Source organism: Callithrix jacchus, chromosome 6 (genome assembly GCF_049354715.1).
Source record: "Callithrix jacchus isolate 240 chromosome 6, calJac240_pri, whole genome shotgun sequence".
Taxonomy (NCBI): domain Eukaryota; kingdom Metazoa; phylum Chordata; class Mammalia; order Primates; family Cebidae; genus Callithrix; species Callithrix jacchus.
This window is the reverse complement of record NC_133507.1, coordinates 161,528,735-161,599,997: the sequence shown is the minus strand read 5'-3', so window position 1 is coordinate 161,599,997 and position 71,263 is coordinate 161,528,735. Positions and strand designations below refer to the sequence as shown.

General features: G+C 52.3%; 1 long non-coding RNA gene and 1 other non-coding gene across 2 annotated transcripts; one reads left to right on the top strand and one right to left on the bottom strand.

Annotated features, from left to right (window-relative positions):
- The first annotated feature begins 29,204 nt into the window (after positions 1-29,204).
- Positions 29,205-42,159, top strand: LOC128932517 (uncharacterized). The gene is made up of 3 exons (XR_008482423.2): positions 29,205-29,675; positions 34,378-34,509; positions 41,371-42,159. It is a non-coding gene; the product is annotated as an uncharacterized LOC128932517 (long non-coding RNA).
- LOC118154825 (small nucleolar RNA U3) lies at positions 29,805-30,013 on the bottom strand. The gene has a single exon (XR_004745086.2). It is a non-coding gene; the product is annotated as a small nucleolar RNA U3 (small nucleolar RNA).
- Positions 42,160-71,263: the final 29,104 nt, after the last annotated feature.

The following is a 71,263-nucleotide window of genomic DNA, read 5'->3' as shown; positions in this document are numbered from 1 at the left end:
TTTGCAGAGCTGAGGCTGAGCAGCCTGGCTGGCTGCCAGGGGCTGCAGCCCCACTGGAGGCTGGGCTGCTGGCTCAGATGGGGCACCTGACTATGTGACAGCAGTGAGGGACGGAGGGGGTGTGTATGTCCTCAGGAGTCCAGACAGTCCAGAGACAATGAAAACTCTTTGCAAGTCAGCAGGGGCTTTGTTGAGCTAGAGAAAGGGCCCACTAATGCCCTCACTGTGAGTCAGAAAGGCTTCCCAGAAGGTGGGTTCAGCTCTAGGATGACCCAGCAGAACCCTGTGGCCACCACTGTTTTCCCGCTTTGTCTCAATTCCTGCTGCTCCCACCCACGTCCTCCCCAGCACACTCCAGCTTAATTGCCCCATGGAGAACTTTCCCACAGCTCCCACCCATGAGAACGTTTCCTGCCCCCCCCCCACACACACTGGGGCCCTGGGATGCTGTCTCAGCTAGATGATGACAAGGGCAGCCTGGGTGGCACATACACACCCATGTCCCAGGTCTGTCTCTTCAGCCCACAGACCCCTGCTGCAGTGGAGCCACCAAGCCAGTCCTGGCCTTCCCCTCCCCACGGCTGAGAGGCCAGGTGCTGTGGACGCTGGGAGGAGGCAGAGGCAAGGCTCTCCCAGGACCGAGTCTGGGCCCGGCTCAGGCCTGTAGGGAGACAGGCTTCAGGCCACATTAGAGAGTTCTCTGAGCTGGTGCAGGAGTTCTGTAGTGAGGAGTGAGAGGGTGGCCAGACACGCGTGCCGGGGCGGCCTGAAGCAAGCAGATCTACCAGCATCCTGCAATTTGTTCCAGGCCCCTCTGAGCCAGCTGAATGTTCCAGAAACCTAGTGCACAGCTTCTGGCTGCCCCTCCCTGGGCCACCACTCACTCCTCAACTCATTGTTAAAACATCAGCACAAACCCACGGACAGCTGGGCTGCCATTAACCAGGAGGACACAGTCCAGGGTTGGGCCACGCTGCTGGAAATGTTGTAAGGAGATTCAGATGAGGTGAGCGGCCAGGAAAGGCATCCAGAACAGAGCTCCTGGTTTCCAGATGACCTCAGGGGACAGGATCCACGTCAACTCCTTTGAGGCAGCCCTCGGACACTAACTGTGCAGGGATCTGGGATGACGGACGTTGGCTTGCTTGATTCAGCAGATGTCCGTTGAGTGCCTGTGATGTCTGTGGCTCTGTGCTGGGGACATGGAGATGACCCAGATCTAGCCCTTGCTCTCGAGCTCATGATCTGGTTGGGGAGAATCAGGGCAGGTGTGAGGTGGCGTCTCAGTGGGGTTTGCCTGATGACTAATGACGTTGAGTTTCTTTTCATATGTGCTTGTTGGCCATGTGTGGGTCTTCTTTAGATTGACATCTATTCAAATTATTTACTCATGTTTTTAATTCGATATTTTGTCTTTGAATTGTTTAATCGTAAGAGTTCTTTATATATTCTGGATACAAGTCCTTCATCAGATATATATTTTTTCATCATATATATATATGTATATATATACACTCACACATTTGTATCCAGAGTATGTATATATATATATATAAAATTTGCAAGTATTTTCTCCGACTCTGGGTCTCTTCAGTTTTTTGATGATATCCTGTGTCTCACACAGAGTTTCTGTTTTGATGAAGATCCAATGTACCTATTTTTACCTTTGTGGTCTATAATTTTCAGGTTATATCTGAGAATCCATTTCCTAATCTAATGTCATGAAAATGTACCCCTATGCCTTCGTTTAGGGTTTTTATAGTTTTGGCTCTTACATTCAGGTCTGTGTTCCATTTTGACTTAACTTTTGTATATAGTGTGAGGTAGGGGTCCAACTTTATTCCTTTGCATGCAGATGTCCAGTTGTCCTACACCAATTTGTTGAGAAGACAGTTATTTCCCAATTAAATTGTCTTGGTATCCTTGTCAAAGATCAACTGACCATACATTTAAGGGTTTATTTCTGAACTTCCAGTTACATCTCATTGATCTATACATCTATCATTATGCTGCCACTAGTATAGCTTTGAAATACTGTAGCTATATAACTAACTACAGCTATATATTGAAATTGAGAAGGGTGAGTCGTCTAACTTCGTTCTTTTTCAAAATAGTTTTAGCTATTATTGGTTCCTTGCATGTCTATATAAATTGTAGGATTGGCTTGTTAATTTTTGCAAGAAAATCTAGCTAGGATTTTTATAGGGATTGAGTGGAATCCATACATCAATTTGAGGAGTATCGCCATTTTAACCACAAATGTTCCAATCCATGAACATGGGAAGCCTTTCCATTTTTTATTTAGATATTCTTTAATTTCTTACAATAATGTTTTGTAGTTTTCAGTGTATACATGTTGTATTTCCTTGGTTAATTTTATTCCAAAATATTTTATTATTTTTGATACTATTACAAGTGACACTGTTTCTTAATTCATTCTGGATTTTTCATTAGTTGTGTCCAAATGAGTTTTTATGTGAATGGTATATTCTGCAACCTTGATAAATTTATTTATTTTCATTTCTATACTGCTGAAATGGATAGATACTGAATTTTGACAAATGCTTGTTTTTCATTTATTAAGATAATCACATGATTTTTCTTTTATTTTGTTAATTTGTAAATAAACACACAAATGTATGTATAATGTGTTAATGCAATATGCAGTATGTATATATACATATATGTACACATATGTATGCATATTTATTTTTAGATATGTATGCATCTATGAACATGTGTATAAATGTATATAGACATATAAGTATGTATTTAAGACAATTTCATTAGAGGTATACAAATTTCAATTCCTTTTTCTTTCTTGTTGTCTCTGGATTAACTACTTATCCTTATTTTTCCCCTTTTAATTCATTAGTTATATTTCTTCCTTTTACCATTTCTCCCCAACGGTTACCTTTCAAATGAAAAAGTTAAATCTTGATGTAAAAATATGATACAAGTTAGTGCTTTTCCTTCTTTGCCTTTAAAGTTTGACTCAATTTACTCACACCTTAGCTTATTTGCTATTGTTTTGATGTCCACCTTCTTCACACACCTTCATACACATCACGTGACGTGATTTTTGTTTCTACAGGTGACTTTCATTTAAACTGACTGGCTATTTTCCCTTGCATTGCCTTATTCCTTTGTGCATCCTCAGCCTTCTCTGTGATCATTTCCTTTCTGCCTGAAAAGTAATCTTTTTTTTTTTTTTTTTGAGATGGAGTTTCGCTCTTGTTACCCAGGCTGGAGGGCAATGGCGCGATCTCGGCTCACCGCAACCTCCGCCTCCTGGGTTCAGGCAATTCTCCTGCCTCAGCCTCCCGAGTAGCTGGGATTACAGGCACACACCACCATGCCTGGCTAATTTTTTGTAGTAGAGACGGGGTTTCACCATGTTGACCAGGATGGTCTCGATCTGTTGACCTCGTGATCCACCCGCCTTGGCCTCCCAAAGTGCTGGGATTACAAGCGTGAGACACTGCACCCAACCTGAAAAGTACTCTTTAGAAATTCCTTTGATTTGTCTCTAAGTGTTGAAATCCATCAGTTGTTGTTTGTGCGAAATGTCTTTTTTCAATTTCATTTCTGAAGCGTGTTTCTGCTCTGGATTCTGGGTGAGCCATTCTTGTTTGGTCTCCGATGCACTGGGGAAAGCGTGTCATTGCCTTCCGGCTTCCACTGGTTACCCTGAGGAGCCGCCCATTGGCCCTGTTGTTCCCTTGTGAGTACGCTGTTTATTTTCTGGCAGATGTTAGGACTTCATCTTCGCGCTTTCTTCACAGCATTTTGCTGTGGTGTGTGCCTAGTTGTGATTTCCTTTGTCTTGTTCATGCCCTGGCTTTGGAGGGCATCATGTTTGTGTCATTGAAATTGTTTCCTCATTTTGGAAAATTCTCGGCCATTCCTCTCAAACACCAGGCTCCCTGCTCTCCCTCCACGCCTGCAGGTGTTACCCATTCACACAGATGAGACCCTTCCCTTGTGTCCATGCCTGATATTTCTCTCATACTTTTAAAATGTACTTTTCACCTTTAAAAAATTTTCTCACTTGAAACAGATTTTTTAAATTTTGCCCTGTCTTCCAGTTCAGGAATCTTCTCTTCCGCTACGTCTAATCTGCTGTTAAATACAGCCATTGATTTCTTAATTTTAGTCACTGAGTATCTCAGTTCTAGAATTCCTGTTTGACTTAAAAACATATTCCAGTTTTCTGATGAAGTTCTCCATCTTCTTATTTCTGTTCTTGATTATATTAATCATAGTTATTTTACATTTGTGTTTGATAAATCTCATATCTAGACTGTCTTTGTTCTGTGGGAATGTTTATATTTTCCCATTGTTTACTGTCTAGTGATCTTACCTTCTGATATGACCGGTAATTTTTAATTGTCCATTCCTATGTTTTAAAAATTACTGGGTTAAGTTCAAATTAGCAAGTAAAAAGCAATCCCATCAAAAAGTAGACTGAAGACATAGACAATTCTCTAAAGAAGATGTACAAATGGCCACCAGACATATGAAAAAATGCTCAGCATCACTAATGACCAGGAAAATGCAGATCGAAACCACAATGTGATACCATCTGACTCCTGCAAGAATCATCACACTGGAAAAATCAGAAAACAGTAGACATTGGTGTGGATGCGGTGCAAAGGGAACACTTCCACACGGCTGGTGGGAATGTAAGTCAGGGTAACCACTATGGAAAACAGTGCAGAGAGTCCTCAGAGGACTGAAAGCAGAGCTATAACGGTCTCTCTGCTGGGCATCTACCCAGAGGACAGAAGTCATCATATGAAAGATACCTGCACACACATGCTTATAGCAGCGCCATTCACAACTGCAGAAGATGGAGCCAGCCCAAATGCCCATCAGTCAACGAGTGGAGAAGGAAACTGTGCCACGCGTATGTGATGGAATACTACTCAGCGGGAAAAAGGAACAAATTAATGGCATTTGCAGCAACACGGATGGAGCTGGAGACTATTGTTCTACGTGAAGTGACTCAGGAATGAAGAACCAAGCACTGGATGCTCTCGCTCATATGTGGGAGCTGAGCTGTGAGGATATAAAGGCATGAGCGTGACACAATGGGCCAGGTGAGGTGGCTCACGCATGTAAGCCCAGCACTTTGGGAGGTCGAGGTGGGCGGATCACCTGAGGTCAGGAGTTTGCAATCAGCTTGGTCAATGTGGCAAAACCCTATCTCTACAAAAAAGACAAAAATGAGCAGGGCATGGTGCTGGGGGCCTGTGATCCCAGCTACTGGGGAGGCTGAGGCAGAAGAATCACTTGAACGCTGGAGGCAGAGGTTGCAGTGAGCCGAGATTGTGCCACTGCACCCCAGCCTGGGTGACAGAGCGAGACTCCATTTCAAAAGTAAATAAACAAATAAGAATGATACAATGGACTTTGGGGACTCAGGGGAGAGGGTGGGAGGGGGTGAGGGATAAAAGACTGCAGACTGCGGTCAGCGTGTGCTTCTCGGGTGGTGGGTGCACCAAAGCCTCAGCAATTACCACGGAAGAACAAACACACCACTGGTTCCCCAAACCCTATGGAGACAGAAAGTTTAAAAAATAAAAGTAAAGGTAAAAACTACTGGGTGGTTCTAATGTCTGATGGCTAGGGTTGACTTTTGCTTAGATAGGCATGAGGGTTTGCTTCCGAAAGATCATGTTAATCCAGTGTGGGATTGTGCTGATTGAAGGTGAGCTGCAGCCTCTGAACGGGCTGATCCAGTGCTCTCTGGGGAATCCACACTTCCAGAGGCCCCACCTGAACTGCTTCATTGCCCACAGAATCCGCTGCCCCAGTCCTCCTGATGCACGTGAACAGCTATTTCTGTCCCGTGAGTCCCGTAAGACAGCTGGAAACTGCTTGGACTCTCAGACTCGGTCTCCGTGTCTTGAGGAGAACGCAGAACCCCCTTTCCAATGTCCTTGTCTCTGGGGTCTCAGTCTGGTGAGCCCTCATTGTCTGACAGTTCTCCCGAGAACCTTCACGCAATTCATTTTCTGTGTAGGGTCCAGATTTCCAGAATCGTTAGTCTACTAAAAAAAGAAGAAAAGAAGAAAGAAAGATGATCATTGCTGGAAATGGAGAATCGGTCTTTATTTATATTTGTTTATTTATTTTTGAGATGGAGTCTCGCTCTGTTGCCCAGGCTGGAGTGCAGTGGTGTGATCTCGGCTCTCTGCAACCTTTGCCTCCCAGGTTCAAGCGATTCTCCTGCCTCAGTCTCCTGAGTAGCTGGGACTACAGGTGTGCGCCACCATGCCTGGGTAACTGTTTATATTTTTAGTAGAGACGGGGTTTCACCATGTTGGCCAGGATGGTATCAATCTCCTGACCTCGTGATCTGCCCGCCTCGGCCTCCCAGAGTGCGGGGATTACAGGCGTGAGCCATCACGCCCAGCCCTTACTTTTAATCGCACGGGTCCATCTTTTTCCTCTAAGGTTTGTGCTTTGCTGTTCTCTTGGTCGCTTCTCAGGAAAGCCTTCATTGTTTCTAAGGTGTGACAGTATCCCCTGTATTGCTTTCTAAGATATGTACAGCCTTTCCTTCCATATTTGCCTTTAATTCGTCTAAAGTGGATTTCTCGTAGGTGTTGGGGAGGGGCCTGCAGTGGCCCCAGCGTGTGAGGAGCTGAGGGGAGATGGGGCTCGCTCCCCCTTGACTGCCACTCCTGTCAGCTTCTGTGAATTTCTTTTGTTTTGAAAATGTTGATTCCCATACACATTCCTCTCTGGATTAAAGGGTTTTTTTCTCTTTTGTGAAAAGAGAATTTATAGACTCCTTGTCACTCCTGCCAGTCACGTGTCTCCTCAGAAGGTGCCACTCAGCACTGCACCCACTTAAAAATCTGAGATGGGACAAGCCGCCCCTGAAAGAGAGCCGAGGGAAGGAGCAGTGTCCCTGTGGGGGTATCCGGGGGCAGCTTTGACAAGCCAGGGGCAGACGTCAGGATAAAGAAGAAAACATGACTTTGTCCCAACCATAATGCTCTGAATTAGAAAGACATTTGCAAGTGGCTTTGGGAATCACATAGACCCCATGGCCCGAGCAGGTGTCGGGGACCCTTGAAGTCCGGGGTCCCCACCACATTGAGAAGGAGTCTTGGGAAGGGCCTTTCTGCTGTCCATGGCCATGTGGACCCCAAAACTGGGCATGCAGCCTGAGCAGGGCAGAGGAGAGAGCTTCCGTGTGGGCCGGGCGAGAAGCCAGCAGATAATTCCGGTTCCCAGGAGAGCGTCAGATGGGCCACCCCAGGTGTATTTAAGGGCCTCAGGCTGCCCGACAGTGCTGAGTTCTCCACTTTCAGGCAAAGAGTAACGTCAAACCTAGAACTATCCCATCGTCTAAGGGAGGTGGATGAGATCTCAGCAGCTGGGGCTTCCAAAGCACAGATCTCACCCTCTCTGCAGGGGTGGCGGCCAAGGGAGAAATGGGCATCCCAAGTCAACAGAGACCACAGTACCCAACCTCTGACTGCCCACTGGGGGAATGTGGCACAGGCAGGCCGCAGTTCCTTTCCCTCCCCTCCCACCTCTACTGGCAAAATGGAAGCCAACTTGTGGGCATGAGTGGGTCTGGAGGGCTGACCTTCATCCACTGAGAGATTCAGAGGATCCAGGCCTGCTTCCTGGCCACCCACAGAGAGGTCTGAGACCTGGAACCCAGAGTCCTGACCCCAGACACCCTTCCTGAGGCCCGAGGCTCTGGGCCCTGACCCTGGAGAGCAAGTACAATGAGAAGTCCCCCATGCCAGCCTGGGCTCCAGGGCCACCCAGCAGGGAAGTCCCCGCTCTGCACCTGGGGACAGAAGGTACCTTGTGGGGAGGGAAAGTGGGGAGACAGAGGCTCACTCCTGATGCTGCCAGCAAATCTGAGGCTTGGAAACAAAGCAGGCAGCTTGGGAGGACAAGAAAACATTCTTGTAGTAGGTGGAATACGTTTCCCCCCCAAATTTGTGGCTACTCAGAACCTCAGAATGGGACTTGATTTGGAAACAGCCTCTTGGCAGATGTGATTAGTTAAGATGAGGTCATATTGGACTTGGAGGGCCTGAATCCAGTGAGTGTGTCCTTATAAGAAAGAAAAGAGACACAGACACACACAGACACACATCATACACACACACAGAGACACACAGACACATCACACACACACACAGAGACACATACACACATACAGAGACACAGACACACACACAGAGACACAGACACAGATTATAGATACACAGAGATACAAACAGACACAGACATACACAAAGACACACACAGACACACACAGACACACATCATACACACACGCAGAGACACACAGACACATCACACACACACAGAGACACACATACACACATACAGAGACACAGACACACACACAGAGACACACAGACACAGATTATAGATACACAGAGATACAAACAGACACAGACATACACAAAGACACACACAGACACACACAGAGATGCAGAGACACAGACACATAGAGACACACAAAGACACACACGGAGATGCAGAGACACATACAGACACACACACAGACACAGAGACACACAGACACACATTATAGACACACAGAGATACAAACAGACACAGACATACACAAAGACACACACAGACACACACAGAGATGCAGAGACACAGACACATAGAGACACACAAAGACACACACGGAGATGCAGAGACACATACAGACACACACACAGAGACACAGAGACACACAGAGACACACAGACACACAGAGATGCAGAGACACACAGACATACAGAGACACACACAGACACAGACATACACAGAGACACATAGACACACACAGAGATGCAGAGACACACAGACACACAGAGACACACAGAGAGACACACAGACACAGACATACACAGAGACACACAGACACACACAGAGATGCAGACACATCCAGACACACACACACATACAGACACACACAGACACACATGCAGAGACACATACACATAGCCACACCCACAGAGACACACACAGACACACACAGAGATGCAGACACATCCAGACACACACACACATACAGACACACACAGACACACATGCAGAGACACATACACACAGCCACACCCACAGAGACACACACAGACACACACAGAGATGCAGAGACACACAGACACCCAGAGACACACAAAGACACACACACACAGAGATACAGAGACACATACAGACACACAGACACGCATGCAGGGTCACCCACAGTGACATACACAGACACACTTGGAGACATGCGGAGGAGAAGGCCCTGTGTGGGGAAGGCTGAGAGTGGAGTGACGTGTACCAGCCACGGATTGCCACAGGCTGCCACAGCCGCCGGAAATGGGAGGGAGGCACGGAGCAGGCTCCCCTCAGAGTCCCAGGAGGACCCGGGCCTGGCAACACCTGATCTCAGACTCTGAGACTGTGCAGGAATAAATCTCTGCTCCTGTTCGCCTCCGGGATGGTGGCAGGCTGGCAGAGCAGCCCTCAGCAACAGCCGCACCCTGTGCCGTCCCTCACACCCTGTGTGCCCCCGGAGGTCACTGAGAGCCCCTGAGGTGAGCATGGGGAGGGTGGGCTCCAGCTCCCAGGGTTTGGCGTGGCCGGGAGGCCGTGGCTCCTCCCGTGGAGCAAGGGAGAGGCGGAGAGGATGCGAGGCCTTGGCGGTGCGGGCCGGGCAGATCCGGGAGCACCTCCGCCACGCTCTCCGGAGACCTTCTGCAGGTTAGCTCAGCTCCGGAACCTCCAGAGAGAAAGGTAAACGGTGGAAGAGGAGACAGCATGGGGCGTGGGCCGTGCCGTCCTGAGTCACCAGGCGCCCCAAGCTAGGCCTTGAGTTCACCCCCCAGGGGCTTGCATCAGGTAGAACGGCCCAGCCGCAAACTGGAACCACCTGAATGCAAGGTGGAAGGGAGACGTGGAAATGGATGTCTCTGGGTGGTAGAATTTTCTAAATTTCCTGTAGTGATGATGTGTTTCTTTGCAAATGAAAAAGATACCCTTTTGCTTCTGAAGGGTCTAGATGCAGAACGGGAGGAACCCTGAAACGTCCGAGCCGCAGGCTCCGCAGTCACGCGCTGAGAGCGGTCTGGTGCGCTCTGGTGTGGGGTGTCTGATCGCCCGGCGGCCAGCAAGCCGGCATGTTCGACGCAGCCCTGCCCGCCAGCCTGGAAGCAGGGACTCATGTTCTAGATCAGCAGCTCTCCAAAACTTCAGCTGATCTCCAGATGAGCGTAGGACCGTGTAGCTACCAAATTCACACTAGAAAGTAGAGAACGGTTCTAAATATTCATTTGTTAACTCGCCAGAAATTAACCGTGATAAACCCACTCCATGTCAGCCCATCTTAACTTTCCGTAAAAAACATAATTCTATTTTCTGAACCCCCTGGAAATGGAGAAAGTGCCCTTTCTTTTTCCCGACATTTTGCTCAATCGCCTCAGTGTTCGCCTTGATAGAGGATGTTTCTGCATTCAGTCTGCTCCTATATCCTGTCTCCGTTGACGTTATGAAGAAAATGTGGCCTCATCCAGACAGACTGCTGGAAAAGAGAGGGGTCCTGAAATCACATTTTTAGACAGCCGGGGGTCTGCTTCCTTGACACCAACACTTGACAAACGGTAGTTTCTTGAAGGTGGATCTGAAACCGTATCAGAGGAAGAGCTTTGCTTTGTTCCGTTATGTCACACATGGGGTTTGTGCTCACCCAGGAGCAGTTTCGTAAAGAGCACTCTGGTCATTTAGAAAATCCTGGTTCACTGATGTCCGTGGCTCTCCTGGATGACTGACACATCTCATTATATCAAAAGCCACATTCACTGGAAGCACCGTCAGTCTCACCAGAAAAGTCTTTAAAGTGTGGGGATTTTATCAAGCTCATGATGCAGATTTTCCAGGATTCTAGTTTTTGCTTGCAAGCTTGAATTTTATCATTGGCAACAGATATTATCAGTTGCTTGTTTTGAAGCGAAAGTTTCATTTCATTCATTCTTGAGAAAAAATGTCTGTGAAATACCCAAGCCCAATTAGCCGTAGTTTGTCTATTAGTCATTTTTTTTTTTTCCAAATTAAAATGGTGTTCCATGAGAAAGGCAGGCAGCGCAGCTGGGAACGGAAATGATGCCACGAGCTTTTCCTCAGCGGGCGTCGGTGGACGGGAAGAGGGCTTTACCTGCATTCCCATTTTGCCATGCAGAATGTTAATGGGATGTCTATTTAGGAATTTGGACTTTTGGGCCAGGTACAGTGGTTCACACCTGTAATCCCTGTACTTTGGGAGGCCCAGGCGGGTGGATCAAAGGTCACATTCGAGAGCAGCCTGACCAACATGGTGAAACCCCCAAATGTGGCACATATACACCATGGAATACTATGCAGCCATCAAAAACGATGACTTCGTGTCCTTTGTAAGGACATGTATGAAACTGGAGAACATCATTCTCAGCAAACTGACACAAGAACAGAAAATGAAAAACCACATATTCTCACTCATAGGCGGGTGAGGAAAAATGAGAACACATGGACACAGGGAAGGAAGTACTACACATCGGGGTCTATTGGGGGGAATGGGGAGGGACGGTGGGGGGAGCTGGGGAGGGATAGCCTGGGGAGAAATGCCAAATGTGGGTGAAGGGGAGGAAGGCAGCAAAACACACTGCCACGTGTGTACCTATGCAACTATTTTGCACGTTCTGCACATGTACCCCAAAACCTAAAATGCAATAAAAAAGAAAAAAAAGTTCACATTTATACCTAAAGTAATGAAAAAAAAAAATACAAACGCCAGGTGCGACGGTGGGCACCTCTAATCCCAGCTACCGGGGAGACCAAAGCAGGAGAGTTGCTTGAACCCAGAGGCGGAGGTTGCAGTGAGCTGAGATCACACCACTGCACTCCAGCCTGGGTGACAGACAAAAGAAACAGACAAAAAAAATTGTGATTTTCAAAAAGTTGATAATTTGGATGGTTTTGTCAAGGACACTTTAGGTAAAATTTACATTCTTTTTCCTGCAAATACGTGGCGGTGAGCACCACCATGGCGAAAGTGCCTCTGGGTGCTGCTACCTCGATTCGTGCTGAGACACCAGCGGACCGAGTGATGGGTGCTTTTGTATCACCGGGGCCGAGGAGGCGACATTTGCCTTCGTATTATCCCGAAAACAGTTCTGACCTTGAGAAGCCCCTGATAGAGTCTCAGGAAGCCACAGGGCTCTGTGGCCCACACCTGGAGAACCACCGTTGTAGAGGACTTGTGGAGTCATGCGTGCAATGTGTGCAGAGCCGTGTGGAGCCATGTGTGTAAGTGTGTATGCGTGTATTTATGGTTTTTCTTTACCTCGTGGGGGCTTTGCTGGTTTGAGAGTCATCAGAGCTGTTCCTTCTGTACGACTCTAACAGAGCAGGTGATGGGGATGTGGACCACCTGGGACTCTTGTGAATCCGGGGTGGCCTGCAGCGGGGTGTGGCTCTGCCCCTTCCCCACAGCCCCTCTCCTCCCTCTCCAGCTCTGGATGGGGTGTCCGTAAAGTCCCACACCTCCGTCCGCAGTCCTTATCGGGCAGAGGAGTGGTTTCTTTCCATGTTTAAAGTAGCCCCCAGGGGCACATCATGAAGCCCCAGTCACCTCCCACATACTCTCCTCCCCAGCAAGGGGTTGGCCCAGGCTGGGAGCTGGCAGGAGAGCACTCCAGGGGGCGGGGCAGGCCCACTGGCTGGAGGAGGAGAGGTGGTGGAGTGTCTGCTGGGACACGGCCATGGCCTTGGGGCTCCCCCTTCACTTTGGATCTCCCAGTTGAAACCCCACTGACTTATTTCTCTTGCAACTGGCTGTGCCGACCTCTCCTCTGGCCCCTGGATCTTGGAGGTCCAGGCCTTCCCCTGCCCAGGTCACTCGATTAACTCAGGTGTTTCTCTCACTGTTTTGGATTGGCCCCTGTCCTACACCTTGAACCAGGGCTAGTGACTCCCAGCATGGCTCTGGGCAGCATCGAAGCCGCTCCGGCAGCTACGGTCTCTCTGTGAGACCTCCTCACTCAGCTTGTGGAGACAGAACACCCCCTCTCAGCCCATGATGGCTTTGAGGGCTGGCTGGGGTGGACTCTGATGCCCTCAGCCTCTAGAGCGCACCAGGCCTTCTTCACATGGCCTGGAGGACTGTGGCCATTGCTGGCCGACTGGGTCACAGCCTCTGAACACACCCGGATGGCAGCTTCTGTGGAGGCTGTGACAAGGGTAAGGGGCCTGGTCTACATTCCGTCCCCCCAGGGACCTTTCATGACAAATGTGTTTGGCAGATGACAGAAGAAACAAGTGACCACTTAAAGACCTTGATGGCCTCACAGAACCTCATAAAGCAGTCTCTAGACAAGAACTTGTGGTGGCTCTGGGCTGGGGAAGATCCAGGAATGGCATCCACAGCGGCCTGGGCTGCTAGCAGGGTGTGCTCTGCCCGTGCCCCACCACGTGGGCCCTGTGAACTCTTAGCTTTCATCAGGCATTTAATGGAAAGTGGAGGAGAAAGGACTCTTTCATTTTGAAACTCCTCAAGGGCCTGGCCGGAGGATGGCACCAGGTGGGAGCTGAGCTGAGGCCTCACAGAGAAGATAGCAAGTGGCAGGGTCTGTAGTGGGCACTGGGGTTGAAGGGGGCTGAAGGCAGCTGGAGGGGGCTGGAGGGGGCTGGTGAGGGCTGCAGGGGGCTGGTGGGGGCTGGAGGGGGCTGGTGGGGGCTGGTGGGGGCTGGAGGGGGCTGGTGGGGTCTGGAGGGGGCTGGAGGGAGCTGGAGGGGGCTGGTGGGAGCTGGAGGGAGCTGGTGGGGGCTGGAGGGGGCTGGTGGGAGCTGGAGGGAGCTGGAGGGAGCTGGAGGGGGCTGGTGGGGGCTGGAGGGGGCTGGTGGGGGCTGGAGGGAGCTGGAGGGGGCTGGAGGGGGCTGGTGGAGGCTGGTGGGGGCTGGAGGGGTCTGGAGGGGGCTGGTGGGGGCTGGAGGGAGCTGGAGGGGGCTGGAGGGGGCTGGTGGAGGCTGGTGGGGGCTGGAGGGGTCTGGAGGGGGCTGGTGGGTGCTGGAGGGAGCTGGAGGGGGCTGGGTGGGGGCTGGAGAAAGCTAGAGGCAGAAACTTAAGGGTCTGGGCCCAGGTTGTAGGGGACACACCTTGGGTCAGGCCTCCAGGATATCTGATAGGAAGGTCACAGGGCAAGATGAGGTCACGTTGAAGAGTTTCAGACACAACACCCCAGTGCCATTTCATTCCTGAGCAATTCAGGGGTCCGTCAGGAACTCATCATCTCCTTGGGTTTCAGCCCCAGGAAGAGCTGACCTTAGTGCCGTGTACTTCGCAATATGGATTCTGACTCCTTTCCAAAAATCACTGACGAGCACGGCCTCAGCAGTGCTGGAGACTAACTGCCTCCCCACCACGAGGTGGGCAGGAGCCGGTGTTTGTTCCCACACTCCTGGAGCTGCAGGCTGACCAGGATTCCAGTGATCGGCTGCACTGGAGGCTCTGACCATCTGCAAGTTGGGTGCATGTGGCTTTTCACAAAGGCTAGGGATGAAATCTGGTCCAGGTGTGTTTGTTCTGGGGATCAGCCTGAAGAGCTAACAACTCAACGAGGGATGCTTTCCTCATAACATCACGGCTGGACAGGAGTCCTGGGAAAATGTAGAAGTGCACTGAGGTCCTTGGCTCAGGTGCAGTCTGAGAATGTCCCATTGCCCAAAATGTGTCACATGACCCATGGGAAGGGAAAAAGTGCATCCCACTCACAGCAGGAGAGGGAAGGGACTGAATATCAGCTGAGTCAATCCAAACTCACACACTTAAGCCCTATCCACCACTTTTGAAGGAGGGTTGGGGTGACTAGGGGCTAAGGTCTGGGCTGGTCACTTCTGCATCTTCAGCTGGACTGTGGCTCAGTCTTGTTGCTTCGGAGTAGAGAGGGCGAATGGAAGACCCTACAGTCAGACCTGGGCTAGAGAAGGCGTTAAAGGGATACCGCTGAGCCTTAGGCAAGTGGGCCAGCACCTCTTATAGGATGAGAAAGGCTGGCCTCATCTGGACCCGGCCCATGGGATGCTGCCCTCTTCTGCAGCAAGGACAGTGAGCCTGGTCCATAGGATGCTGTGCTTTCTTGGGACAAGAGCAGTGGACCTGGTCAGGGGATGTTGCTCCAGTGTGTCTCCCACTTTTGGGGGTCAATATCTCCCCTACACCCTCAAACCAGGGAGAGTGACTCCCAGCATGGTGCTGGGTAGCATCCAACTCTCCTGCAACAAGCACAGTGGACCTGGTCCATGGGACATTGCTGTCTTTTGGAACAAGGGTGGTGGGCCTGGTCCATGGGATGCTGCAGTCTCCTGAAACTAGGACCGTGGACCTGGTCCACGTATGCTGCAGTGTCCTGGAACTAGGACGGTGGACCTGGTCCACGTAAGCTGCAGGGTCCTGGAACTAGGACGGTGGACCTGGTCCACGTATGCTGCAGTGTCCTGGAACTAGGACGGTGGACCTGGTCCACGTAAGCTGCAGCGTCCTGGAACTAGGACGGTGGACCTGGTCCACGTATGCTGTACTGTCCTGGAACTAGGACAGTGGACCTGGTCCACGTATGCTGCAGCGTCCTGAAACTAGGACGGTGGACCTGGTCCACGAATGCTGTACTGTCCTGGAACTAGGACGGTGGACCTGGTCCACGTAAGCTGCAGTGTCCTGGAACTAGGACGGTGGACCTGGTCCATGAATGCTGTACTGTCCTGGAACTAGGACGGTGGACCTGGTCCACGTAAGCTGCAGTGTCCTGGAACTAGGACAGTGGACCTGGTCCACGTATGCTGTACTGTCCTGGAACTAGGACAGTGGACCTGGTCCACGTAAGCTGCAGTGTCCTGGAACTAGGACAGTGGACCTGGTCCACGTATGCTGTACTGTCCTGGAACTAGGACGGTGGACCTGGTCCACGTATGCTGTACTGTCCTGGAACTAGGACGGTGGACCTGGTCCACGTATGCTGCCGTCTCCTGGAACTAGGACAGTGGACCTGGTCCACGTAAGCTGCAGGGTCCTGGAACTAGGACGGTGGACCTGGTCCACGTATGCTGTACTGTCCTGGAACTAGGACGGTGGACCTGGTCCACGTAAGCTGCAGTGTCCTGGAACTAGGACGGTGGACCTGGTCCACGTAAGCTGCAGGGTCCTGGAACTAGGACGGTGGACCTGGTCCACGTATGCTGCAGGGTCCTGGAACTAGGATGGTGGACCTGGTCCACGTATGCTGTACTGTCCTGGAACTAGGACGGTGGAACTAGGACGGTGGACCTGGTCCACGTATGCTGCAGTGTCCTGGAACTAGGATGGTGCACCTGGTCCACGTATGCTGCAGCGTCCTGGAACTAGGACAGTGGACCTGGTCCACGTAAGCTGCAGGGTCCTGGAACTAGGACAGTGGTCCTGGCCCATGCGATGCTCCCGTCTCCTGGAAGAAGGGTAGTGGAAGCAAGTGGTCACTGCCAAGAGCATCAGGCTGTGCACCTGAACACCTAACGTGATGGCAGGTCAGCCTACAAAATCAAGGGCAGCAAAACCCTGGCCTGAGGATTCTCAGCCACAGATGGACAAGGCGGCCCGTGAGCGTCCTGCTCCCTGCTTATTGTGCTCACTCGATGCTGGCCTTGGAGCGTGGAGGAGAGGCACCCTTGGGTTGGCAGGTGTCTTCTGCAGGTTTAGGGCTCAGGTGGCCCTTCCCACACTCCGCTGCGCACCATCTCACCTACCGAGGGTCTCCGTCTCTTTGTCACACTCTCTGACTCTGACAACCTTTGAACACGCTGGGCAGCGCTCCGCAGAGGGACCACAGTGTCTCGGTGTTTTTCTAAACCTGCATTCAGAAATCACTGCTTTCCTTCTTGATTTTAGAGGTATGTGCATCCTCATGCTGGTCCAGATGAGTGGCCCAGAGCTGAGCCCGTCCAACAGGAGGCCTGGGTAGGCCTGACCACTGTGACACGGGTTTGGCGGTGACAGTGATGGCCTCATTCAGGAGGCCGCAGAGTCAGCAGCACCCCTTGGAGGGAGAGGGTGGGTTTTCCACTGGCCCCCTGGAGAGAGGGTCAGGGGAGGACACAGGCTCATGGTGCTCTTGGAGGGCACTGCCCGGGGTGTTTGCAGGTGTGCTGGAGTGGAAGGCAGTGGCGACAGGAAGGGCCTGAGGAGGAGGCTGCCTAAAAGGGGTCTGGGCCCCCAGGTGATGAGGTCAAGGGAGCTCCATGCTGCACTCCACACTGAGACAGGGCCCTAATCAGCGTCCAGGCGGGCTGAGGGGCCAGAGGAGGCCAAGTGCAGAGGTGTGGCCAGGAGGTCACAGCCGCTGAGACAGGTGGCCAAGGAAGGGACAAGGAATCTGGGCACAGCCGCTGCAGGGAACGCCCACCAGGTCTGGACGGGGCTGCTCTGGGGACCGTTTCTGGACCTCAGACCAGCAGGGCCGCTCCACAGGATTCCAGAGCAAACAGGAAGCGTGTGTGACCTGGCTCTGGGCGACGGCCGGCAAGCTGAGGACATTGAAGAGCAGGACGGGCTGCACTCCCAGGGACGCTGGCGTATGCACCTCTTGCTCCTTAAACCAACACCGACAAAGCCTGCGGAGAGGATCGTGCAGAATCACGCAGAGGCCACGCGCACACGTGATTGTGTGTTCACAAACGATCCCGCCTGGGGGCCTTCGAGGCCCAGTCTGCCCCCCAGACAATGCCAGTGCCTGGAACTTATATTTGTATTTCTATCTTTATCATTTATGTTCCTGCGCTCCCCCAGGAGAGCTAAGCCAGGAACCAGACTTTTGAATCACATGGGCACCATCCTGACTGGACTTGGAATGTTCTAGAACAGGCCTGCCAACGCGGATTCCGAGTATCGGCGCGGCCGCTGCAGTCAGCGCTGAGGAGCACCTGTTTTTCTTCCAGGTCTCTGGGGCGAGCCAGGCTCCTGTCCCACATTCATTCACGGTGGGCATTGTGAGCAGATACGCAACGCCCGCCTTGAAAAGGTTTCTCTTTCAGAAAAAGAAAGACTTTATTCCACTGAGCAGTTTGCAAACCAGGGAGACGCAGCCTCTGGGATGAAACAAAAGTGTCTCCTGAGAGAACGGAGAGAGGGGTCGTCATTTACAAAGTCCCCACCCCGGTTCCCACTCTGGTCCGCTGTGAAAATGAGGGATGCAAAGTTGCTGAGCTCTGGTTGGTTGGCACAACCCACAGCCCAGGGTTGGGTCCAGGACGTGAGATGGGATTTCCCAGGAGCAGTGGCTTCAGGCGGTGTGGGCAGGACCAGGCAGCTTTGACAGACCCAGAGTGCTGTGAGCGCAGGGGCCTCTGGGAGCACGGGGCACACGTGTGGCCTCTCGCCTCTGTTTTCAACTGAGGCCCAGTTAGCCACGTGGGTTCTGTCTTCGAGGACTGGCTCCTTCAGGGTTTCCTGTTTAAGAAGCTCCACCTTTCTTCCTTCGTTCCCATCCCGCTGCAGGGTTTCCTCCAGGAAGAGAAGTGTGGCCTCGCCCCCTTGACGGCTCCTCCGCGGGCATCACCCCGCAGACCCCCTGGCCTGAGCCCTGGCCTGGCAGCACTCCTGCTCTCCCTGGACAGCCGTTGGTGTCTTCTGCCCTGAAAGCCCTTGGTCCATCTACTCAGGTCTGGCTCTGGCTCAGAACCACCCCGGAGAGACCCTTCCTGGAAGCTGGGCTAGGACCCCAGCCAGGAGCAGCCCTTCCTGAGAGGCCCGAGGCCCGGTCCGTACCTGCCGGCTGAGCATAGAGAAGGGTGAGCCTGCCAGGACCCCATGTGGAGCCCTGAGAGAGAAGGTCCTGCAGGAGTGGGAGGGTGGGTAACTCCCAAGGGGCGACTGTGGGGGCTGGGGACGAATGAGCCTCTGGCCTCATGCCTTTGTGCCCAAGGACAGATATGCTTTCCTAGAGACGGGGGAGCTCTGGGGAGCTCAAAGGAGCCTGTGTGGCAGGTAGGCTTCCACCCAGGCCTCCCTCCTGGTTTCCTGAGGACAGAGAGAACCCTGGGGTCCCATCTGCCACCCCTGCCCAGTCTCACTGTCAGTCTGTTGAAAGGAGACTGAGTGCCTGACTCTGAGTGGGTGGTGAGTGCATGAGCAGCAAGGCTGGAAGGCGTGGCCCGAGGGGCAATGCCAAGCTCGTGCCCTCACTTGCTGTGTCCTGGGAGCCACTCACCACCTCCTCGCTGGCTTAGCCTACGCTCCTATGCAATTCAGATAATACGCGTGTACTGCAAAAAGGTGCAAAGGAAGGAAGGAGAGAAGGAAGACAGAAGGGAAGTAGGGAAGGAGAGAGACGCAGATGGTGCCTACAGCCCTTCCCTCCCACGCCTCTTCTGCCACCAGCCCGTCCTCAGAGGCCATTGCTGTGGACAGCTCCCTGCATGTCCTTCATAATAGCATCCGCTTCTGGTTCCTCACTCAGCACATGCTGCTCTGAAGATCTGCATGGGCATTTATTTATATTTTATTTTATTTTTTGAGTTGGAGTCTCCCTGTCACCCAGGCTGGAGTGCAATGGTGCAATCTGGGCTCACTGCAGCCTCTGCTTCCTGGGTTCAAGTGATTCTCCTGCCTCAGCCTCCCAAGTAGCTGGGATTACAGGAATGTGCCATCACACCTGGCTAATTTTTGTATTTTTAATAGAGATGGGATTTCACCATATTGGACAGGCTGGTCTCGAACTCCTGACTCCCAGTGATCCAGCTGCCTCAGCCTCCCAGCAAAGTACTGGGGTTACAGGCGTGAGCCACTGGACCCGGCCCTGCTTAGTCATTTATTAAACCAAACCCATTGGAGAACCTCCAGGCCGTTTTCAGGGCAGTGTTTGCACGTCAAAAGCATGCTACAAAGACAAGCAAGGCTACCTTGGTCTGGGTTTTCTTCTGCAGAAAAGGTTTGGTGGCGGAATTTCGGAGTTTCGGGGGCTAGGGCAGCGCCTGCAACTCGGGTTGCAGTGGGATTGCTGGAGCGGTTCTCCTGAGGCTGCTCACAGGGCCTCCAGGGTGTGAGCAGAGGTGCAGGGCTGCTCCTGGGCTTGCTGCCCCTCGGGCATCATCACCTGTTCCACCCAGGCCTGAGGACTAGTGGTACAAGGTCGCACTGCAGACTCGGGTTTCTCTAATTCTGCAGAAAGCTGAGTATCTCATATGTACCGTCCTGGGCGAGAGAGCTTCCTCCGAAGCAGGACAATGTAATTAAGTTAACTAAAGTGTCCCAAAGACAGGGCTCTGCGAGATAAAGGGCTGAGGGTGTGCGCATGCAGGAGGCTGGCCCCGGGCTCGGTGGTCAGGTTGGTTTACCAGGAACGAAGGCCGTTGGGTCAGGGCTTGGGCCTCAGGGTCCCCTGCCTTGCAGTGCCCTCCTGCCTGCTCTCTGCCTGTGTGGAACACCTGCCCCCGAGGGCACATCACCGGCCACTCCTGGGTCACGCCTCAGGCTCTCTGCTCCCTGCTGAGTTCCCCACAGGTGCTCTGGACTCTGCATGGCGTCCACTTGGACCTCATGGGCAGCCGAGAGCCACCCCCGACCAGCTGGACTGCGCCCTGGTGACACCCGCGCCTCCACCTGACAGGAAGGACTCAGCAGGGCAGAGTCTGGGACCCCCTGGGATCTCTCTGTGCCGTTGTCCACCTGAAGCCCAAGCCCTTCCCAGAAGCTGCAGAAAGGATAGAGCTGCTGGGGTTCCCAGGACTCGGGTTCGGGTGCTCAGGGCTGGCCTGTCATGCTCCCATTCTCCCTCTCTCTCCCATCTCTTCTCAGCCCCCGAGGGGCCCCTTGGTGTGGGGACTCTGCTGATAGCCGGGGGCTACTCAGAACCCAGGAGCCCACGTCACGCAGCTCAGTGCACCGAGCTAGAGATGGATGAGATGGCGGCCCTGCCTCCCTCTGCCTGCTCCCGGCACCTGCCTGTGGAGCTGGCCCAGCCACCCTCCTCTACTCTGTCCCCCACCTCGCCAGGTCCTACTCTCTCCTCGGGGCGGACCCCAGACCCGTGCATGTCTCATCTCCTTCCTGAGCAGATGGCCGCCCCGACGTCACCCTGGCCTGCTCTCTTCTGCGTGTAGCTCTCTCCCCTGAGAGCACATCACCGACCAGTCCCTTGCTCACTGCTGTCCCCACAGAATGGGCCCTGAATGCCAGGAGGGGCTGCATCTCATTCTCTGTGTGGTCCCTGGGCAGAGAGGAGCTGCTGGCACCTCGGAGGGCTCCAGGGTGGATGGTGTTTGTGGAATGGCTGAAGCTGTGGGAACAGGCTGCGGAGCCGGGCATCCCTGCAACAGCCACGGCCTGAGATGAAAGCCCCGGAGGAGATCGCAGGCGCTGGGTTGCAAGTGTGAGCAACGCTGCAGGGACACGCAGACTCGCCTCATCCCACAGAGTGGGAGACGGGCAGCTCCGCGGCGGGGGTCGCGTCCTGCTTGAAGCCCCCACCTTGGCTGACATGCTCTGCAGAGACACTGCTGGCACTGCCAGGCACAGAGTAAGTGGGCTCCATGTGGGAGGGGTCGTGGCCCCCATCCTCATCCCCCAGAGTGTCCCCAACAGTGCATGCGTGAGACCCTGCAGGATAGGGAGCTTTCCGTTTGGGACAAGGCCCCACGTTTGGGAAGGGGGGTCACCCACAAGTGGCTCTTTTGGGCTGGCCTGTGGCATGGGAGAGAAGTGGGTGGGAGGCAGGCGGCCCCTCCTCAGTCCAGAGCCCTTGCTGGGTCCTCTGCACACACAGGGATGGTGCTGAAGGCAGGGGCTGGGCGGAGAGGGGTGGCCTCTGAGAGACCCTCCCACTCTTCAGGGCAGCCCACCCAGCCCTCCTGGCTCTCCCTGCCACGGCAGTGGGAACAGGCACAGCGAGCTGGCAGTCACTTCTCATGAATATGCATCGGTGAGGCCTGCTCCGCTGCGGCCCCTGTGTGCGCCCCCACCCCCCAGGCACTTATCTCTGGCGGTGAATAGGGTGCTATTGCGGGCAGGGCTGCAGAATTTTAATGACTTGCAAAATATAGTTAATTATGTAAAAAGACATCTTCTGCACTTTTTCATGTAAATGAGACAAATTAATTGATGTTCAGTAGTTTTGAGAGCACCCGGTCCCAGGAGGGGAGGAGGGGAGTCCTCGACGGTTCTGAAGTAGGGGCTTGCCAGAAAGGAAGGTGAGAAACAAGAAACAGAGAGGGGCAACTTCTCATCCATTTAGTTAATCCCATCGCCAACCCCGCCCGGGTCTGTAACTCAAACCGTGAGAAACCGCAGTCCTTGAGCTCTCCAGGCTGCTGGGAGTCACCGAGAAGCTTGGGACCTCGGGTTGGGGGGCTGCCGAAAGAGGTGCTGGGGGTGGGTCAGAGCAGCGGGGGCGTGCCCTCCCTTGACCCCGCTAGACCTTAGCCACGTCCCCAGCAGTGGCCCTGAGGGCTGGCAACACTGCTGTCCACTGTGGGGCTGGGGTGGGCGTGTCTACAGTGGTTCCAGGTGAGTCCGAACGTCGGAGTCAAATAACCCGCCACTTCAAAGGACTTGAGTAGACAATCTCCAAAGAAGACCGTCGCACGGCCCGGTGCGCAGGGAAAGCGCTCAGCATCATCAGTCGTCAGGGAGATGGAGAGCAAGAGCCTAACGAGATCCCGCTTCATCCACTGGGGTGGCTGGAGTCAAAACTGCAGAATACAAGGGCCTGAGGGGCCGGGGGAAGCTGGAGCCCTGGGGCACCGCCGGTCCGGTGGCAGTGCCAGATGGTTAGACACAATGATCAGAACAATACAACAGCATGTCCCTGGGCCTCCTGGGGTCAGATTCCTCAAGTCTGATCAACCCTTGGGGGTCAGATTCAAGCTTCCGATTTTTTAGAAGCTTTTCGTTTCATCTCCCAGGGGGATCAACATTTATGTCAAGATGGCCTGCAGCCTGGGACTGTCAGCGCCTCAGATCCCCAGTGCTGACTTCTGTCTCAGAGCACTGTGCCCGGCTGCCTGTGGCTCCTGGATGCTCCTCACGTCACCGGCCCCTACGGCTGATGGTTCAACGCCCACGCAGACACGGCCATTCCAGGAAGCGTGTCCGCTGCGGGAGCCAGTCATCACGGATCTCGCTTGAAAAGGAGTCTCTTTTGGAAGAATCTGCCGTTTCATGGTGCCTCTCGGTGTGCACCCTCAAAACGTCCAGCGCATTGGAGCAGACGCAAAACGAACTCAAGGCTTGCGAGGAGCTCACTCTGAAGTTACCTGGTGTGATCGCTTTGGAAAGAATGCTTTCTATCTCCAGTCCTGCATATGTCCCTGCAGTTTTCTGTTGACTAATAGGATGTTTTGGCTTTTGGTTTTGGTATAAACATCCAGGAACAAATTCTTCAATGGAACACGCCTGAGAGACACATTGTTCGATTGGTCAGAATTATCACATGAGCCGGGAATTATTCTTTAGGGTGTAGACCTCAGAGGACTGAAGACAGCGTCTCCAAGAGACATTTGCACCCCCTTTTCATTGCGCTGTTTGAAATCAGCCAAAGGCAGGAACAAGCCACATGTCGGTGAGAGAAACATGTTAGCCACAAAGGGAGGAAATCCAGACACAGGCCTCACCGTGCGTGAACCCGGAAGCCATTCCGCCAAGTGAAATGAGCCAGCCGTAAAAGGACAAACCCTGTAAGATTCCACCCACGTGAACGCCTGGCCATGTCAGATTCAGAGAGAAGGAAAGTAGAAGGGGCTGGGGGAGGCGACCGGGAGTTCCTGTTTAACAGGGACGGAGCGTTTGTTAGGACAGGTGGAAAGGGTTTTAGGCGCCGACAGTGGTGACGGCCACAGACACCGTGAGTGCATTTAATGCGAATGCCACTCAACCATCCACTTGCAAATGGGATCACTATTTTTGAAAGATCTGCCCCTTATCCAGCATTTGCTGAGACCCTTGTCCAGGCCTGTGCCTGGCTGTGCAGTTGTGGAGGCGGGAGGAGGGAATGGGGACCCCTTTGGCCTCCTCATGTGACTTCCCTGTGCACAGCCCTGACTGGTCTCTGGCCTCAGGAGCCGCTTCGGCGCACAGCAGCACCCTCTATCTCAGCACGGCCTCCTGGCTCTGTTTCTAGAAGCCATCAAAGGTTACTGTACCACTGAGCCCCCACTCCCAGCCCTGAATCCCACCCAGCTGCCTCGCGTGGCTCGTCTTTCTGAAGCCCCCTAGCTCAGCAGGCCTGGGATTGGGTGTTGCTTCCCCCGAGGCCTCTGCTCTCCCTGGGAAACGCTGTGGGAGAGCAGTGAACAATGGGAGTCTATCTCCGGGTGAGAAACCAGATCCGGCTCAGCTCAGCATCCACCAGCACCTCATGCTTATCGCACCAGCTAGTTCCACTTAGGATGAAACCCGAGCTGCCGTGGCTGTCGGAGCCTTGCTGGCTCTGAAAATGAGAACCAGCAAATGGCACCGACTCCTTCACAGCCCTGACAGGCAGCTTAGCGCCCTGGATCTTTCCCAGAAGCTTTCAGGGACCCTGGGGGCAGGTGGTGGGGCCCTGGAGACCTGCACATGGGTATGTGGGGCGTCTGCTTCCCCTTCCTGGCCAGCTGCACCTGTAGCAATCTCAAGTTTGCAGCCAGAGCCTCAGAGAGAGTGTGTCCCAGGGCAGCCGGCCCCGCCGCCACCCAGAAAGGCTAGTGGAGCCCTGGACCAGAGCCACAGCCGGCTCCGTGGCACCCAGCATGAAGGACTGTGGAGCACAGACCAGGCCCCTAGCCCCTGCTGGCAGTCCAGGGAGGAGTATTCCCAGGAGGGCAGCCTGAAACAGCCCTGGAGGCGGCGCCCTCCCAGCAGGATTGGGGCCTGCTTCCCCCGAACTCCCCACTCTGCTTAGATCTTAGGATGGACCCCAGGTACCAAAGCCAGCCCTGCTCAGGACAGTCTGGCTCCAGGTCATTAGGTCCAAAGCTCAGGCCACTGGAGGACAGAGCTGACTGAACCTCCCTGGACACGGCCCCACAGCTCAGGGCGGCCCATGACTCAGCCCGGCCCGCATCAGACCCTCAGGCCGGGGAGTGGCCCTTGTCACGCTGGGCAGTGGGGATGCTGAGATGCTGCTGGGACAGTTCCTCCTCCTGACCACAACTGGCCCTGGACACTGCAGGCCTCCAGCTCAGTCTGCCTGGAGGGCAGGACAGGCTTCCGGAGCGGGGCTCCTACTGCCACACACCACTGTCCTGTGGAGCTGGCCAGCCTGAACTCTGCAGGACAAAGGACCAGCTGGGCAGGAGCTGCCCACTCAGCCCAAGTGACCAGTCATCCCAGCCACAGAGCTGCGTAGCTCACACCGAGGCTCCGCAGGGCCGGGCTTTAGCTGGAGTTCCACTAACCTCCTTCTGCGACTGCTCCCTGCCGTGAAATCATCTGATCCAGGAGTCACAGTGGGCCCCGATATGGGGCTTTCACAGATACGGAAAATGCTGGAACAAAGTGTGGTTTCCAAAGCCTGTGGCGTCTTGGAGACTCCACGAAACACTGGTGAGCTTAGCTCGAATATGCTGAGGCCGCAGCCACCTGCTCACACTCCCCGATTCCCCCGAGGGTTCACCCTGCCTCTCCCCTCTTCCATTAACCACAGCAGCAGTCTAAGGGGCTTGCGTTCTGACCAACGTGAGAAAGCACTCTCTGCTCAAAGTGAGACGATCGGGCTAAACGCGATTCCCACGGTAACCAATTACCTTCTGATAATTAAATGACAACTCAAGACAGTCAAGTTAAAAGGCCAGGAGACTGGAAGTGCTGGAGAGCAGCTCCCAGGCCCGCAGCCCGGCGCCTGCCACTCCCAGCCCTCAGCGGCGAGGTCAGGAGGAGCGTCGGGGCCTCGACACCCTGCCTGACTAAGGCCCCGTTTTGTCCCCCTTGAAGTGCCTTGTTCTAGAGGCTGAGGCAAAGGCCACCCCTTCCCCAGGCAGACCCCATTGCCAGCGGTGAGGTCCCTGCCTATCTCCTGTCCTGGTCTGGGTCTGTTCGTCTCAGGGTTCCACCATTGAGACATGTGGCCTGGCCCTGGGCGGCATCCAGAAAATGAGACAGGGAGGATGGGGCACAGTGGGAGAGAGAAGAGGGGAAGAGGGAGAGGGATGAGGAATTGGGAGAAAGAGAAGGAGGGGGAAAGGAGAGGCCTGGGGCTCAGCACTGGCACCCACAGCAGAGCTGAGACCCTCTGTTCATATTGGGAGCCAGTGCTCAGCTGCTGGGGCAAAGGCTGAGGGCTGGGGCTGGGGCTGAGGTGTAGGGCAGAGCTCACAGGGCTGGGGCTGAGGTGCAGGGCAGGGCTCGCAGGGCTGGGGCTGAGGTGCAGGGCAGGGCTCGCAGGGCTGGGGCTGAGGTGCAGGGCAGGGCTCACAGGGCTGGGGCTGAGGTGCAGGGCAGGGCTCACAGGGCCTCCCTCTTCTGCTCTTCTCAGAGTCATCACCCTTAACCATAAGATGGTTTTTTTCCTGACATGTTTGCATATGTTGAATTTCGTGTGCATATAAACATAACCTTAGTGTAACACTCAGGTGTCTTGGCTTTTTAAGGTAATATGTGTTGTAGAGACGTATGTCAGAATAGAAGTAGCTCGTTCACTTCAGCCCCCACGCAGGGATGGTGATGTATTTTCACATGCAGGTGCATAGCAGTGCCGCTGCGCCACACAGAAGACCTCCCAGACACCCTCTGACGCAAGCTCTGCCCGTGGTCAGCCCACCAGGTTGAAGATTTTGTCTGTTTTGCTCACAGCTGTGTCCCGAAGGCAATGTCCGACCTCTCACAGCCACAGCAACTACGGAATGTGTGTGTCCACAGGTATTCCTAAAATGCAATGCCGGGGTCCACAGCCGTGTCAGCAGGACACAGATCATTTGGACAGAAACTGTGCAGTTGCCTCTGTGGGCTGTGCACCCTTGTGCTTCTGATAGGAGCAGGCGTCCCACCCCGACACCTCCAGCCTCCACTCTCCTGCCCCTGCTTCCCCCCGGCCTCCACTCTACTGCCCCTGCCTCCCTCTGGCCTCCACACTCCTGCCCCTGCCTCCCCCAGCCTCCACTCTACTGCCCCTGCCTCCCTCCAGCCTCCACTCTCCTGCCCCTGCTTCCCCCCGGCCTCCACTCTCCTGCCCCTGCCTCCCCCAGCCTCCACTCTACTGCCCCTGCCTCCCTCCAGCCTCCACTCTCCTGCCCCTGCCTCCCCCATCCTCCACTCTACTGTCCCTGCCTCTCCCTGGCCTCCACACTCCTGCCCCTGCCTCCCCCGGCCTCCACTCTCCTGCCCCTGCCTCCCCCGGCCTCCACTCTCCTGCCCCTGCCTCCCCCGGACTCCATTCTCCTGCCCCTACTGCCCACTGTCACCTCCCCGCCTCCCCGGCCTCCTGGCCATGCCGGCATCTCTGGATGACTGCTGGCCGCCTGCCTCATTTCCTTCAAGCCATTGGTCTTTGCTTAGAGACATTGGGGGCTTGTGCATTGCAGATTCGAGTCTTTTGTGTTTAATGTCACAAATAGTTCCTTGCCCAGTGCCTCCCTTGTCTTTGTACCTGAAAAATTCACTTGAAGCGATCCTTTGGCCTCTGAACACTATTAATATTCAAGACCTGTGGAAGTCTGTCGATATTTCCCTCAGCCTGTCTGGGTTCAGGGCTGGCGGCGGCGGACGTCTCCCCTCAAGGACACAGGGTGCTTTCTGGGCAGACGTGGCCTGTGTTCCCTGGGCTTTGTGCCTGTGGAAGGTTCTGGGCTTCACAGCAGTGTGGTGACCCTCTGAAGCTCCCTTCATTCATTCCCTCCTCCTGCCTTCACTCCCAGAGCTACCACAGAGGTCCAAGTTCCCCGTGCTCTGTCACACCCTCACCTGCGGTCTTTGGGTCAGGAAACAAGGTCAGCTCAGCCGCTCCCACTGCTGTCATGGGGAGTCCAAGTCCCACCCCCAGGGCCAGGCTCTGAGCAGCTGACGGTGGGAAGCCCAGCGAGGAATTATGCTGGAGCCCTCCCGTCTGTGGGGGAAGGCCCGAATGTGGCCGTGGAGGGGCCAGTGATGGCTCCTTGTCACCTCCAGGGTGTGGTGGCCATAAGGGGCTTGTGCTGGAAGCAAAGCCTTAGGTGGAGGGCACGCCTGGGACAGCCAGGGATCCTGCTCACGTGCCCTGTGGTTAAACTTGAGTCATTTCGCTCACTTGGTTTGTGCTAGAGAATAGCAGTTTCTTGATGAAGAGATGAAACCCTCACGGAAGAGAGGACTGGGAGCCCTTCCTTCCTGCCGGTGCCCACAGTGGGGGAGGCAGGCAGGCCACTGGCCCTCCGCCCAGCTCACTCCTGCTGCACACGGCTCCGGCGGGAGGGCGGCGGGACTGGGAGCTGTGGGCAGCTGCTCCACAGGGCTCGCTGGACCCGGGACTCAGGGCTGGAGAAGAGTCACTGGGTCCCCCTGAGACATCAGCCTGGGCTGAGGTGGCAGAGGCAGGATCTGGGCTAGGCCTTCCGCCCGTGGGCTCCAGCTGGCCAGAGCCAGGCAGGGTGTGTGAGGCCCATGGAGAGCAGGGGGCCGGCTCTCCACACCCTCAGATCCCTGGCGTGAGGCACAGCTACTCCAGCTACTCCAGCTGCTCCACACTTCACCGAATCTGAGAGCCTGTGGACACAGCGGACCATGTCCAAATGCCAGAGCCATGGCAGCTGAGACTCCAGCTGTGATAGACGATGGGAGTGGGGTAGGGGTGTGAGGGTGGAGGGTGAGGGGGGTGTGGGGGGTGGGGGGGTGTAGAGGGTGTGGGGGGTGGGGTGGGGGGTAGGGGTGTAGGGGGTGTGGGGGGTGGGGGTGTAGGGGTGTGGGGTGTGGGGGGTGGGGATGTAGGGGTGTGGGGTGTGGAGGTAGGGGGTGGGGGTGGGGGTGTCGGGGTGTGGAGGGTGTGGGGGTGGGGGTGTAAGGGGTGTGGGGGGTAGGGGCGTGGGGGGTGTAGGGAGTTGGGGGTATAGGGGTGTGGGGGGTGGGGATGGGGGTGTAGGGTTGTGAGGGGTGCAGGGGGTGTGGGGGGTGGGGTGTGGGGGTAGGGGGTGTGGGGTAGGGGTGTGGGTGGTGCGAGGGGGTGGGGGTGGTGGTTAGGGGTGTAGGGGTGGGGGTGGGGTGAGGGTGGGGGTGTAGGGGTGTGGGGAGTGTGGGGGTGTGGGGTTTGGGGGGTGTGCGGGGTAGGGGAGGTGGAGGTGAGGGGGTGGGGGTTTGGGCGGACTTCGGCCATTCCCTGGCTACTGTGCAGCCGCCCTCCTCACACAGCCTACCGGCAACCCCTCCACCTGCCCATCAGTTCAGAGAGGACCAAGGCCCCACCCCTTTGGATCCTGAGTTCCTGGGGCCCCTCTGACCCCCCACACCCAGCCACACCTCAGTAAAGGCCCCCCCATCACTTGGGGCTGGGCTGCGTGTTTCCTCTGCGACTCCAGGAGGGAAGGACCTCTGCTGACCCCACCCGTCCACGCCGGGGCTCTGCCTGTGTGCGGAGCGGACCTCTGGCCTCCTGCCTCCAGGACAGTCACCACCAAAGCACTTGGTGATGAACTTGGCTGAAAAGCAAAATCCTTGACCAAGCCTGGGGGACTGATCTCTTCATTAAGAAGCTGCTATTCTCTGGCAAAAACAAGTGAGTGAAATTACCCAAGTTTAACTAGAGAGAACCATGTTCCTGTGTGTTCACAGAAGCAGGACTGCAGACGCAGCTGGGTGATGGTATTTTCAGTTTCTAGGCCTTTTTTTTAAACAAGTGAGGTAAACTTCTCAGCCCTCATCCTCCCCTCTTGCTCTCTCGGAGGAAGAGAAGAACGGTCATCAGTGGCGAATGGCACTTGGGGTGATGCCACAGGGACAGGTGCCTGCTCAGGAGGGAACGCTGCGCCTCCTCCCTGTGGTTTGCTGCGCTCTGCAGGACCAGAGAAACTTCTCTAGGAACCAGCTATACAAACGATCCCAGAATGCTGTCTTTCACTTTCTAGTGTTTTTTTTTTTTTTTTTCCGAGACAGAGTCTTGCTCTGTTGCCCAGGCTAGAGTGCAATAGTGTGAGGCCAGCTCACTGCAGCCTCTGCCTCTCTTGTTCAAGTGATTCTCCTGCCTCAGCCTCCCAAGTAGCTGGGATTATAGGCAGGCACCACCACGCCCCTACGCCCAGCTAATTTCTATTTTTAGCAGAGAGGGGGTTTCATTATGTTGTCCAGGCTGGTTTTGAACTCCTGACCTCAGGTGATCTGCCCGCCTCAGTCTCCCAAAGTGCTGGGATTACAGGTGTGAGCCACTGTGCCCAGTTTCCAGTCTTTTGAAGTAATTGCTAAACTTTTTTTGTTGCCTTAAAATAAAAATCAACCATGTTTAATTAAAACGTTTGATTGACTAGATTCCATTGGATTATTGGATTCAGTCGCTCATTGGTCCTTAAAACCAGGAAGCCCTGCCTGGCCAGGCCAACGGAGCTGCAGGCTGTACCAGGCGGAGTCTTGCCCGGGGCTGCATAAGGGCCTGAAGGGAATCTGGCTGCCCCTGACGAAAACGCATTTTAAAAAACGTCCTCCCTGTGCCAGGGCTCCCATCCGTCCATGCCTTTTGGTTTCTGCCACCTCAGGGTGGGCATCCTGGTGGCTTTTCCACCCCTCTGGACACCAGCTGGCTTCCCATTGGCTTCTCTGTGGCTCACCTGCCCCTCTGGATGCCGGCTGGCCTCCCAGTGTCTTCTCTGTGGCTCACCTGCTACTCTGGACACCAGCCGGCCTCCCAGTGGCTTCTCTATGGCTGGCCCACCCCTCTGGATGCCAGCTGTCCTCTCAGTGGCTTTTCTGGGGAAGGCTTTTCTGTGGCTCACCTGCCCCTCTGGATACCAGCCAGCCTCTCAGTGGCTTCTGTGTGGCTCACCTGCCCCTCTGGATACCAGCTGGCCTCCCAGTGGCTTTTCTGTGTCTCAGGCTCATCCCACACCTCAGAACACATGAGGTTGGAAAAGCATTTCCCTCCAACCACACCCCCCGCTCAGGTGGCTTTTGCACCCTCATCACCTTGGCTGGTTGGGGGCCGCAAGGCAGGCCCTGGATGTGGCACTGAGTCACGCTGTTGGCACGGGGAGAACCAAGCCCCACCCCCAGGGCCACAGTGTGAGCGGCCAACCGTGGGAAGCTTGCCGAGGAGTTGAACTGTTCACTGGAAGGCTGGGTGGGGCTGAGGGAGATGCTGGGGCTGGACCAGGCCTGGGGCTGGAGCTGCAGGTGGTGGGTCACTTGCCACGTTGTTCGAAGGGAAGTCGGGGCAGTGGCTGACGCAGCCTCAGGGCCTGTTTTCCTCCAAGCTGGCGGCCCCTGGGTCCCTCGGACATCAAGCCTGTGCTGTTCCAAGTGCCTACCGCTCCCTTGCAGCGGCTCTGGCTTTGCCTGGACCTGCAATCTGCCTGGGAGCTCTTGAAACCCAGACAGGCCGAGCCAGGCCCACTGGGGCTGGGGCTCTGGGGTCAGCAGATTGTTCTAAGCTTCCCAGATGACCCTAGTGTGCAGCCAGGGCTAAGCACCCCGGTCCTGAGGCTGCTGAGCTGGCAGTGGTGCTGGGTGCCCGTTGGTGGCAGACCAGGCTGGCTGCAGTGGGGTTGCCCAAAGAGTGCCTCTGATGGCAGGGAGAGGGTGCTTCTATGTGGCACCCCTTCCACGGGCTCCCCAACTCATACGTTCCACACCTTTCTACACCCCACATCCCTCTTTCAAGGCATTGGTCAGCTCTAGGAAGACTTTCTTGTCTGACCACATGTGGCATTTTGCTATTCCTCTGCATTCATCCCTCCCGGGTGCCAGGGTGCTCTGCTGTGGGTGGCTGCCTGTGTGCAGGATGGGGCTGTTCAGGGAATGGCTGCTCCTACCAGCCCCAAGAGGGAGGGATCCAACAGTGGCTGCTGACCCCCACAGCACACAGGGTCACTGCTGGCCGTCCCCAGCACACAGGGCCACCGCTGACCCTTCCCAGTGCACACAGCCACCTCTGAGTGTCCCCAGCACACACGGCCACCTCTGACCCTCCCCAGCACACAGGGCCACCGCTGACCCTTCCCAGTGCACACAGCCATCTCTGAGTGTCCCCAGCACACAGGGTCACCGCTGACTGTCCCCAGAGCACACGGTTCCTGCTGACCCTCCCCAGCACACACGGCCACCTCTGACCCTCCCCAGCACACACGGCCACCTCTGACCCTCTCCAGCACACACGGCCACCTCTGACCCTCCCCAGCACACAGGGTCACCGCTGACCCTCCCCAGCGCACACGGTCACCACTGTGTCACATGTCCCTGTCAACATCTGGACTTCTTGGCTCTCACAAGGCTTCCATCCTGGAACCCCAGGTGGTTGCTCTGTTTGTTGCATTTCTCTGAAATGTAACAAAGGTGGGTAACCCCCAGAGCTGGAGGGGCAGGGACCCATGGGGGCTGCCCAGAAAATTCCCCACTTCCAATCTGAAGTCTCTTTTGCTCAGATTAGATTCTTTACTTCTAAAGAATGGAAATAATAAAAAACAATAAAGACTAGAAATAGGGCTTCCAAACATCTTGCTTCGGCCACGTCCTGTCTGTTTCCCTGCGGTTCTCAGACGTGGCATTGCCAGCCAGCCCATCCTCTGCCATCAGGGGGCCAGCAGATGTTTGCCAAGGAGCCTTGCCCTGCTGCCAGGAGGCACAGAGATGGGCAGAAGCAGGGGCTGTTGCCAGGGCACACTCTGACCCCTCATCAGTGCGGTGCAGGGTACGGTGCCCACAGACAAGCTGGAAGCCCCGTGCTTCAGTCTGATGAGAACGGGCCAAACGCTACCGCTGTGTCCCCAATCTTGCTGGTATTCCAAGGCTCTCAGGAGCTTAATTCAAGCGATTTCCTTCCTCCCTTCACCCCTAGACACAGGCACAGACGCACCCAGAGATGCGAGGCGGTGATGCTATGGGACTTAGCCCTCTGCTGAGCCACACGCAGCTCTGCCTGTGTATTTTAATCAGAGTTCAGGTCATGAGACAAACGTTGTATTCTACAAGTACAACTGTAGGGTTTGCTGCTCTGCTGTTTCAGACTCAAAAAGATGAGCTGATTCTTTTTTCCAAGGGGAGGGGACTTCAAGGGAGCCGTTCCTAGTTGTTTTCAAATTGCTGGTGAGCCTTTTACGTTATTTTTCTGAAATATATCACACATTTAGAAAGAGACATAAAGCATAGTGTCTGGCCCGGCGGATGTCGAGCGAGGTGTGACTGAGGGTGGCCGTCTGACAAGGAAGATGTGGCTTTTGCAGGTGGGACAGGACGGAGCTTGCAGCCGTGCGGGGCACGTCCAGGGTGTGTGCAGGTGTGGCAGGCATGCCAGGCACTGCGGGCACCTGCTCAGGAGCCTCCAGGCGTGGGCGTGCGCGTTGGGGGATAGCTCCGGGCAGGGCATCTACACTCCAGGGCTGCTGTTAGCTGGTGCCCGGCTCTGCCGTGGGGTCTGCAGCTGCCCACTCCTGGGGCCCCGTGGGGGCTGTGCAAGGGCACGTCTTCAGTTTCAGGTCCACCCGAGGGTTTCCCAGTCGTTGCCAACTTTGTGGTCACTCAGTTTTCCATTTTTCTCTCCACAGGGCCTCCCCTGGTCCTGTCCTCATGTTTCGTGTGGAGCCCAGGACTCTCCCACCCGAGCTGTGACTCAGCAGTTGCTCCTCAGTCCTGGGTGCCAACGACACCCACCATGTCTCCCTTATCGGATGGCCACCCTCAGTCACACCTCGCTCGAACATTCACTGGTCCAGATGCCGCAATTCCATGGGCTGTGGGCCCAGCTCTCCTTAGAGATGCCTGGGGACAGGGACAGGGACCCAGGCGGGATGCTTTGGAAACCACCAGAGGTGGACAGTGAGGGGCTGGAAGGAGCCAGCCCAGAGGTCAGAGCCTGGAGCAAGGTGGCCCTTAGGATTCTGTGGTTTCTGTGCACGGCGTCCCTTTTTCTCTTGGACACGTGGTAAGATTCAGCACAATCTCAACTGTGCTCAGGGAACAGAGGGCGGGACGCACATTCCGGCTTGGGCAAGAACAGGCAGACCCAACCATAACCAACCCCCCAGGGAGTCAGAGGTGCAGGGCTGTGGGGCAGGTGCGTTCCACAGGCCGATTCCGGAGTAGCTGGAAGACGTCGCTGCCTGGGGATCAGCCCTGCGGCCAGGGGCCCTTCCCACACCTGCAGCTCTGACCTCACCACCTGGTTCGGTTGCTCATGGCACCCGCTCTAACACCTGCTTCAATAGCAGCGGTGACGGAGGCTGCTGTTGCCTTCACCTGAACTTTACAGAGTGAAAACTTTGTTCCTCTGGTTACAGAACAGCCAAGCTGTCTTCAATTCATCAGTGGAGATCGATGTTTCCTATGAGGGGTTTAGAAACCGGGAACTGACTTCATTAAATGCCCTCGTGGCTCTTTCAAGACGCAAAAGTGTAAACCCTCCGTTCACAGTAAGTATTCAACAGTCAACAGGTATTGGTTGAACAAAAGATGAATAGTTAAGAATGTAAGTGACAGAAAGATGAACAGTGGCTTATGCTAAAGGTGGTATATTGCTCTTGTGAAAATAAGACAAATATAAATATTTTAAATATGTAACAATAGATTATTCATATAATATTTAAGTATAGATTTGCAAATAAGATACGAAATAAAACTTATTCGTATCTGGCTGACCTTGGCTGACCAACAATGCCTTCAAGAATCTTGGATCCTTGTGTCTTACTTTGTGATGCTAGATTCGGCGTGAGGCATTTGTCCTCTTTGTTACAATGTGGCTGCTGCAACTCCAGGCATCATCTCTGCATTCCACAAAGGCAGAAGAGGAAGGAGAGGGAAGGGCGAAAGAAGTGTGTTGTTCCTTGTTATCAAGAAAATAAAAGACTTCCCTGGGTGCCCCACTAGAAGGATTTCTGCTTGGGTCTCATCTGCGTGACCTGTCAAATGGCTGCCCCTTCTTAGGAGGAGGACGGAAAATAGAAAGGGAGGGTGAGGTTGGGATTGCCAGCTCACAGGGTTGCCATGATCTCTTTGTAAGATGACTTTCGGGAGTAGATGTCATCACATTTTCCACATGAGAGCTTGCTCAGAGTGCATAATTATTTTAATCAACTGCGGAGTTTCAACTTAGGCTTTGTATATTTCCTCCGAAGGGAAGTTTGTCTTCAGTTTTACTTTTTGTGTATGGCCTGGTTTGATATCACCATGCAGTGCGATTTAAAACCGTAGACCTATTCATAACTTGACAGGCGTCTTTTAAGGGGAATTTTAAAAGTAGCTCTCAATTTTGTAACGTTATCAAACTTTACAGGTTTCTTATTTCTCAAGAGCCATCTTTGGTAATTTGCATTTTCCTGGAAAATTGGTTTTCAGATATGGAAAAATTACTTTCTGAGAAATTATACACCAAAGTCTCTTGCAATATCGTTTAAAAAACTTCTATGTGTACATAATAAATGTATATGTCTATAGGGCACATGAGATACTTGGATACAGGCATGCACGTGTAATAGTCCCTCAGGCTAAACGGGGTGTCCATCACCTCAAGCACTTACCCTTGCTCTGTGTTACAAACAATCTAATTATATTCTTGTAGTTATTTTCAAACATTCAGCTTCACTTCATTTACTCTGCTGCTCAAACGCTAGCTCTTATTCATTCTATTTCATGGTATTTTTGTACCCACGAACCATCCCCACTGCTCCCCGCCACGCCCATAACCCCTCTCTGCCTATGGTAACCATCATTCTACGCCATCTCCATTTGTTCAATTGTGTTCATTCTTGGCTCCCACAAAGAAGTGAGAACATGTGGAGTTTGTCTTTCTGTGCCTGGCTTAATTCACTCAACAGAATGATCTCAGTTCCAGCCACGCTGTGGCAGATCGCTGGACCTCATTCTTCTTTGTGGCTGAGTGGTACTCCATGGTGTGTCTATGCGCCCTGTTTTCTCTATCTATTCATCTGTTGATAGACACAGGTTTCTTCCAAATTTTGGCCATCGCGAGCAGTGCCGCCGTAAGTGTGATGGTGCAGATATCTCACTGACAGACTGATTTCCTTTGTTTTGGGAAATCTCACTGACAGACTGATTTCCTTTGTTTTGTAAGCCCAGTAGTGGGGTTGCCGGGTCTTACAGCTGTATTACTCTGTATTATTTGTAGTTTTTTTGGGAAATCTCCATCATGGTTGTACTGATCTGTATTCCCACCAACAGTGTACATGGTTGGTGTGACGTCTCTTTTCTCCACGTCCTCAGCAGCATTCCTGATTGTCTGTTGAATAGAAGCCACTTAAACTGGGGTGGGCTATCACATTGTAGCTTTGGTTTGCATTTCTCTGATGACCAATGATATCGAGCCCCTTTGCATAGCCCTGCTTGCCTTTGTACACCTTCTTTTGAGAAATGTGTACTCAGATCTTTTCCCCATTTTAAATCGGATTATTAGGTTGTTTCCTGGTGAGTCGTTTGAGCTCCTCTCATGTTCTGGCTGTGAACCCCTTGCTGGGTGCGCGGTTCGCGGGTGTTTGCTCTCACGCTGCGGGTTGTCTCTTCACCTGGTTTCCCTTGTTGTGCAGAAGCCTCTTACCTTGATGGGATCCCATTCGTCCATTGTTGCACTGTTGCCTGTGCTCGTGGGGTATTTCTCAAGAAATCTTTGTGAAGCCCGAGATCCTGGAGCGTTTCCCTAATGTTTTCTGTTAGTACTTTCATAGTTTTAGGTCTTAGATTTAAATCTTTAATCAATTTTGTTTTGATTTTTTTTAAGTAGTGAGAGATAGAGGTCTAGATTTTTTTCTTCTGGATATGGATATCCAGTTTCCCCAGAATTGTTTGTTGAAGACACTGTCCTTTCCCCCAGTGTATGTGCTTGGCAGCTTTGTAAAAAACGAGTTCACTGTAAATGTATGGATTTATTTCTGTTCCTCTATTTCATTCTGTGTGTCTGTTTTCATGCCAGAATCAGGCTGTTTGGGTTACTATATCTCTGTCATAACATTTGAAGTCAGAAAATGGGGTTCCTCCAGCTTTGGTCTTTTTGCTCAGGATAGCTTTGGCTATTTTGGGTCTTTTGTTGTTCCATGTAAACTTTAGGATTTTTTTTATACATATGTGAAGAACATCGGTGGTATTTTGATAGAGACTGAATTGAGTCTGTAGATTGCTTTGGGTAGCACGAGCACTTTCATATTGATTCGTCCAATCCATTAACATGGAATATCTTTCTTTTTTTTGGTGTCCTCTTCGATTTCTTGCATCAATGCTTTATATTTTTTATTGTAGTTACCGTTCAACCCTTTGGTTACGTTTACTCCTGGGTATTTTATTTTATTTGTAGCTATTGTAAATGGAATTACTTTCTTGATTTCCTATTCAGGTTGTTCACTGTTGGCACGTAGAAATGCTACTGGCTTTTTAAAACTTTTGTATTCTGCAACTTTACTGAATTTGTTTATCAGTTCTAACCATTTTCTCTTTCTTGGCGGGCTCTTCAGGTTTTTCTAAACATAAGATCATATTATCTTTTCCTTTCCAATTTGGATGCCCTTTATTTTTTCTTTGTTTGATTGCTGTAGCCAGGACTTCCAGTACTATATTGAATAACATTGGGGAAGTGGGCATCATGAAACCAGCTGTACTGATTGAAATGATCATACGGTTTTTGTCCTTCATTCTGTTGATTGGATATATCACATTGATTGATTTGCATATGTCGAACCATCCTTGCATCCCTGGACCTCATTTGGTCTGGTTTTGGTATCAGGGTAATACTGGCCTCATAGAATGAGTTTGGAAGTATTCCTTCCTCCTCTATTTTTGTGAATAGCTTGAGTAGGATTGGCATGGCTCTTCTTTAAATGTTTGGTAAAATTTAGCAGTGAAGCCATCAGGTCCTTGGTTTTTCTTATATTGTGAGACTTTTTATTATTGTTACTTGCTATTGTTTTGTTCAGGTTCTGGACTTCCTCATGGTTCAATCTTGGTAGGTTGTACATGTCTAGGAATTTATTTTTATGTAGTGGGAGATAGAGGTCTAGATTTTTTTCTTCTGGATATGCATATCCAGTTTTCCCAGCATTGTTTGTTGAAGACACTGTCCTTTCCCCCAGTGTATGTGCTTGGCAGCTTTGTAAAAAACGAGTTCACTGTAAATGTATGAATTTATTTCTGGTCCTCTGTTCTGCTCCATAGGTCTATCTCTTCCATTTTTTTTCTAGATTTTTTGATCTATTGGCATATAGTTGCTCATAGTAGCGTCTAAAATCCTTTGAATTTTTGCAGAATTGGTCGTAATGTCTCCTTTTTCTCTGATTTTATTGATTTATTATTTATATCTCTGTCTTCTTAGTGAGCTGGGCTAAAGGCTTGTTGATTTTGCCTATTTTTTTAAACAACTTTTGTTGCATTGATCTTTTGTATTTTTTTTGTTTTAATTTCACTTATTTCTGCTCTGATCTTATTTTTTCTACTAATTTGAGACTTGGTTTGCTTTTTCTTTTCTAGTTCTTTAAAATGCTTCATTAGATTTGCACATGTTGAACCATCCTTGCATCCTTGCTTGAAGTTTTTCCTGCCTTTTGATGTTAGTGCTTATTACTATAAACTTCCTCTTACTACTGCGTTCCCCGTAGCTCACAGGTTTGGGTGTCTTGCGTTTCTATTTTCATTTATTTAAACGATAATTTAAATTTCAGTCTTAATTTCTTCATTGACCCACTGGTCATTCAGGAGTATATTCTTTAATTTCCATGTTTTTGTACAGTTTTCAAATAATTAATAATAAGGGGAATTTGATGCAAATTCCTACACGTTGATACAAACTCTTCTTATTATTGATTTCTAATTTGATTACATCACGGTCAGATACTTGATATGGCTTCAGCTTTTTAAGACTTGCTTTGCAGCTTGACATACGGTCTGTCTTTGAGAATGACTCATGTGCCGAGGTGAAGAATGTGCCTTGTGCAGCTATTGGATGAAACACTCTGTAAGTATTTATTAGGTCCACTTGGTTTACAGTGCAGTTTGAGTCTGATGTTTGTTTGCTGATTTTCTGTTTGGATGATCTGTTCAATGCTGAAAGTGGGGTGTTGAAGTCTCTAGCTATTATTGCATTGGGTCTGTCTCTCTGTTTAAGCTCTAATAATATTTGCTTTACATATCTGGATGCTCCAGTGTTTGGTGCATATATATTTACAGTTATTATTTTCTCTTGCTGAATTAACACACTTATCATTATATAATGTTTCTTGTCTCTTTTTATAGTTTTTGTCTTGAAATATATTTTGTCTGATAGAAGTATAGCTACTCCTGCATTTTTTTGGTTTCCATTTGCCTGGAATATCTTTCACTGTCCCTTTATTTTCAGTCTGTGTGTGTCTTTGTAGTGAAGTGTGTTTCTTGTAGGCAACAGATCATTGGTTTGTTTTTTTTTTAAATCCATCAGCCACTCTACGTCCTTGGAGGGTTTTGTCCATTTACATTCAACGTTGTTATTGATAAGCAAGGACTTACTCCTGCCATTTTGTTATTCGTTTTCTGATTGTTTTGTGGTCTTCTCTTTCTTCTTTCCTTTCTTCCTGCCTTCCTTAATACTGAAGTTAATTTTCTCAGGTGGTATGTTTAATTTCTTTCTTTTCATTTTTTATGCATCTGCTGTATTTTTTAAATTTGAGGTTACCATAAGGCTCTGAAATAATATTGTATAAGCCATTGTTTTTAAACTGATGAAAAGTTAACAGTGATTGCAAAAACAAACAAGCAAGCAAAGAGAAAACGGATAGAAACTCTACAGTTTGACTTAGTTCCCTTGCTTTTTCACTTTTTGCTGCTTCCACATATAGCTTATATTGTCTACGTCTTGAAAAGTTGTTGTTATTATTTTTGAAGGTTCATCTTTTAGCCTTCATACTCAAGATATATGTACCTTACACACAACAATTACAGTGTTGCAATATTCTGTGTTTTCTTTGTTCTTACAATTACCGGTGAGCTCTGCACCTTCAGAGGCTTTCTTATTATTCATTAACATCCTTTTCTTTCAGGTCGAAGAGCTCCTCTTAATATTTCTTGTAGGGCAGGTCTGGTGTTGATGAAATCCTTCAGCTTCTGTTTGTCTGGAAACGTTTTTATTTCTTCATGTTTGAAGAATATTTTCACTGGATGTACTATTCTGGAATAAAAGGGTTTTTTCCCTTCATGACTTTAAATATGTCGTGTGACTCTCTCCTGGCCTGTAAGGTTTCCACAAGGACGTCTGCTGCCGGATGTATTAGAGCGACTCTATATGTTACTTGTTTCTTTTCTTTTGCTGCCTTTAGGATTCTTCCTTTAACTTCCACCTTTGGGAGTTTGATTATTCAGTGTCTTGGAGTAGTATTATTGGGGTTAAATCTGCTTGGTATTCTATAACCTTTTTATACGTGAATACTGAAGGCTTTCTCCAGATTTGGGAAGTTCTCTGTTATGATCCCTTTGAATGAACTTTCTTCCATGATCTCTCTCTCTCACACATTTATTTCAGGCCAGTAACTTTTAGGTGTGCTCTTTTGACGCTGTTCTCTCGATCTCGTAGGTGTGACTCATTCTATTTTATTCTTTTATCTTTTGTCCTTTGAGTATTTTCAAATTTCTGGTCTTCAAACTCACAAATTCTTTCCTCTGCTTGATCGTGTCAGCTATTAAGATACTCTGATGCATTCTTCAGTATGTCAGTTGCGTTTCTCAGCTCCAGAATTTCTGCCTGATTCTTTTAAATTACTTCAAGCTCTGTTGAATTTGTCTGATAAGATTCTGAATTCCTCCTCTGTGTTATCTTAGATTTTGGTGAGCCTCTTTAAACACCGATTTTGAATTAAGTGCCTGAGAGGTCACATATCCCTGTCTCTCCGGCATTACCCATGGTGCCTTATTTAGGTTTTTGGTGAGGTCATGTTTTCCTGGATGGTCTTGATGTTTGCAGATGTTGGTTCATGTCTGGGATGGAAGAGTGAGCTATTTATTGCAGTGTTTGCAGTCAGTCTGGGCTTCTTTGTACCCATCCTTCTTGGGAAGGCCTTCCGGGTATTCAAAGGGACCTGAGTGTTGTAATAAGTCTTTGGTCACTGCAGCCATGTCGGCTTTACAGGGCATCCTAAGCCCAGCAACACTGTGGCTCCTGAAGACTCACAGAAGTACCACCTTGGTGGTTTGGGAAAGATCTGTGAGAATCCCCTCAATCACCAAGAAGAGATTCTTGTTATTCTCCCTTACCTCCAAACAAACAAAGTCAGTCTCTCTCTGTCTCTCTCTCTCTCTCTCTGTCTGTTGAGCTGCCTGGAGCTGGAGGATGGTGACATGAACACTCCTGAGGTCACTACCTGGGACTGTGCTGTGTCAGACGCAAAGCCAGCAAGCACTGGGTCTCACCCAAGGCCTGAAGTGACTACTGCCTGGCTACCATGTTTACTCAAGGCTCAAGGGCTCCAATCAACAGGTGGTGAATCCAGGTTGCGTCCCTCCCTTTAGGGTGGCAGGTTTCTCCCAGCCCCAGGTTGGTCCAGAGACGCCATCTGGGAGCCAGGGCCTGGAGTTGTGAACCTTAAGAATCTACTTGGTGGTCTATTCTGCTGCAGCTGACCTAGCTCTTAGGCCACAAGACAGTCCTTTCCACTCTTTCCACCACTTTCCTCAAGCAGAGGAGTCTCCCTGGGGTGATCTCAATCTCAGACCTGCAGGGAGTATGGCCCAGCTACTGCCAATGTCCACTCAAGGCTCCAGGGCCCTTCAGTCAGCATGTGGCAAATGCTCCCAGGCCTGGGACTCACCCTTCAGGGCATTTGGCTCCCTGCTGGCCCAGGGTAGGTCCAGAAATGCCATCCAGGAGCCAAGGCCTGGAATCAGGGACCTCAGGAGACTGCCTGCTGCTCTACTCAGCTGTGGCCAAGCTGGCACCTGACTCAAGGCAAAATCCACTTGACTCTTCCTTCTCCTTTTCTCAAGCAAAAGGGCTTCTCCCTGCAGCCCTGTAGCTACCACAGCTGAACAAGCACAGCTCTGGGCCTCAATAAGGCCCACAGCAAGTACTCCCTGCTTACCACGGCTGATTATTCAGGACCCAAGGGCTCTTTAGTCAGGAGGTGATGAATCCTGCCAGGGCTGGATGTGACCTCCAGGGCTGGGTCCTTCCCTTCAAGGTAGCAGGTTCCCTCCTGATGCAGCATGCGTCCGTCCTTCCTTCCTTCCTTCCTCCCTCCCTCCCTCCCTCCCTCCCTCCCTCCCTCCCTCCCTCCCTTCCTTCCTTCCTTCCTTCCTTCCATCTTTTATGTTTATGTTTGAGGGATGGTCTCACTCTGTTTCCCAGGCTGGTCATGAATGCTTGACCTTCTTTTGGTTTTCAGATCTTACTGTATTTGTTTTTAAGGCACCTGTGTTTTACTTTAACCAGTCATGATACAGCGGATGTTAACAGCAGAAATGGAAAATCTGGGTAGATAGACACACATTCTCCCACTTCCTCAGCATTTATTTTGCGGCTCCTCTTCTGCATCATAATGAATTTCATTTCTCTCTAATGACTAGAGCATTGAGAGGTATAAATTTCCTTCTGATTACAGTGTCAGCTTCTTCTCATGTGTTTTGTATCTGGCTACCAGGACTTTGCTGGTCCTGTTACTGTGTTGGTCCATTCTCATACTCCTATAAAGAAATACCCAAGATTGGATAATTTGTAAAGGAAAGAAGTTTAATTGACTCACAGTTCCACACGGCTGGGAAGCCTCAGGAAACTTACAGTCACGACAGAAGGCAAAGGGGAAGCCAGCACTTTCTTCACAAGGCAGCAGGAGAGAGAAGAATGAAGGAGAAACGTCCAAACCCTTAGAAAACCATCAGATTCCAGAAGTCACTCACTATCACCAGAACAGCAGGGGGGAAACTACCCCATGCTCCACTCACCTCCCTCACCTGGCACATGGGGATTACAGGTTCCTCGTCATGTGGAGATTACAATTTGAGATGAGATTTGAGTGGGGACATAGAGCCGAAGCGTATCAGTTAAAATCCTTTATTTTTTCATTAAGCAAAGGGTTAAGAAAGATTTTGAAAAGCTTTCAAGCGGTTTGATATTTTCCTGTCTTCCCTCTTTTGTCACTGGTATCTAACTTGTTGCAACGTGGTCAGAGAATGTGGCCTGTATAATTTCAACATTTAAAACATAATAAATTTCCAAGAGTTTCTTTTTGGTCCGGGATCTGGTTTGATGCCCCAAACCATCTCTCTCAGGTAGATATTATTAAATGACTCACAGGTGTCTGAAAAAAATCCACCTGATGTGTCTTTGGAGAACAAAGCCTGAGCCACAGAGCCAAGCGTGTTCAAACCTCTTCTGCTCTTCATCGCTCGAGCCTGGCTGGGCGTCTGCCGGTCCCCTGTGTGTTCACTGAGCTCTCAGAGTCTGAGATGTCTGACTTAAAGTGCTCCTAGGGATGTCCTGGTTGGAGACAGTGGAGCAGAGGAGGGATTCAGGGCTATTTTAGGCAAGAGGCAGGGGCTCCTAAAACACGGTTTCCTCATCTCTGACACAGAAAGAGCAATTAAGGGGGTTATCTGGAGCACCAGTCATGATTGTAAATTGTATAGAACCATGCGAGGCACATAGCAAAGGTTGGCTCTGTATGGAATTGTAACTTTTAACATGCAGAAAACCTTTTGACGTCCTTCTACACGTTTCCTAACAGTATTTTTTCTGATGGCCCCAATTGCATCTCCGTTCTCCCTTGACTGGGCATCTTCCTGGTTCTGGGCTCCACGTGGTGCATAGCAGAGTGCTCCTCGGAACCCACACGGGCTGCCCGTGAGGGCCGCCTGAGCTCCACAGCACTGCTGTGCTTCTGAATGAGAAAGAGAGTTGGACTTTATCGTCTGGCTCGTTGGATAGGTGGGTGCTCTCTCTCTCGGTCTTCCTGTGATCAGCTTTCATTTGGTCTGATTTTCAGTCACCTGTTATGCTTCCTGCTGTTTCACCCTTCCATGCTCTAAAATTATTATTCAGTATAGTGCTGAGGTTATTTTCTTGCTTACTCTTTTTTCTTTTTGTAATTTAAAAGCAAAACACTTTTATTCTGCCAGTGTCTACCTTACTTAATCCACGTATTTATACCTGTTTCACCAAAAACTGTCCTTCATCCCGTATAAAACGGGAAACTTTACCGTGCTTAACTTTCTCCTCGCCTTGCTCCCAACACTCACATTTTGTTTGAATAACACGGGCATCTTGCACCTGATTTATGAGTGTATTTTATCTGTTATGTATTCTTTCAGAAACTATTCTGGCCCTTGCACTATATATTAGTCACCTGGACATTAACGTGTGCCCCACTGGGCTGAGCTCCTACTCTCATGTGTTTGGACCATGCCTTCTTTGTCATCTTCATTTTCATCCCATTCTTGTTCATCTAACATTTGGAGTCCTGTATCCATGAACGTATCTCTCTATCGTCCTCACACGTAAACACTGGCTTGAAATAACGGAGACATCTTGGGTGATGAACTTTTTTCTCCTTGAAAGTCTGAGTGGCTGTCCTGTTGTTCAGTTGCATTTGGGGCCCCGAATACGGACTGTGATACTGACGTTCCCTCCCTCCCACTGAGGTTTCTCTCCAAACTTGAATGCCTGTTGGAATTCTTCCTGATCTGCGAAATGAGAAGAATCCCTCCAGGTCATCCTTCCTGCACCCCGGCCGGCCTTCGTCTCAAGGACCAGTGGCTGTTGGCTCACTTTGTTGTGCCACTGACGTCTTGTCTCATGGAACACTGGGCCCCCGAGCGAGGGGCTCTCATAACCAGGGCACCTTTCCCTCCTCCTGCCTGTGACCCTCGGTGGGGTCCTTTGCCTCCATGAGACTCTTATTTCTGTTCTTCTCCCAAGTTCTCTGGGAAGTAGAAGAAGAAGCAGTGTTGCAACTTGGGCTCCTCCCTCTCATGCTATGTTCTCCATCCATTTTCCCAAATGACCCTCTCGTACTCAGAGCCGTGGACACAAGCTGAGACCTGGAGTGGAGGTGGTGACGGTTCATTAGTCAAGCCCAGCTTCTTCATGTGGCAGGAATCGTAGCTGTTTTCCATTGATTGCACTCCCTCCCCATATTGCTGTCAAAACCCTGGGTATCCATTGCTGTGATCTGGCTCCTATATAGCCCGTAAGCCCTTTGAAACATGGCTTAGAATCCCAATTGCAGACAAGGTTGATATCATTTCTCATGGTGGTTCCAAGTCCCATAAATTAAACGTTGTGGTAAGATGCTTGTGCTGTGCCCTCTGAATGCCCAGTGAAGCTGTCCACAAAATGGCAGGCTCATAGAGGACCTCTAATTGGCATGGGAATCAGGAAAACGGGGTAGAAGACCAGGGCTTCAGCAGTGAATGGCTCTCTTAAAATGACTCTTTCCTGATAAGACAAGACATTGCCTGGTCCAGTCAGAACATCGCATTCGGCAAACTTCAGAAAGAAGTTATGAAATCTGATAATGGCTAAAATAGCTTTACTGGACTGATTTTACTTAAGAAAGCAATTACAAACTTTGAATGAACAAATAGACAAACAGACACGGCAATATATTTTAAAGCCTTGAAGTACGACCTGGAATAGCAGCTGAAGAAGACTCAGTGTTTGGGGGCAGTCTACAGTCCCATGACGTAGGGAAGACGGGACTCAAGCATGAAGTGTAGTCTAGTTGGTTAGAAGTATCATAAGGTGGCATTTGGGCTGTCAAAGTATTTGGAAATTGAGGAAGGAAATCCAATAGAAGAGGGAGTCACAGAAGGGAGAGCCACAGATCTGTGTATAAACTCCCCTCAAATCCTCGGTGATGCATGTGAGGGAGATTTTAAAGAGGTTGACAGGAAATTGAAGCTGGAAAAGCTAAAATAACATCTCAGCTGCTGTTCACAACAGAAGTGCCAGATTTGGAATTTAAGTCCTGTCAAGTTACAGGGGCTTGGTAAAAAAAAAAAGTTTAAATACGTCTCCACATATTCAAGGTGATTATCTGGTAAATTAATTGCTTATTAGGAAAAAAAAGTCAACAATTTTCACAGAAAGAAAATAGAATCCAAATTCTGAACAATATCAAATAAACAATAAGAAATTAGTACATATGTGAAGAAACTGAAAAAATGTGAGCCGTACACAAAAGAAAGTAATCAATGTAAACACACTGTGATTTGACCTTCATTTTGGAATTAGCAGACAAACAATTTAAAACATCGTTGTGGACATACTCAAAGAATTATGATTACAGCAGACTACAAGGAGTGAATGGATGAAAGAATTCTCAACACGGAATGAGAAACTATGTAGGAACCAACTAGATATTTTAATACTTAAGTGTTAGATTTCCAAAATGAAAAAGCCCCTGGATAGGGTTAGTAAAAGACTGACGATGACAGAAGAAAACATCAGTAAACTTGAAAGCAGATTTTTTAAATGACCAAATTTGAAGAACAAGAGAGGAAAAATGTACAAAAAATGATGCCTCATGACTTATGAAACATCGTGCAGTCTAATACACTTGTAACTGGAGCCACAAGAGGAACGGAGATAGCAAATGGGGTAGACAAAATATTAGAAAAAAGGTAGAAATTCTCCTAAAGTTGATGAAAACATAAATGTACAGATTTAAAGCCAGTGAACCCTAAGTAGAATAAATTCACAGCAAGCCATTACAGGCACACCACAAACTATTTAAAGATAAAGATCAAGAAAAAAATCTTGTATACAGCCTGAGGAAAATGGCTCACGGTATCATTGGAGAAAGTAATACAAATGATGACTGACTTTTCAGCTGAAATGATGGAGGCCAGAAGACAATGGAACTCTTACCTTTGAAGTATTGTGAGAAAAACTGGCAACCCCAAATTCTCTCTTCATCCAAGTACGTGACATGGACAATTCCTTGGAAGACTCAAGTTAACAATGCTGACACTAGAAGTAACAGAAAATCTGAATAGGCCTATATATTACAGAAGTTAAATGTATCAAAAACCTTCCCATAAAGTAAACTTCAGGCCCAGTTTCACTGTAAAATTTTCTCAAACATTAAAGAAAAAAATTATCGATTTTACAGAAACACTTTCAGAAAACAGGACAGAAAGAGGGAAACATTTTAAACTCATTTTATGAGACCAGGATGATCCTAATACAAAACCAGGCAAAGACGTTACAAACCAATATTCTTCCTGACCACAGATGTAAAAATCCTTGAACAAATTTAGGAAATTGAATCTAGGAATATTTAAAAATAATAATGTATTAGGACTTGATGAGATTTATCTCAGAAATGCAAAGTTAGTTTAACATTCAAAATCCCAGTTAATGCAATTCAGCACACTACCAGAAGAAAGAAAAATGTATGTTCATCTTAAGAAATACAGAAAAAAACATTTGACCGCACTCAGCATCCATTTATAATAAAAACTCTCAGAAACTGGCAATAGAGAGAAACTTTCTCATAATGATAAAGGACATTTATGAAAAACTTACAACCAACTTCACAGTTAATACTAAAATATTGAGAATTTTACCCCAAATATCAGGAATCACACAAAAATCTGTAATTGCTGCTGCTATTGAACATTATACTGTAGGTCCTAGCCAGTGTCATAGGACGATCAAAAACAGAAAAGTTATAGAGATTGGAAGGAAAAAATTAAAATAGTTTCTATTCACAGGCATCATAATTATTGACTTGGAAAATCCCAAAAAATTCAACAACAACAAAGAAATTATCTAGATAAGCTATGTAAATTTACGAAGTTCACAGTATCCAAAATCAACATAAATCATTGCATATCTATAGAGTTGCAGCAAATACTTGGAAAAATAAAATTTAAAACTCTGATTACAATAGTGTTAAAAATATAAAACACTTAGAAGTAAAGTTAGCCAGGCACATTATACCGGGGTGCAGAATTATACCCTGTCATGGGTTGTGAGACTCAGAATTGTTAACAATGCCAATTATCTCCAAATTGATTACTTGCTATCTCAGTCAAAATCCCAGGAGTTGAGGGAGGACAAGATGGCCAACTCGACACAGCCAGAGAGAACCACTGAGACAGAACAGAATACCAAGTAGACTGGCATACTCTGAACAGATCATCCGGGAGAATGTATTGAGGGTGGAGGGAGACATGACCCAGATGCTGGGCTGAATGGAGGAGGAACTGAAAACTCTGCACAGGGTTGCCAACCTCCAGGTTGCATGCCAGGCCTTGATTGTCTACTAAGACAGGGGTGAGTGGCCCAAATGTGGAACAGCTTGCTCTTGCCACAGACCTCCAGGATTATTGCTACAGGAAACATCATAACCCCACAGACATTTGAGTGGGCGGGGCGTGCTGCCAGGAAAGTAGGCAGAGACAGAAGTTGAATCTGCATGGAGATCAGGTGGGCTGGTGCGCGGGCAGCTATAACGGAATACGGCCATTGGTGCCCATCCCCCAAGATTCTCCATATTCCTCTAGGTGGCTCTGACCTGTGTGGCCTGCTGGACCTGGAGAGATCAGAGCTGTCTTTCCCACAGGACCAGGACAAGTCTGCTCTGCACAATCCCTTGTCTGCTTCCCCTTCCCAAAGTCCCTGCCTGGCTGTGCTGGCATGCAGCACAGCCTCAGCGACCCTAAAGGACCATTTTGCCAGTGGCTACCACCACAGTGCTTTTCCCAGAGACCCCTATGCCACCAGAGCTCTTTCGCTGATAGCCTTCAACCAAAGTGTGTTTGCTCATGAGCCTGCCATCAACCCCTCCAAAGTGGGTTTGCCCATGGCACCCTGGCTGCTTGTTACTGGAGCACTCCCTGCCCACAGTGTCCCAATTGCAGCACTTCCCACCCATGGAGACCCTGCTGCCCCCACTGGGGCACTTTCCACCTATGGAGACCCTGCCACCCCCACTGAAGCAATTCTGCTAATACTCTCCCACTGGAGCTCATTCACCCATCACCCCACTACCACACCTCCAGAGTGGATTCACTGCAGTGCTCCTGCCATCTCCATCAGAGCACTTCCCATGGTGCCTCCACTGCCCCTGCCAGAGCAATTTTGCTGTCAGCCTCCCTCCCACAAGAGCACGTTTGCTTATGATCCTGCTGCTGCCTCCACCAGAGAGCTTATGCCTGAGGTGCTCCTGCTGCCTCTGATGGAGTGCTGTTGCCAGCAGCCTGGAAACACCTTGGCCACTCTAGCCCAGCCAGGGCTTAACCTCAAGGGACCAGAGGACAAAGCAACAAGTCTGGTCCCAGTTACCCAGGGTTAAAGGACATTGACCAGGAGCTAGGAGCTGGACGTTGGCCCTCTGAAAACATCAAATAATGAAGCTATTCAATTATATGCAACTTGCAACAGTTGAACCCTGAAAGGCAATAAGGAAGATAAAAACAAAAAGCCCCATCCGAAGAATGGCAACTCCAAAGGATAAAAGAACATCAGCCCTCATAGATGAGAAAGAACCAGTGCAAGAACTCTGTCAACTTTGAAAGCTAGAGTGTCTTCTTACCTTCAGGCTGTCATGCTAGCTCCCCAGCAATGTTTCCTTAACGAGATGAAAATGGCTGAAACGTCAGACACAGAATTCAGAATCTGGACATGAAGGAAATGTGTGGAGATAGAGCAGAAGGCTGACACCCAACTCAAGGTGGACAGTGAAACAATGCAAGGTCGAAAGATGACATAAACATTTAAGAAAGAATCAAGCTGAACAATAAATAACTCACGACAGGAATTTCAAAATGCAACTAGAAGCATTAACAACAAAATAGATCAAACCAACAGAAAACAAGAATCTCAGGGCATGAATTCTGCATCTTCAAAACAACACAGATAGGCAAAAAAATCTAAAAACGTTAAAAAGTAAACAAAACCTTTGAGATTGAGAAATATAGCATATTGTGAAGAGAACAAACCTACAACTCACTGGCATTCCTAAAGGAAAGGAGAGTGAGCAAGGAAGTTGGAAACACATTTGAGGATACAGTTCATAAAAATCATACCAATCTCACCAGAGAGGTCTACATGCAAATTCAGGAAATCACAGAACCTCTCTGAGATGCTACGCAAGACAACCATTCCGAAAACACAGTCATCAGATTCTCTGAGGTCAGCGTGAATGAAAATCATCTTAGGTAGCTAGAGAGAAGGGGAAGGGAAACCCATCAGGCTAATAGCAGACCTTCTGGCAGAAACCTTACATACCAAGAAGGATTGGGGTTCTATTTTTAACATCCTTAAAGAAAAAAACATTCAAACCAAGAACTGTACATCCCACCAAACCAAGCTTCCCAAGTGAAGGAGAAATGACATCATTTTCAGACAAGCAAATGCTGAGGGAATTATTACCACTAGACCTGCGTTATAAGAGGTCCTAAAGGAAGCGCTAAACATGGAAATGAAAGAACGAAACTTGCCACCACAAACACACCAAGTACACAGCCCATTCACACTATTAAGCAGCTGTACAGTCAAGTCTACACAAAACCTGCTGATGGCGTGATGACAGCATCAAATCCTCACCTAGAATACGGAGTTGCTTTTCCCAGCAACCGTAAAAAATGACAAAGAAGGGCATTACAAAATGATGAAGCATTCAATTCAACAAGAAGCCTTGAATGTCCTAAATATATACGCATCCAACACTGAAGCAATCAGATTCATAAAATGAGTTCTTGGAAATCCATGAAGAGCGTTAGATTGCCACACAATCACAGTGGGAGATTTCCACACCCCACTGACAGTGTGAGACAGGTCATCAAGGCAAAAAACTAAGAAAGATAGAAGGATTTAAAGTAGACACTGGACCAAGACCGGATAGACATCTGTAGCACACTCCACCAAACCACAGAATGCACATTCTTTTCACCTGCACATGGCACATACCCTAAGACTGACCACAAGCGTGGCCATAAACCAAGTCTTAATAAATTTAGCAAAATATAAATCATACCAACCACATTCTTGGACCACAGTACAGTAAATGTATAAATCAATACCAAAAAGATCTATCAAAACCATGCAACTAAATGCAATCTAAGCAACCTGCTCCCGACTGACATTTAGGTAAAGAACGAAATTAAGGCAGAAATAAAAAGAATTCTTTTAAATGAATGAAAACAGACACACAACATACCAGAATCTTTGGGGGCACAGCTAAAGCAGGGTTGAGGATAGTTTACAGTGCTAAACGACTACATCAAGAAATTAGAACGATCTCAAATTAACAAGGGAATGTCACTCCTAGAGGAACTAGGAAACAAGAGCAAGCCAGTCCCAAAGCTTCTGCTATTTGCTACTCCTTCTGCAACACCTTCTTCTGCTGGAAAGGAAACAACCAAATTTAAAGCTGAACTGAACAAATGGAAACAAAAAAATCCATACGAAAGATTAATGAAATAGAAAAAGGTTCTTTGAAAGATTAAATAGATCTGATAGATTACTATCTAGATTAATAAAGAAAAAAGAGAGAAGATCCAAATAAGCACAGAAATACAAAAACTATTCGGAGACTGTTGTGAACGTCGCTATGTACACAAGCTAGAAAACCCAGAAGCAACAGATGAATTGCTGGAAAAACACAGGAATCAGGAGGAAAAGGAAATCCTGAGCAAACCAATAATGAGTTCCAAAACTGAATCAGTGATAAAAAGCCTCCCAACTCCCCCACCCAAAAAGCCCCAGACCGGGTGAATTCACAGGTGAATTCGACTAGAGTTACAAAGAAGAGCTAGTACCAATCCTACTGAAATTATTTCAAAGAGTAGAGAAGGGATTCCATCCTAACTCATTCTATAGACCCAGCATATTTCTGAAAGCCAAACCTGGCAAAAGCACAACAAAACAAGAAAATTTAAGGCCAATATTCATGATGAACATAGACACAAAAATCTTTAACAAAATACTAGAAACGTAACCGAGAAGCACATCAAACAGTTAAATTACTATAATCAAGTGGGCTTTATTCCTGGAATGCAAGGTCGGTTCAACACATGGAAATCAATACATGTGATTCACCACATAAACACAATTAGAAACAAAACCCACGTGATCAGCTCAATAGTTGCAGAAAAGGATTTTGATAACATTCAACATTTCTTCATGTTAAAAACTCTCAACAAATTAGGCATTGAAGGAACACAGCTCATGATAGTAAGAGCCACCTATGATAAACCCACAGCCAACATCACACTGAACAGGTAAAGCTGGACGCATTCTCCTTGAGAACTGGAACAAGGCAAGGAGGCCCACTCTCATCACTCCTATTCAGAATAGTCCTGGGGGTTCTAGCTAGAGCAATCAGGCAAGAGAAAGAAATACAAGGCATTCAAATGGGAAGAGAGAAAGTCAAACGATCCCTCTTTATAGATGATCTGATTCTGTACCTAGAAAACCTGATAGGCTCTGCCACGAGGCTCCTAGACCTTATAAACAACTTCGGGTTAAGTTTCATGATGCAAAATTAATGCACAAAAGTCAGTAGCTTTCCTGTATACCAATAATCTCCAAGCTGAGAACCAAATCAAGAATGCAATCCCATTTAGGATAGCCACAAAGAGAATCAAATACCCAGGAATACAGCTTCCCAAAGAGGTGAAAGATCTCTACAATGAGAATTGTGAAACACTGCTGTAAGAAACCAGAGGCAATACAAATAAAAGCCTTACTCCATGCTCATGTTCAGTAAAATGGCCACGCTGCCCAAAGCAATTACAGATTCAATGCTATTCCCATCACACAACTAACATAATTTTCCACAGAATTAGAAAAAACAAGTTTAAAATTTGTATGGGACCCAAAAACAGATCCCGAATCAGCACAGCAATCCTAAGAAAAAGAAACGAAGCTGAAGGCATCACATCACCCAACTTTAAACTATACCACTAGGCGCCGGTAACCAAACGCTCACGGCACTGGGACAAAAACAAGGTTGGAGAACACGGAAATGAAACCACACAGCTCCAAAGCGTCTGCTGGTTGTAGGAAAGAATTCCCTAGTCAATAAACCACGCCGGGATAAGTGACGAGCCGTATGCAGAAGACTGAAGCTGGACTCTCCCGTTCACCATAAACAAAATTAACTCAAGATGGATTAAAGACTGAATTGTAAGATCCAAAACAGGAAAAACCCTAGAAGAAAACCTAGGAAATAGCATTATGAACATCGGCCTTGGCTGATTTATGACTAAGTTCCCAAAAACAATTGCAGCAAAGCCAAAAGTCTGTGAGTGGGACCTAATTAAACCAAAGAGTTTCTGCACAGAGAAAGACATATATATCAACAGAGTAAGCAGATGACCCACAGAATGGGGGAAAACACTTGCAAACTATGCATCCAACAAAGGTCTAATTGCAGGATCTATAAAAATACAATTCAACAAACAAAAACCGAATATGCTGATCAAAAAACAGGCAAAAGACATGAACAGACACTTCTCAAAAGAAGACATACATGCGGCCAACAAATATAGGAGAAATGCTCATCACTGGTAATCATCAGAGAAATGCAGAACAAAACCACCATGACTGCATGTCACTGCCGCGACAAGGGCAAACTGACGTGGCGCTGGGGCCTGTCTCACAGAAAGGCGCTTGTGCCTCTTCCCCGTTTCATCCGGTCTGCACCCTGGCACGCAGCTTGAGCACTGCTTTCAGAGTCCAGTTCCACTTCCTACCTCGAAAGCAGTCAAACGGAACAATGCTCTCTATAATTCTGTTTTTTTTTTTTTTTTTTTTTTGAGATGGAGTTTCCCTCTTGTTACCCAGGCTGGAGTGCAGTGGCGCAATCTCAGCTCACCACAACTTCCGCCTCCTGGGTTCAGGCAATTCTCCTGCCTCAGCCTCCTGAGTAGCTGGGATTACAGGCACGCGCCACCATGCCCAGCTAATTTTTTGTATTTTTAGTAGAGACGGGGTTTCACCATGTTGACCAGGATGGTCTCGATCTCTTGGCCTCGTGATCCACCCGCCTCGGCCTCCCAAAGTGCTGGGATTACAGGCTTGAGCCAGCGCGCCCGGCTCTGTAATTCTGTTTATACTTAGTCTGAGAAAGGCAAAACTCATGGATGCTGATGGAAACTGGGAAACGGTTTGACTGTAGGGGTGGAGATTGACTGGAATTGGGCAGGAGAGAACCTTCTGGAGCCCTGGAGATGCTGTCTTGATTGTGCTGCTGGTCCTGGGGTTATAAAGTCACCGAGACTCATCAGATTGTGTCTTTGAGCACACGTGCCTTCTGCCCCATGTAAAATGTCCTTCCAAGCAAGTGGTAATAAGGATTCACCTGAACGTCCACAGCCACCAGGACGTGGTGTGGACGTCCTCAATCCAGCCACCAGGGCTCGCCGGGATGTTCCCGCCAGTCCCAGCACCGCAGTCTTACTCCACCGCGTGAGGTCAGCAGCCGTCAGCGCCCGCCCCAGGGTCTGAATGTGCTCCTGTTTGTGTAACTCACCCTGAGGATGCCCTGAGAACAGAGTGGGAGCTGTCTCTTCCGCCAAGTTCAAAAGGCCCTTCCCTGCCTCTCCACGTTCATGTTGGCGGCGGTGAAAATGACCGTGCAGGCCCTGGGCTGTCTTCCTGTTTAATGCAGTCTTGATCACCTGACGTGAAGAGCCCATTGTGCCCAGCACCTGATTTATGAGGTGGAAGCTGCAGGCCACCAATGGCCACACCTTGGTCAAAAGAAGACCAGAGGAGGAGGTGACCAGAGACAGGCCCGGGCCGGGCTCCACTCTGATGGGCAGAGGCGCCCTTGCAGCCAAGCCCCTTGTGCAAAGTCATCTCCGGGCTGCTGGCTCCACACTGCACAGACATGGCCACAGTTACTCCTCCAGAAGGCTCTATGGCCCCCAGCAAGGGCCTTGGCAGGAGGATTCAGCTGCCCCGTGTGGGCTCAGTCTCTGGAACCAGGAACCAGCATGATGACCCTCCGGGTAGGAATGTGACAGCCGACGTCTGCACACCCCCTTTCTGGGACGTCACCCAGGGTCATCCCAGGTGGCAGTGTGGCCTCTCGAGCTCCGCCCAGCCTGGCAGGGTGAGAAAGGGGACAACGTCATGGGGGCGTGGCGGGCCACCCACCTTCTGCTGGGGCTCTGAGCTTTCCAGCAGGCCTAGCGTGCAGTGAGCAGTGTGGGATGGCTGCCCAGGCCACTGCTGGCCACAGGAGGCCAGGGCTGGTCCTGTAGGCCACAGCACCCCCACGGCCATTCTCTTCAGCCCTGCTGGCCTTTCTAAGCCCTGCCCCTCCTCTGAGTGCTCATTTCTGTGCTAAAATTATCTGGCAGATTCTCTTCCACTCAGGCCTCAAAGGAAAGATGTGCAGCTCCTCCAGCAGGAGTGTTTGTCAGCTTGGGGTTTCCTGAAACTGGGGTTCCCGGCCTCTGACACGGAGGCTGCCTCCAAGGGCTCCTGGCCCTGGGGAGCTAGGGCGGCCCTGACGGAGCCCCCTTAAGCGGGACCCTAGCAGGGCTGTGAAAATCTTCCCGGGGTGCCCGGCTCAGGCAGGAAGTCCTGGCAGAGGGGTCCTGGCGGCTTCTGGGAGGGGCCGACTCAGGCGTGGAGACCACAGAAGGTGAGAGGTGGGGGTACATTCTTGGCCCTGTGGAAGCCCCTCCCTGACGCCATTCTTATCTCAAGTTGGGGCTGGGGCACGGGCTGTGCAGCCCAGGGCACAGAGCCAGCTGTGTGGCGGCCTCAGTCCTTTGGCAGCGGAGATAAGTCACAGCGGCTGCTTCTGTTGTGCTGTCAGAGCAAAAATAGACCGTGTCTCCCTTTCCCAGAAGGGCCCTGGCATGGGCAGGGGCCAGGCTGCTGTCTGCCCTTGGCCTTGAGAGCAATGACGCCCGGTCAAGAGCATGAGAGGAGCTCCCCCGCTCCCCACCGCCTCTTGCTCATAGGGGACACAAAGGCTGCTGGGGAGGGGCTCGTTAGGCCTGCCCCATCCAATCTCCCTCAGGGCCTCAGGCTGTGGGGACCCCCACACCCCACATCCAGCTCCGTGGGGCCTCAAAGGTGAGGTTCCCTGGGAGTGCTGAGCTGCAGTGCCCTAGGACCCTGAACCAGACCCAGAGAAGGGTGGTCTGTGCTGCAGGGCTGGGGAAGGAGGGGTAACCCACAGCCACGCAGCCCCTCCCAGGGCTTTCCCTCTCCTCACCAGAGCCGGGGGCTTCTCCTGAGTGCAGCCACAGGGCTGGGGTGGCCAGGCCAGCAAAGGGCTTAGCTCCAGCACCCTGAGCACCCAGCCCCAAGTACACTCTGCTCTGCCAAGGCCCCTGGTTACCCACTGGCCCTTGGAGGAAGCAGGTGGGTGGACTCCAGTGCCTGGAGCTGGGGGTAGCTGGGTTCACTGTCCCTTTCCGGGGGGCTGGGGCCAGCCTGGCTATGTGACACAAGAACACTCAGCCCAGGACACAGCTGCCCACTGGACCCCCATGGACATTTCCTGCCCTGCTGGCCCTGGGGAGGGGCTTTCAGCCCTGTTTACTCCCAGAATATCACAGCCTGGAGTGTGGAACTCTCCAGATGGCCCTAACCCACAGCACTCACCCCCCAGCATGGATGGCATCCCTACTATGTGCTGAGGCTCCTGGAGCAGGTGTGGTGACCCTAAAGCCCCCAGCTCAGGGAGGGAGGAAAAGCAGTGGGAACGCATGGCTTCCCAGGGCCACAGGGCAGTGCTCTGGAGGGCAGTGTGTGGTCTGGGAAGGTGAGTTGGGGCAAGTCTGGGAGAGCGGCTGGAGGCCACCCTGGGCCAGCCGACAACAGGGTGTCCCTGAAGAGCTCAGACACACACAGGGTGGGAGGAGGCTTGGTGTTTGGGGAGTGGGGTGTATTCGTCCCTTTTCACATTGCTATAAAGAGCTGCCCAAGACTGGGCAATTTCTAAAGGAAAGAGGTTTAATTGATTCAGTTCCACGTGGCTGCGGAAGCCTCAGGAAACTACCGTCATGGCGGAAGGGGAAGCAAACGTGTTCTTCACAAGGCGGCAGGAGAGAGAAGCGCAGCATGAAGAAGGGAAAGCCCCTCATAAAACCGTCAGATCTTGTGAGAACTCACCCACCATCACGAGAACAGCACGGGGGAAGCCGCCCCCATGACCCAATCACCTCCCACCACGTTCCTCCCTCGACACATGGGGATTATGGCTGCTACAATTCAAGATGAGATTTGGGTGGGGACACAGCCAAACCATATCGTGGGGGACAAAGAGATTGTAAATGACCCTCTTGGTCCTAGTTTCTGAGCTCAAAGGGAGACATTGGAGTGTGGTGGAGTTATCCTGGGAGGCTTCCTGGAAGAGGTAGCATAGGCAGGGAGGAACGAAGATGGGAGTCTGACCACCCTGGAGGTGGTCGGGACAGTAATGGCCCAGGGGCCTGCAGTTCAGCCAAGTCCTCTGATGCTCAGGACACAGGCAGGGTCTGGGGCTTAGGGGCACTGTGGTGAGGGCCCTGCCCAGCAGGTGGGGCCAAGGCTGGGATCCATCCCGAGTAGGAAACAGAGGTGCAAATCAGGAAACTGAGCCAATAGTTGGAGAAGCTGTGCCATGCGTGGGGATGGACAGGGGACACCACTCCATGCTCAGACATCTCCAGGCATCCAGAACGTAACAGAAGCCGGGAGCTCTAGGCCCCAGCGCCTGCAATATTCCTTGGACTTGTCTGCCACCATTTAATTTCAAGGATAACTTCTTGTCCATCAATCTTTTCAACTCGGGAGGGTGAGCTTTGCTCATGATGGCTACTCTGCAGGCTCACAGAGAGATCCCAAATTTATAACCACCATTCTATGCCACTTTATGATGAACCAGGTGCCTTCTTCTGTTTTTTTTTTTTTTTGGACATAGAGTCTTGCTTTGTTGTCCAGGCTGGAGTGCAGTGGCACCATCTCTGCTCAGTGCAACCACTGCCTCTTGGGTTGAAGCAATTCTCCTGCCTCAGCCTCCCTAGTAGCTGGCGCCACAGGCACGTGCCACCACGCCCAGCTAATTTTTGTATTTTTAGTAGAGATGAGGTTTCACTATGTTGGCCAGGCTGGTTTCAAACTCCTAGCCTGAAGCTATCCACCCACCTTGGCCTCCCAAAATGCTGGGATTATAAGTGAGCCACCATGCCTGGCCCAGATGCTCTTTTAAAACTGTCTATTGATGGTATGCTAGGTATTTGTTTTACTGAAATACATAAGAATGAGAAACGATGTGGAAATCCTGTTTAAACATCAGCATGACATCATTAATAATAAATGCTTATGAATCCAGGTCAGTTGTGTTCACCTTTAGGGCTTAGGAGCCTCTCCCCAGAGGACTCAGCATGGGTCTCATTTCTTGATGCCCTGTGCCAAAGTTTTCAACAAAAAAAAAATAAAAAAAAAAGAAGCCGGGAGCTCTAGGCCCCAGCGCCACCTCCCACCCTGCAGGTGTAGCTGCAGAAGTGCTCTCCACCTTGGGCAGAGGTCTCAGGGACACACGGCCGGCCCGCAGTCAGCCTGGGGGTGCAGGTCTGTGAGGAAGGTGGGCTCCCTCAGGGAAGAGTATCAGGGGTTCCCGGGGGCTCCCAGGGCTGCCCTCAGGTGAGGGTGTCAGCCCTGTGACCTGTGAGCTCCCAGTGGCCCTTGGCTGGGGCTATTTCCACAGTCTAGGTGGACCCCCAGTCTAGCTAGCCTGGGTCAGGGAGGGCACCAGCCACACTGTTCACCCCCATGTCCCGTTCGGGCGTCCGCTGGATGAGATGGGGGAACTGCGCAGGAGCCATCGTCCCTGGACCAGATGGGGGACCCCAATGAACCTCTCAAGTGGAGGGACAAGGAGAGAGAGCACTTGCTCTGTGGGGCACGCCCGGCAGACCCTGTCTCTGAGCTGGAGCTGCTGTGGGCTGCGTCCTCCCTACTCAGGTGTCTCCAGCCTTCTGTGGACCCCAGTGCCTCCTTTACCACGTCGGGCGTGTGGATTGTGTTGGGCAGAGCAGTCATCTTCCCGACCCAGGGCATGAGGGTTGCCCAGCGGGGTGAGTGGGACTGCAGCTGAGCTGGGGTTTGGGTTCCCAACAGTGAGGGCTCCTGCCAGGATGGGGCACTCGCTGTCCAGACGGAAAGCAGACACAGTGCTCTGTCACCTGGCAGGTGAGCTCCGCAGAGTGTGGGGGGACTGCAGGGGTCCCAGTGGACGGTGGTGACACACATGCTGGGCTCCACTGGTCAGACCGGGACTGGCCACCCCTCAACCCCTGCTCCAGATTCTTGACTCAAGCCCCTGGACGAGGCCTGTGTGGAGACAGTCAGGGGCTGGGGGCCACGAGAGCCTGGAGCTCTGGAATCCAGAAAGCTTCTCCTTCCCCTTCACCAGGCTGGGGCCGAGGTTGCTGTGAGCCTGAGGGTTTGGAGAATCAGCCTCCACTGGGGGCTCCTCGCTCTGCACCGCCCCCGGCACCCCCACGTGTTTATGCCCCACTTACCTCTCGCAGCACATTTTGGAGGTGGATGTAAAGAAAATTTTGATCTTTTAAAATAGACTTCACAGGGGAGGTGGAGAGCGGGAAGGAAGGGATGAGTTTGTCTTGCGTTTGTTTTTAAAATAGGCCAGCGTGAGCCTGGTGTTTACAGTCGGCTGGGCTGACGGTGTCGCCACACGGTCGGTTCCAGCCCCCAGGAGCTGTTTCTGCTGAACCCACACGATGTTTCTCAGCTTGTCGGTTCTCAAACCCAGGGCTGCAGGGCCTCACGGCATTTGTGGTTGTGTGTGCGCGTCCGCGTGTGCGTGTGTGTGTGTGTGTGCGTGTGTGCACACGCGTGTGGAGGTGCGTGAGCTGGGAAAGAAGCCTGCAGTGAAGCTGGGCGGATGGCACCACCCGTGTCACCCTCTATCCTGTGTGTGCTCACACGTGAGTGACAGGAAGTAGCCGGGTCTCAAATACTTGTCCTGGGTGGCTGTGGCTGGAGATGATGGGGGCGCTGACCAGCATCTTTGGGGGCTGTGCCACGCCGGCCAATGCGGGCTGAGCGGTCCTTTGCGCACGGTCGGCACTCAGTACGTCCGCACCCTGACCTGCAGCTGCATCGCTTCATATGAGGTCGTTGTGGGCGGCGGTCGGGCTGGAGGCTCTCGTGGGAGAATCTCATTTTGACAGCTGGGCTTTCCTTCCTGTGGGTGCCCTGAGCCTTTGTGATCACTAAGCGCTGACCTGCTGCCTGCAACACCAGGACGTCACCCGTGGGCTTCGTGGGGCCTGGTGCGGCAGCTCTCCTGAGCACCAGGCTCCTGGCGCAGGGGGCTTCTGGCCACCCAGAGCAGCAAGACCCTTTGCGTGCTGCTCCACCCTTAGGGGCCAGTGAGCAGAGGGACCTTCCGTATGCTGCTCCACACTCAGGGTGACAGTGAGCAGCGAGACCTTCCGGAAGCTGCTCCACACTGCAGGTCACCATTGCTCCAAGTTCGCTCCTGTGACGAAGCCATTCCGTGGTCAGGATTCATGCTTGTGCAAGTGACTAATATCTGTTTCAAAACCTGCAACGTGACACTTGACTAGCTTATGGAATTGGAAAATTAAGGGGCAGATGGGTTTCAGGCATGGCTGGATCCAGGAGGTTCATCTGTGTCATCAGATTGCTGTCTCCGTCTGCCTGTTTCTCTCTCTGCTCTCCTTCCCCTTGGGTACCTTTATTCTTGGGCACGCTATTTCTCCAGGTAGATGTGACGGCCATAAGAAGCTCCAGGCAGAGAGCAACTCTCTATTTTCAATAAACTTCCAAGACTCTCAGGAATCAGAGTGGCCAGCCTGGGTCATGTGCCCATCCAGTCACTGTCTCCGGGGCTGGGCAGTGCTGACTGGCTGGACTGGGGGAGGGTCATTTTCGGAGCAAGCACAGAGAGCCCTTCCCTAAGGAAGGGACTGAATGGTGGACAGGCAGAAACCACACGCGCCCCCTGCAGGCGGCCATGCTGGGAGTGGCCCCAAGTGCTCCTACGGAGAACAGGTATTTCTAAAGGTCAAAGCCCTCCTCAGGGATGTTGGTGCTCCGCTTTCAACCTTTTTCTTCCTTGGGAGCAAAAACTCCGTGGCTGTCAGGACCTGCCTCTCTCAAAACCCCCGTAAAGCTTCAAAGAGGCCTGTCCACCTCACTAGCTTTGATCTTAGAAGGAAACTAGCTGAGACACAGGATCAAAAGGAATGTGCACAATTCCAGGTATGCACAGGCACCTCCCTGGCCGAAAGCAAGGTGCTGTCATCACAGGCTGCGGGAGTCACCGTCTGAAGAGACTCGGTGTCCTTGAAAGCACTTTTCCTTTTACTATGTTTGAAATCCAGCAGTGAAAAGTGCCCCTGCCTTCCTTCTCCGGAAGCTGTAAGGGTGGGAAAGCGGAAACAGGCAGGAATTCGGTCACTCGAGAGCAGTCTCAGGACAGGCTGGAGCTGGAGATCAGCACGGTGCTGCCCGGGCCCAGCTCAGCTCAGCCCATGGGCGTCCGGGTAACTTTCCTCTCCTTTCTGGGCCCCGGTTTGAGCTGACATAATGAAAGCCACCTTCGTGCCCTCATGACACTTTGCACAGTATCATTAGCATGTGGGGTCACATGATTTCTGCAGGTCCTTCAAGTCTAGAATTTTATTATTCGAGGCTCCGGGCGTAAGATGATCGTCGAAACCCTTGGACCAAATGGCAAATGACCCTTTCTGCAAGTCAGCCTTCCAAATTCCAGACTCCAGTCTGGGAGCAGAGAAAAGGCCGACACGAGGGCGAAGACAGTGAGAGCCGCAGAGGGGCCTCCGGGGCATGGCCCGCACCTGCTCAGGAAGGGCCCTCCTGGAGACCTGGTCCCTGAGGGGGCGGGGGGAAGGGGTGGCCAACTCACCTGGTCCCTGAGGGGGCGGGCGGAAGGGGTGGTCAACTCACCTGGTCCCTGAGGGGGCGGGGGGAAGGGGTGGCCAACTCACCTGGTCCCTGAGGGGGCGGGGGGAAGGGGTGGCCAACTCACCTGGTCCCTGAGGGGGCGGGGGGAAGGGGTGGCCAACTCACCTGGCCCTTTAAGGACTTGGCCATGAGGAGCAGGAAAGGGTGAAGATACCAAGGGTCTGGGGACAGTTCTGAGAAAGGAGGCACTTGGAGCAGCTAAAATGCAAGGGCCTGGGAACTGGGCGGGCATGGGGTGAGGTGCGGGCAGTGGCCGGTGGTGCCAGGCTGTGATTAGGGTGAAAGGGGTGCTGGTGGGCACTGGGGCAAGGACAAACCCCTCTTCTACTGTATGGGGGAAAGCTGTGCATGGACTTCTGGCCTTGATTTTCTCTGCAGTGGGAGTCAAAGTTATGGCTAAGGGGAGAGGCAGGGGTAGGGTTTCTGGTCACCGTCCAGAGCTTGACCCTGCAGGAGGGACCCTTGCTCTGCAGCTGTGCTCCTCGGCCTGGGGATAGAGTCACAGGCTGGATGGATGGAGGGGATGAGTTTCAAGGACTGGGGGAAGAAGGATGGGCAGCCATGCTTTCCCGCTTTGTGAGGCCTGAGGTTTGTCCCGGGTCCTTGGCCAGCCTGCGTGGGTGAGGGGCTTAGGACTGCAGCCTCAAGAGTGTCTTCGTCAATCTGCCTGCATGCTGCACCACGAGGAAGGACCGCCACACTGACCTGGCTCTCAGAGGGGGCAGACATGTCCTGGCCTTACCAGCCTGGTTAATGGGATTTGGGGCTTAGGGCCCATGGGGGATGGGGATCCTCATGACTTGGGGTGTCTCCTAAGCACGCAGTGCCCTGCTCACCTAACACGGTGCCGATTCTAAGCCTCCCAGGTGTGGAGCTTGAACTTCCCAGGGTGCTGCGACTGAGACCCCGACTCCAGAATCCCCCGGCCAGCGCACGGGTTGCATCCTCCATCACACGCAGCGTGGCATGCTCCCCCGAGGGAAATGCCTGGGCAGGGACTCTCTGGTGGCGCTCCTCCTGGACGAGGGAACCATGGATGCCATGCCTGTTTCAGTCCCTCCTTCGTCTCTTGGTGCAGGGGACAAGGTCTCAGAGTGTGTGTGATGGCACCAGGTTGGAATAAAGAATGAGATTCCTTTGCAGTTTGGAGACCAAGCCCAGTCACCACCCTGAGACAATCAGGAGAGCTGCCTCATCAGGAGACGGCGTGGGGTGGAAAGTCGGCTCACACACAGTTATGGGCAGCAGGGGACACAGCTCAGCCGACTCTTCTTTCATCTGAGAGGAGAAAGCACTCAAAGGGCTTTGCATTAAAATCAATCCCCTTAAATCCTGGGCTCATTTGGTTTGCTGTCTCTTTCAGCCTGAATGGAGGTGCAGTAAAGTGAGGGCACCGTGAGGTCCAGAAGGTCCCTTGGAACTGACCTCACCCTGCCTCCCCCGGGGAGCTGGGGAGGCCTGAGCCCTGCCGGGCGAGGTCAAGCCGGCCTCTGCCCAGGCCGTCCAGTCGAGGTCCTGGAGCGGTTTGTGTCCCGGGCCATACTGGACAGCGTCAGCTTCCATCCATCTGGTGATAATTCTGCCCCCTGGTCGCAGAGCCCAGAGACCCCTACACTGCATGACAGGTGACACGCTGACCATGGGACTCACTTGATACCTTCAGGCGTCCCTCTGAGGGGCTCACGCTCACATGTAAAGCCTCTAGGAAAGACAGGGACTTGCTGCTGGTCACACGGCCTGGGGCTACACAGTGGGTTACAGAGTGCCTCCCCGAGACCCCCACAAATGGCGCAGCCACACCATAATCTCCAGTACCTAATAGGTTGGCCCTCTTTGGTCTTTGCATTAAAATCAATTCCCATTAAATCCTGGTCTCTTTCAGCCTGAATGGAGGTGCAGTAAAGTGAGGGCACCGTGAGGTCCAGAAGGTCCCTTGGAACTGACCTCGTCAGTGTCAGTAAGTTAAGGGTCTGGAGGCGTGATCATCTAGATTTAAGGTGGACCCTAAATCCAATGGCTGTGTCCTCATAAAAGAAAGGAGAGTGAGACAGACACAGCAGGGAGGACGCCACGTGAAGACAGAGGCAGAGACGGGAGCGGAGCAGCCACAAACCAGGGGAGCCGGGAGCCACCAGGTGCTGGCAGAGGGGCCAGGACCCTCCTCTAGAGGCCCCGCTGGCCGTGCAGCTGCCCCACAGGGGATGAGGGAAGAGGTGGAGGACGGTCAGAGGTGTGGAAAGAGGACGGGACACTGCCCGTTCACCCACAGCCGTCCCTTCTGGAAAACCTTTCTGAACAGGAGGGTGGGGCTGCCCGCCAGAGCCGAAGTGACAGCCCCTCACAGCCACGGTCCTGAGGGCCATCCCAGGAGGCACCTTAGCACATGTAGGTGGGGGTTTCCCACTCCTGCCTCCTGGGGCTTGGCACTCCTCTGCCTGCTCTGTGCCCGCCTGGACCAGGAGGCTCACACCAGCCTTCTCAGAGCAAAGCTCACTCTACATCCTACGAGGACAGGACCCGTGAGCCCACGCTGTGGTGAGAAGACCCCACAGTGCAGAGACCGGGAGCACCTCCAAGGCCACGCGGCCACCACGGTGCCAGAGCAGGCTGTGCTAGGCGGCCGGCACCACCCACAGTGCCAGCTGTCCTGAAATCCCCACACCTCCCGACACCCCACCTTCCTGTTCCCATCCCCACACCTCCCGACACCCCACCTTCCTGTGTGGCCTGCCGCCACCCCCCTCGGTCACTAAGCCTGGCTTCCTCCGGGAGACCAGGTCTGCCCTGGGCATCCTCACACTCTCACGCCCAGCCGCATGGCCACCACCCTCGGCCTCCTTCAGTGGGTTCCTTCTACACCGCTGAGGTCAGGGGCCACGTCTTAGTCATTTCTGTGTGTACAGGGCTGTGAACACGGAGCTGGCCTGGTCAGTATTCCCTGTACATGGATGTGGGGTCAGAACCTCTGTGCCCCGTGGGGACCTAAGTCACAGAGAAATCCACAGCCTTGTTCAGAGACAGTGAAGGACGCCCAGTGGCAACAGCAGGGTGTCCTCTGAGCCCTGGTGCCTCTGAGTTCAGCACTGAGTGACCACACAGGTGGCCGCTGTGGGCCCAGCCTTCTGCATCGATGGGGGACGCGGGGGCTCTGTCTCCCTCTCAGGTCCCAGGCAGACGTGCCTTGTGTGCCCATGTCTCAGCGGCTCCCACAGCCCACCCAGTGACCCAGGAAGTGTGAACTAGCACCTGCTCGGGCCGGTGACTCATCCAAGTGTTGTCAGCTGCTGATTATAGTTAAACCTTTGATGTGCCGTGTTTCTTATGTTCTTAATTAAAATAGTGGTGACTAATGGAGCGGATGGCCCTGAGCTCTGACATGTCTCCTGGAACCTGTTACATGCCCAAACCCAGCTCCAGGGTGAGCTGGATGGACGGAGCTGTCGCTGGGCCACCAATGGCTAGTTCTGGGTCACCCTCCATCCCCAGGGCCAGCCCAGCACCCCTGGGGGACGAGGGGAGGAGGGAGCTGCTGCTGACCCTGTCCGCTCAGCACAAACCCTGATCATAAGCCGGCCTTGCTCCCAGATGGGAGCCAGTAGGAGGGAAGAGTGCTGGGGAGGGAGGATGTGAGGAGACCCCTTCTCCCACCTCGCCTGGTCCTCAGACGTCTGCCGGTCCCAGTCAGTAGTGAAGGGCCGATGCCACCGTGGCCCTGGCAGAGCCCAGGTACTTCCCATCTTACAAGGTACTCTACAGGGTACTGCTGCAGGGTCACGATGTTCCCTCCCACCCTGCTGGGCCCTGGTCTTACAGAGAAGCAGCCAGGTCCAGAGGCAGACTTGCTCACCGAGAGAAAAGGGCAGTGAGTCGGCCACAGGAACACAGCTCCCAGCCCCCAGGGCCAGCCACCACCCACGCCAGCCACCCCGGACTTACAGAATGTGCCCGTGCCCGGGGGCCGGAGGTCGGCTATTCTGGGATCCGTGACCGTGGGATGACCAGCCCCACCCCCGTGGAGGACTCGGTCTACTTCCGTGTGGGATGAGGGGGTGGCAGGCTGGCCTCTGAGGCTGCTCTGTGGGGCACCACTCCAAGTGTGGGGGGGCTCCAGGCTCAACACACAGAGGTCTCACCCAGCCCATGACTGACCCCGGGCAGCTGTGTGAGCCGTGGTCTCAGGCCACATGCATCTGCCCTGTGGCTGGGATCACCACCCAGGGACGTGGCCTCTTGGAGGCTTGTGATCAGCCCGGGCTGGGCTGGGGGTCAGAGCCCTATGGGCCACGGGCACCCGGGGTCGTCTCCAGGGACCGGCAGCCAGGCCTCTGCTGCCACTTGTCGACTGGCTGCTTGGGCCCAGGGGTGCAGGGCCCTCTCCTCAAGGCCTTAATGTGGGGGTGGAGGGTTTGTGCCCACCCTTTCTTCTCAGGGAAGCCCAGCAGGGCTGATGGCTCTGCACATAGCCGGTGGGGCCAGTGTGGCACCAGCTGGGACTCGCTGCCTGATCCCAGGGTCCCCTGCGGCCAGCCTGGGCAGGTCAGGAAGCGTGGTGGCCACGAAGGCTTCAGGAACCAGAAGCAGGCCCCATGCTGTCTTCCTCGGTCCTGACCCTTCCCTAGGATCCCCTCTGCCCGACCTCCTCCACCCCTTCACGGGGGCTCCGTCAGCCTGTGGCTGTCATCCTGGGTGCTTGTGCCCACCGATCCCATTGCAAACTGCAAAACTCAAGGGCCTCCAGTCCAAGCCCTTCTCTATCCTCAGCCTGGAGGCTCCAAGTGGCTGGAGCCTTCTGCAGCCACGGGAGTGCTCCTGGCGGTCCTCTCCTGGGAACCGTCCTTCCTCCTCAGCCCTCCTTCTCCCTCCCCAAGGTCTCTCCTTCATGGGGTCAAGGAGGGAGGATTCATCCCCAGGAGTCTCCATGGCCGGGAAGATGTGGCCTCTTTTCTCCCAGGATCCTCATCAACGCCTTCCCCACCCAAGCTGGGCTGATTTTCCCGTGTGTCAATCCCATCTTCGCAGGGGCTATGGAGTGGGGCTGGGGGTGAGGAGTTGGCATCATCTGATTGGCCGGCCTGGTAGAGGTTGGAGGGCCAGAAATGTGATTGACAGAGGGACCCAGCAGTGTCCCAGGAGTGGGGAGGGCAGGTCCCCAGGGCAGGTGTCGGAGTCCCCAGGGCTGTCCCACAGGAGGCCCCAGCCAGGATTCCTTGGGCATGGCCCACTCCCCTCCACTGTCTCAGGAAGGCCCCTCCCCATCTGGCAGGTCAGACAGGCTACTTGGGGCTGTGCTAGAAACTCTTCCAAAAGTCCCTGGAGGCCAGATCTGGAAATGCTTCCCGAGGAAATCTTCAAGCCCTGGCTGGCAGCCGGGGAGGGAGGGGTTCCCAGGGAGAGGAAACTGCGCAGCTGCGGAGGACCCTGCAGAAACAGGAGCCCCTTCTCCCCCAGGCCCGCCCCGTTTGGCTTGGTCTCAAAGCTTGGCAGGCTCAGACCGAATGGGAAACAGTGAATGCATTCAGTGTGACAGACACGGACCCACCCTGCTCAGAGGTCAGGGGAGCCTGGAGGGGCAGTGTGGGGTCTCCCTGCCGCCCCTGTGAGCGTTGAGACCATCTCAGCCAGGTCAGCTGAGCCAGGATGCAGGGTCGGGGAGCCTCTTACTGGGAGGACCCTCTGGCACCCAGGAAGACAGTGGGCAGGGGTTGCAGGTGGGTGGGGCCTTGAGAAGGCACAGAGGGAGGCAGGGTGAGGCCAGTGAGGTGCCCGGGGCGGGCGCGGCATGGGGTGGTCTCGCTGCTGGATGGTTCCTTCTGCAGACCTAACTGTTGTGTGGGGAATGCAACCTGAGGCAGTGGGGTCTGTGCCGAGGGGGCAGCGTGCGGAGCAGCCGGCCAGGGGACTTGCTTCCATCGCAGAGTGTGCAAAGGAGATGGGAGCGACACAGGAGCTCCCCACGTGAGGACCGGAGGGACAGACCCAGGAAGGAGGCAGCCGAATGGGAGACCCCACGGGCAGGGAGCCTGGGGTGGCCTCTGGGACCCGAGGGCTCTGGGAGACAGCCAGCAAAGCCCACTGGCCCCCGCCACCCACCCGAAGGGACTCAGACGTAGAGGAGTCTCCCCTGGTTGAGCAGCCTGAAGAGGTCATGTCGTGACACCTGTTACGAAGCCCAGTGAGACCCTGGGGAGGACCCAGCCGGGCCTGCGCAGCCTCGTGGCGTCCGAGCAGACTGGTGTGTGGCTGTTTGTCACACAGCATGGAAGACTGTCACACGAGGGCTTTGGCATCTGACAGGTTCTAGCTGGAGCCCGGCTCTGCCCCTGCTGGTGGCTGTGGGCGGGCCTCAGCCCCTGTCTCCCAAACTCACCTGGGGATAATGGCACCTCCCCGAGGGCTGGCGTTGAAGATGAACTGGGAAATGCAAGGAAATGCTCAGTTCAGAGCTCGTGGGGACAGGAGGAGGTGTCATTGTCACAGGTGTGCAGTTCAGGAAGGTGGGTCCACTTCTTCTCTTTCAAGCCTGGTCAGGCCCCGCAGAGGGTGGAGCAGGGCCCACAGGGCGTGACGAAGTGACCCCAGCACCTGGGGTGTCTATGGGACAAGACTTAGAGTGACAGACGCTGGCTGGCACAACCCCTAGCTTTCTCCACGAGACCAGCACAGACCCAGCGCCTCCCAGCTCACCCCACAGTCCAGGTGCCCAGATCCCTGACTTGGGGCAGGAAAGCGAAATGAGCCTGGAAGTGGGAGAAACTGCAGACAGCCGGGGTCAGATGAGCCCAGGAACTGACGCACTTGGACCAAGCCACGGGGGTGGCGTCCCCAGCCCGTCTGCTTTCCAGGGCTGTCCCTGTGGGTTAGCAGCTGCTGCTTGTGGCTAGTGCTGGATGATGATAGCAGAATGTGAACTCTGCCCTCAGAGGGGCCCTTCTGCAGCGTGAACCCTGAGGCAGCTGCCCCTGAGGACAGGCGGGGCTCTGGCCCCAGAGCCCAGCGCACACACAGCTCCTCCCTGTAGCTCCTGGCCAACTGGCTGGGGCCCACCTTCAGGGAAGGAACAGGCGGTGGATAGGGCTGCACCAGGAAGCTAGGGCAGCCTTGGCCTATTTCCAGCCTGCCACCAGACTGGGGCCACTCTATCCGCAGCCCAACCCCCAGCCTGGCAGCACTCCTGGGGGCTTCTCACTGAACCCCAGCCCGGCAGCACTCCTGAGGGCTACTCACTGAACCCCCAGCCTGGCAGCACTCCTGGGGGCTTCTCACTGCCATGCAAGAGCATTTATAAGGTGCCTGGGCCTACCCTGTGGTCCTGAGCCCAGTCTCCCCCTCGGGGGACCGTCCAGCTTCTAAAATGCCCAAAGAGGCACGCTGAGGGCAACGTGCCAAAAACCAGCATCTCCACCTTTCTGAAAGGACAGACAGAAGGGTCTGGAGAGACTGGGCTGGGGTTCAGCCCTGAAGCCTCCAGGAGGAACAACCCCAGAAGGTCCTGCCTCCCCAAGACAGACTCACCATGGCGGTGCCGCGGGGCCATTCAACCTCCCCCAGGCAGAGCTGAATCCGCGGACAAGCCGGAGGGTCTAGGGGCTGGCAGACTGGCCTCCCGCACAGGGTGTCGATCCCAGGCCCCAGAGCAGCTCCTGTGCCCTCCCTTCATCTGTCAGTTCGTCTTGGCTTCCAGAGGTCCCCCTTGCCCGCTTCCCAAAACACTGGTGCTTCCCAGGTAGGACCAGTGTCTCCGTGCTCCAGGGCACGAGGATTATCAGGAATGTCTACACACATCTCCCCTGGCAGGAGCCCTCTCTCTGCGCTCCAGGGCAGCACACACCCACAGGAATCCCACGCACGCACCTGCCCTGCTCAGGGCCAAACTGTAACCGAAACCACAGGCGGTGGCGTGACGCTTCTACGAGCTTTTACACCAGAATGAAAACACAGATGAGCTCCACCCCAGAAGTGTGGCCGGCACAGAGCTGGGCTTTGTCGGTGTCCAGCAGGATCGGGGGACGCCACAGCGAGGGTTTGGGTGGGGGTGGATTAGTCAGTTCTTGCACCGCTATCCAGAAACGTCTGAGACTGGGTAATTTACAAAGAAAAGAGGTTTGATTGGCTCGTGGTTCTGAAGGCTGAGCAGGAAGGAAGCATGGCTGGGGAAGCCACAGGAAACTTACTATCACGGCGGAAGGTGTTCATGTGTGTTCACGCAGCACGTGTGTTCATATGTGTGCATGTGTGTGCATGTGTTTGTGTGTGCACTCGGGTGTGTTCAGGTGTGATTGTGTGTGCTCACAGGTTGTATATATGTTCATGTGTGTGTGCACAGGTGCATGTTCATGTGTTCACGTGCGTGCATGTGTGCGTGTGCATTCATGTGTTTGTGTGTGCATGTGTGTTCATGCATGTCTGCGTGTGTTTGTGTGTGCACTCGGGTGTGTTCAGGTGTGATTGTGTGTGCTCACAGGTTGTATATATGTTCATGTGTGTGTGCAGAGGTGCATGTTCATGTGCTCGCATGTGTGCGTGTGCATTCATGTGTGTGTGCATGTATGTTCATGCATGTCCACGCGTGTTTGTGTGTGCACACGGGTGTGTGTGCACGCACATGTGCGTGCGTGTTTGTGCATGTGCATGCGTGAGTGTGTGCACACATGTTCTTGTGTGCACAGGTCTGTGCTCACGTGTGTTCACATATATGCGCGTGTGTTCGTGTGTGTGTGTGCACACTGCATTGTGGTGGGTGTCAGAGTCATCTGGATGCCCCTCTGCAGCTTCAGCTGAGCCTCAGCCCTTCTGGGGCTGCATGGTGCCACCACCTCCCCTGCTTTGCTCCCCTGGAGGCCGCAGCCTGCTGGCGGTAGGGATAGGAAGACCCAAGCTGGAGAAACCACAAGGGGCACGCACAGGCCATCCGAGCACCCGCAGCAGCTGAGCGCCGGCTCTCAAACGATCTGCCACATCTGTGCAACCCCGTGCTCATGAGTAACTGCAGACCCACAGCTCTGCCCACCCACAGCCCCGGGGTGCAGCTGCTCAGAAGAGTTCATGCAACGGCTGCACCGACGCAGCCTCCCTCGGGAGCCGCAGCCGCAGAGCTGGCCCCCGGGGACGTGTTTGTGAGAGCTGGAAAGGGTTCATTTTCTTGGGAAAACAACAATTTGAAGGAAAGGTTGTCAGGGACAACTTGGAATGACAGAGTGACAGGGATCTTGGAGATTTAGATGAGAGGCTTGACATTCCCTGGGGTGTTTAAAACCGGCTCCAGGGTCAAGAAA